Raw genomic sequence first — 55,336 nt, forward strand, 5'->3', positions numbered from 1 at the left:
TTTATGTACAGAAAAACAGGGGTTTTATAGCAATTAAAAGACCTTGAGATTCCATAGTAGCAGTATGTTAACAGCCAATCAGGACCTTGTTATTTTAGCAGCATTTTTAGTAGCATAGCTTCTAACTAATCGCTGATTGGTTGGGCTCTTTATGAGCCTCTCTAGAGTTTATTGTAAGCCGACCTAACAAATACATTCAATGGTTTAATATTAATCTCCTTTATGTTGTTATACTCTGTTTAAGTAAATATGATTTAACTGGTGAATATGTAATCAATTATTGTCGATTCTATTAATGATGAAGTGTCTTGCTCCTTAACCGTCTTTACGTTTACATTCTTAATATTTTTATAAATGAGATTTCTCGACAAATAATGTACTTTAATCTTGTTTTTAGTATACTGTAGCACAGTTTTAATGTAAAACCTATTTCAGTGATAAATTGTTTTTTCATAGTAGTAAATTTTTTATGATTTTGTTTTCAACATAAGTAGCTAAGTCATTAGTTAAAAGTTTTCGCCACATGTTAAGGGTTTGAGTTGGTACACTAGTCTTTAAGTAGTTATTTAATTGTTTTGTACAGCTTATTGAAGTGTATTAATGAAGCTGTACTTTGCACCTTTCGAATTAAACAATTCATTATTTAGGCTTAGTGTATTTTGTACACGATTCAGTGGAAACACTTCAGTTTTGGCTTTCTGTTTATTCTGATTAATGACCAAGTGGTACATACCAGCATTTGTGAAATCTTTAATATAAAACACACATAAAAAATGTTATGATTTAGAATTTAATTTTGTTAAACTCAATATTGAGATATTATCTTTGTCATTCTACTTGCGTTTTAATGGTAAAAATATTCAACAGTAAGTAATACACTTCACTGTCCTGTCAATCACACAAATAATAAAACAGTGGAATTTATGAACTGACCGTATTTAACCGCCTGTTGTTTGGAGACATAATGTATATCTCAAACAACATTGTAAATTTGATAGGGTTTCGTTATCTGAGGGAAGGTACTTCACGAACTAATTGTTTTAATGTCTTGTAAATGTATCCAAATCATAATCTTATCTCTTCACATTTAATTTTAGCCAGCGATAAAACTGACAAGCGTAGCATTATGAATAAAATTCAGCCTCTAAAAAAAGCAGTTTAAATCTAAGTTATATATATATATATATAACATTATAAGTGTTACCAACTATTTGAGGTGTATCTTGAAGAGAATAATGTGGTACTTGCTCTCGAACTGATTCCAATATTTCAGTCAACTACAGGGCGGTTCGATAGTAAGAAGAATTCGACAAAAAAGTAATCTAGGTTTGGATGTCTTCGGTAAACCATTAAGATGTAGGATGCCATGTAGGAGAACAAAGAAGATCAAGAATTTCAAAATTTCTGGGGAATGAAGGGATGTAGTGAACTAGGATTTCATTTATCTTATCACTCCAATATATCTAGATCGTTATAATAAAAAAAACTCAATCGGACTGAAAAAACCTTGTCAAATTGTTTTTTGCAAACATACGATTCTCTGTGGCTTTCTTCTTACTATTCGACAGTAAATATCCTGAAAAATTCGCAACTTTAATTTCTTTTTGGTTTTAAGAAGTTACCAAACCTCTTTTCGTCATGAATGGTTATCGTTATTGCTACTTTTTCTTCAAATTGTTTGAGTTTACTTTTCGAAGAATTATGCAACAACAAATGAACAATTGTAAATTTTTTTTCTAGCCAGAATTGAGTGTATTTCGTAGAAACAGTTCAAACCTTCCAAAATTGACAGATGATTATGTCGATTGGGAGGAAACAGTGTATCTCAACTTACTCATGCAATATGTAAGTATCATTTTTTTCATTAAAAAAAATGAATTTTAAACTAAAATTTTGATGTAGATCTTGTTGTTCCGTGAACTTATTGGGTTGATGAAAAAATGCACATCTATTTTTAGAATAGTAGTTTAATGACCTTGACATAAATTAAAATTTACCTAACACTCGTGTATAGTTAGATGTTAATTATATTGTTACAGGATCACTTATTAATTATTTAGTTGAAATGATTTTATTTCCTGTTCCGTGTGGGTTTTAAAATGAAATGATAATTATATAGTCATTTCCAGTGAAAAAGCGAATCATCCTTTTTTTTTATAACAAGATCTATTTTTTTCCTCATCTTCGCCGTAAATAACATGATCGTGATTTGAGCCTGTTTAATGAGTTTTCAAATACGAATAATAATCCATAGTTGTTCATTAAATTGCATGAGATTTTATGGTATCTTTCCTAAATTTATAATATCTACCATTTTCATTCGAATTCCTCATTAAAGGTTAGTACATGTTTATTCTAGGTTCTATGTTCAATCAGTCAGTCACAAGGTAGGACTTCGTACGTATGTACATCAGTTTAACTTGCCATACCACATTAGCACAGAGATGCAGTTGTCGATTCAAATCCCATAGTGGTAGAAGTAGTAAGAGTATAAGCAGTAAACCGAAAGATTAGGGTTTGATGATGTTATTGAAGGAGTATAATCCAGGGAAATAAATTTGAAAAGAGAAAAATGATAGAGACATGAAGAATTCAGAAGATTAGAATTTGGTAGAACACAAAGAGTGGATGCACCTTCGTCATTGCAAACGATTTTGAGCCATGTCATTCAAGGTCTCTAACCATCGATTGCTATCATCTCGCGAATCCCAACCAGGTAGTTTACACCTACCAACATGGCTCAGTCCACTTGTCAGTGACTTCATGGATTTGTGCCACGTTTTGGTCTGGCCGCCCCTAGCTTTCTTCCAACCTACTCCTACACCATGAAACATTGCACTTCGGGGCAGTCGGTGGTTGGGCACACGTAACACGTCTCCCAGCCATCTCAACTGATGAAGTTTCACCACTTCATCAATCGATTTGCCATCCTTACCTAGTACCCGTTTCCTAACAACTGCATTACTTACTCGGTGGTCCCAGGATATACGAGCAATGCTTCGAAGACATCTATGATCGAACACTAGTAGCCTACGAATATCCTCTACTCTTACCGGCCATGTTTCACTGCCATAAAGTAGGACGGAACGAACTACTGCATAGTAAACCCGTCCTTTTGTTGCTAGACGGATATCTCGCCTACGCCACAAATGACGCAAGTTGGCAAAAGCTAGACGAGCATTCTGTATCCGTGTTGAGATTTCGTCACATACCGGACCGCAAGGGCTGATGGGACTCCCAAGATAAGTGAAGCAGTCAACACACTCAACTTCACTCCCTATCATTAGTTCGAGGACCGATGCAACCCAATCCTGAAGTAACATTTTGCACTTCGAGGGAGAGAATCGCATCCCGAACATGCCTGCATTATTGCTTATGGTAATCAGAAGACTGCATTTTGTCAACGTCTTCATCAAATAGAACTATGTCATCGGCAGGTTCTGTGTTAACTATGCTCTAACCGTATACGTGGGTAACAGTTTCTTTTTATTTTAATTTTTATCCTGGAATATTTTGAGCTGATTAAATAATCTAAATAATAACTCAAACCTGGTACATAGTCTTTAAAATATCTTCAGTAACTGGTGTAGTGAGTTACTAAAAACAATAAGCTACAATCCACCTCAATATGCTGTACTGTGTGATGTGAGTGAGTATAAAAGGAGCATCAGAGCGGTTATAATTTGATACAAGAATACTCTATAAGGCCTTCGAGCCATGTGGGCTTCCCGAATTATATCGTAGGTTAATTGATAAACCTACTAATTTTTGTCTTATGCTAAGTCTTGTTCTACATCTGAACACATCATTTCCTACCATTTTGGTTGTTTTCTTAGTACTACCATTACCTTTCCTATCTATATTTCTAAAAAGTAATAATCTTTTCCTTTTTCTTCTGTTGTTTATGAGATATAGTCAGTGCGATTATAATGATCTCCAATGTTTTCATTCTTTGTATTCAGTCAGTCAGCCAAAATAATACGGAACCTAACACTAATATTCATCAACCTGAGATGAAAGTTAGAAGTTACGCAACAAAAAAGTTGAAGTAATGTTAGTGTCTATGATGGTAAAAAAGACTGGACATAGAAATTATGGTTTGAAAACAAGAATGAGTTCACTAAGTAAATAGCATGGGGATTACTCTAAATCCATGTTGTTGACATAAGAAGAAAAAAAAGAATACACCCATTCCACTGCAATCAGTTTTAGACCGAATCATTTAACGTCCCATGATATACTATAACATCAACTGACGCAGATAAATGCAAATAAGTAAATTTTTAATAAAATGGACTAGACGAGTCCTGACAGGTCACATTTTGTCTCAGGACCACACGGTGAATGACAGGTGCAAATTTAGGAGTACTGTTGTTAGTAAGAGAATTATTTACTAAACGAAAATCACCGCCTACATATCCCTATTTGTATCAGCCTGAAATTTATGTATACTCATGAATTATGTACATTGCTATTCAACCTTTAATAATCCAGTTTCTTATGCTCCCATAGTCTTCTAACTATGTAAGCATTGTAACTAAATTGGGTCTACGAATTAGTAGTCAAGATTATTATTATTTTGAAATTTGAATCCTAAGAATACTATCATAAATCATTTATATATAATTTTCCTGTTATTCATTCTTGTTCCCAGAAATGAAATGATCAATTTATGTTCGCCTATTTAACTCTACACGACTGCCTTTATATTTATTACCTATATTATTTTTATGTATGACTAGTTTCGACTAACTGTAAAGTTTATTATTCCTTTTTTACTGTTTTTTAATCACCAAACTCGTTAAAGCATCAAAATGAAACAAGGAATGATAAACTTACAATCTGTTAGTATTCATCGAAATTTGCTTATCATACAACGTCAATGATTATATGTTAGTTAAAAAGAAATGATAGGATCATAAATCAAATGCTCCTAACTATTCATTACAACATTATCAAGTGAATGATTAAAATCATTATAAGTTTTCTTTCAAGACCATTGTTGTTAACTCGTGAAGGGATATAGTAATATTGACATACTTTCAAGAATAACAGATTAGAAAAATATTTCAGTATCATAACGGTTTCATACTGAAGGTTTTTCGATTTAAGGTAGCTCATTCAAGAAATTAATAATAGTCGGTTAATGAAACCAATTTATTTGCTTCATTATTCTTTATCAGTTCAATTTCAATACTTATAATGTTTTTTCTTGGGTTACTTTCATGTAATTTTTCTCTACTGTTTAGTTTGTTTATGTTGTGACAGTTGCTGTATGTACTCGTACTGGACCTCAAGAGTGGCAAATTTTGAAGAAATTTTCTCAAGTAAGTTCTCCGTTTTTATCCTTGTTACCGTTATTGTCATTACTGACCTGATATGGATTTTTGTTGTTTATTCCTGGGTTTAATGGATAATAGTGGAATTTATAAATCTCTGTTTCTCATAAAAAAACACACAGAAATACACAACATTGTGAAACTGGGATTGGAACCTAGAATCCGACAGTTAAATGCTTTAACCAACAAGCCCTCACACTAGACACTGATCATCAGTGTTTGAAACAATCCACTTCTCTGATAAATTTGGATAGTGTAGTAAAAAGACGAAAATTGTCAGAACTATACGATATATTAGCGCAATACATTTCGAATAATCTGACCACATATATACTTGTTAAGAACACTGAGTATATGAAAATTAAAAGATCAACTAGACAAATGAGAGGTAAGAGGAAACAAAAATGATGGGGAAAAGTTTCGAAAACAATTGAAAACTCACCACGCTGGATGATAGAAAATTATCAGGGTAGGTTTAGAGTGAGAACACACTGATTTTAAACACATAAAATTAGTTTCCATTTTATCAACAAGTATATGTGATCAGATTGTTCGTAATGTGTTGAGCTAATATATAGTATAGTTCTGACAATCTTCTTCTAATCATTAAGTGGATTATAAGAAAATTATAAGATTGTATAAAAATGTTTGTTCTGCAGATCAGAAAAAAAATCTCAAATTCAATTCTTTCATAAACAGAAAAAAGACCGGTCAGTTAAAGTTTGTTAGTATTAATAAGAACGGATTCGTTTAAGTAAGTATCAACATATTTTAAAGCCTGTGTTGATCAGTGAAATAAAGATTCTTCTACTTTCTCAATTCTGTTCTATTCTTCTGTATGGTATGAATAATTCCATTGGATAGTTTATTCAGTTGTTGAACGAATCAGTATGAATCACTCAATTATTAGCCCATTGTAACCTTAAATTGTGTAAAAATGTAGAAAAAACGTGTTATTTGTCTATTCATTAATGATGTTTCATAATCATGGACTACATATTACCTTCATATAGTTTTTGGGTAACTGACCAGTATTCATAAATCTCATACTAAAAATGGTGTATTAAAGCTCTATTTACAGACTAGTACTTGATTTATTGAGTCACATAGAAAATAAGAAAAACCTACATTTTCATAGTTCTTGTAAACAACTTTTCTGTTAATTATACTTGACTTGTATTGAATCGAATTGAATCGGCATTTTCTTCTTTATCTTGAAATAAACTTTTTTTTCAATCTTTTTAGTCGATTGATTTTGTATACAGACATCAATAATAAATGAGAACAACTTGATTGTGTAATTTCATTTAACTATTGGTTAAACATTTTACTGATCTAAGAGCTCTGATTTTATACGTTTTACTTCTTAATAGATGGTAGATGAACGTGGTATTAAGAAATGATCAATGTATGATTAACGGAAACCAATGGATAATTGAACTTTGTTAATTAATTATATAACTTTTAAATTACGAGTTAAAACTTTATTGTCTCTACTTAGACTTAAGTGTTATTTAATAGTAAGCATAGTTTAAAACCTCTATTATGTTAATTTATTATTTAAGCTTTCAAGTTATCAACAATAGTCATCAACTTTTGATTTTATTGATATGTGTTACAGAGCAACATCAACAAATCACTTATTAGTTTCTGTTATTTACTTGGAAGGCCCCCAAATGCCCTGGTACGGCCGAGAGTGGGGAGAGTCCGCTCTCCCTCTCGAAATGCTCTCACATGGGAGTTGGGGAGTTGGAAAACCCTGATTCCAAACCAATGGTACACATGGGCTGGCTCCAGTATCCTGAAGGGACAAATGGCGTATGAATCAATCGTTGGTGGCCGGTTACCATGTGACTGCATCTCCTCACGATGCTCCACTGCCTTGTGGATCAGACCTTTAGGTCAAAAGCTCGGGGTGTGGCCCCCTAAGAAAACCACCTGCTTCAGTTTGGGCACCTGGGCAGTATCACAGCCCTCACACAAATCGAATGAGATTTGTAGGGCGCATATGTATCTAGTGCTTCCTTGTACCAATATTTATGTGTCTAAATAAATAAATAAATAAATTTACTTGGAAATATCTCTCTTTTAATGTTTATTTTAATAACTCATAAACATGATATTTTTCTTTGAGACTTAATCTGATCACTTACTTACGCCTGTTACCCCTCGTGGAGGAGCATAGACCGCCCACCAGCATTAATCTGATCAATTTATACTTTTAATATGCTATACAATTTTTTAAAAAATAAAATCACTCGTTAATTATTTATATAATAGTTTCCTTAACAATGTTTGCTTTATTTGTAGACAATTACAAGTTCTACTTTGAAGTTCCGTGCTCTTTTTGTTTATGAACTCAAATGGTCTTTAAAAAGTTATTATTCATTTATTCATTCTCCGATCGTTGCACTAATTGTCTATATATAGATGATTTCACTTATGACACTAATAACTCATTAGAACTTGACAGTTTCATAATGAAAACTATCTAAATTATTGGTATACTTCATTTATTTATTTACTTTTTTTAAGAGAAGAAAATATTGCAAGTTCATGTTTAGAAATAAATAATTCTATGTTCTGTACATTGTTTTTAGACTGTTTATGCATCTCCTAGTCATAGACAAATGAATATGAAAGGAAGTTATGAAGAAATAGTTTACCCAGATCTCTATTTTACGATTGATAATTATGAAGAGGTAAGATAGTTCAATTTGGTTTGTTAGTACTTAGTTTTTCTCCCACTTTTGCTTACTCCATATCATCAGTTTAAAAGAAAGTATAATCATCTGATTTAATTAGTTAAGAATGTTTTTTATGCAGTTTTATTGTATTCAAGGTAGACTGAAAACTGTACAATTCAGATAAACAATACAGGCCTATCACAGTAAGATATTTGTTAATAATTTAATCTAAAGCATTATTATGGTACAATCCAAGCACTTCATTATCATTTCATTAAGTTTTGAGTTTGAACTTTGTTATTTTTATCATGGCTAGTAAATATGTGAACCATCATCAAACTTTACTGTTCAGTCTGCCCTCATAATCCTTAGTCCACTCATTATCAGACATAATGTAAAAAGTTGTTATGCTTTCTTCCTGTTAATTTTTCAATCACCACTTTTTGCTCGGTTGACCTGTTATGTTTGAAGAGATTGCGATTCACTTAAAACGGCGAACGGAACGACGGTCTGCAACACAACTACGGGACAAGCTAAACTACTCCGATGCGACCCAGCCCTACTAACTAGACGAAAAAGAACAAATTCAGCCGAGGGAGAAGCATATTCCATCAGCAACCTGAAGCACGAACGAACCAAGCGCACAACTCAAGCGTGTATAAATATATATATATATATATATATATATATATATATATATATATATATATATATTTATAAAGAATTGTCTAAGCAAGATACTGAATGTCCGTTGGTTTGATGCAATCAGCAACAACCTTCTGTGGGAGAGAACAAGTCAGGTTCCAGCTGAGGAGGAAATTAGGGAAATTCGTCGGAAGTGGATAGGATATACATTACGGAGATCATCAAACTATATCACGAAGTAAGCATTAACTCGGTATCCTGAAGGGAAACGAAAAAGCGGAAGAGCAAAGAACAGATAGCTCAGGGAATTACAGGCAGACATCACAAGGATGAATAGCAACCGGAAAGGACTGCCCATGATAGAGTTGAATGGAGAATGGTGGTAGTTGGCCTATGCTCCTCCACGAGGGGTAACAGGCGTAAGAGTAAGTACGATATAAATCATAGGAATGATTGGATAATTTTCAATCTACTTATGATTAGTGAGTAGCATACCATGGTGCCAAAAATAAAAGAAGGGAAAAATTTGAGTTGTAGAAATAACGGCACTTGTATTAAGTTTCATATTTTGCTTTGGAGACCTGAGTGACGGTAGCCAAGTTCTTTGCTTGTCGTCCAGAGTCCTAAATATTAAGGCAGTCAACTAGTATTTATGCACTATAGTTTTCGTTCGTTTCATTAGCTATTTTTCCATTCAGTGGATAGAAAAATTTCCAATCCAGTAACAGCTAGCAATAAGTCCTCCTTTTAAATAAAGTTCTACATGTGTGTGACTAATACATGAAGTTCTAACTTCCGAAGAAGTAAAACTATTAAGTTGTGTTAGTGTTCATTCGTAAAGCTTGAATGGTAACAGATGGACGATTAAGCTAAGCAAGCAACTGTGTATTGTGTAAGATTATTAGTTTATGCAAGTGAATGTCGCTTTACAATCTGAAAATAAACTAAAATGATGACACTGGAGAATTTGGGAAATTAAAAATTCTAAACGTTGTAAAATTTTGGTTTTTACGAAAATTCTAATCAGAACCACTTGAAATAGGTTTTAAAAAATTTCATTTCTGAAACGCATCTCTGGCCGTAAAACATTAATCTGCAAGTAACTATGAGTTTTCTATTAAACCTTCTGTATTAGCAGGAATTAGACTCATTAGTGTTTGTTCATTTTCTTAATTACTGATGGCTTAAATAATAAATCGTAGTTATGAGTAAATTAGTGAATAGTAAAGAGAAGTATAGAGAACGTTTTAAACAATAAAATCAGTATACCCACTTTTCTTATTCGATTGACTTCGAAAATTACTCGTGTAGAGTGTGAAAATCGCAGAAAGTTACATTTGTAATGTTATTTTACGCGTTTGAAGTTTGGTACGGTAACTGCTAATTGTGAAACCATTGAATTTGCTCTAATACAAACGGGTCCCATAACGGATCTGATAGAACGGCAACTCGCACACAACAACACTTCAACGTTAATAGTTCACACGTTAATATAAAGTAAAGAAAACGGGAATTTTAGGATAGCTGTGTATTCTGAACAAAAGTGAGTAAATGAAATGGAGCAACTCTGTTTATAAAGTAATACCCAATGACCATGGGACATAACAAAACTAGCAAACTGAAAATAGCAACAGATAACAGCAAAGGTCATTGCAGAAATATGAATTAGAAAAATGTCATCGATATTACCCTTTAAAGGATCAACTAACATGTAATTACAAAAAACTAGATACCTCAAGCTGTCCTTAGCGTGTAATAATTCTTGGAAATATGTAATGCGATATCAACATTTCAATCACCTTAACTATACATGATAAATATATTTCAAGCGATTTCACTAATCTACAGTATTATACTTCTCTCAGAGTCTTCAATCGTTTCTCTTATATTTTTTACATGGCATACGTAGAACGACATATTTCTCATTGATACCGTGCTTTCATTTATTCATCTTTCAAATTAGTAAATGAAACACTAATAGTGATATTTTAATAAAACTTCAACTTAAAATATTTAGGCATTTGGTGAATGTGTTCTGCGAGATAGTGAATGCATTAATGTTGAATTAACTGCTTATGATCGTCATGGACGTGTACATGGTGTTTGCTTTCTTGGCACTGTTTCCTATGATACCATTAAACAATTTTATGACCGTTCATCCGTAAGTCAAATAGCCTTTCATTGCACCTGTACATATCAATAGAAAAAGGTTCTTGTTTTTTGAATTCTTATTAGTCAAGTTACTCACCAATGAACAAGATTATATCGTTGTACTATTTCGCTAAATAATCTAAGTTGTTGACCACTTGATAGCCTAAAGGTTTAGGGCTGGTCACGAGGCCTAAAGGCACTGGGTTTGTGAATGTATGTGTTGGGAAGTCCCATACGAGAACTAGACAGCTGTCCAGTATTTCCTGGTTTTCAATGGTTGTTTTATTAAGACTAGTTGATGATATTGATTATAGAATTCTTTTTTTCTTAACATGATTTATATCAATGTGCTTAGTGGATTTCACATACACATATTTAATTACTTCATAAATTAGGTTAAACTAAAGGAATCCATTTACAAATCGTCATAAGTAATCAGATATTGGCTGATAACCAACTAAAATAGAAACCAATCAATTAAGATACAATTGTGTCCAATCTTGTTAGTACAAACACTAATTGTTTAAGTAGACAAATACAAGGCTGACTTTAATTAACAAGTAACGGCTTGGATATCTAGATGAGAGTGGTTAGGATTTCCGAATTGCTTAACAACAACTTGACAGATCAGATATCAGCATTCGAGTGGAGAGACGATTAAAGGATTCTAACGTTCAACTTGTGAATCTCTGGTCTGGCCGCACTCCCCTCGCAGCTAACTTATACTTGATAAATAAGTTACATCTCTCTTCCTCATCTATTGGGATAGAAAACTGAGTACACAATAAAATACTGATTTTTCTTAAAATTCAACTTACTAGTTGACGAAAAGTTCTTGTGCTCAATAAAGAATTGAACTCATCACTTCTACACAGCTGTTGCTGGTATAGTTTAGCGTTCATCTAAATTCTGTCAGTAAATCTCACGTATCACGTTCTCTGTTAATGTTATTTTGAACTGTTAGCAAGCTTGTTCAACTGGTAATCTTGTTAATCACCGCTCTGGTTATCGAGATAATCGAATGTCAAACAGTTATTATTCATCTTCGTCTCCTCCGAATATTGATTACACATCAACTCGGTTTATGAGGGTAATTGGACCACAAGCCAAAGGATCAGCTGAAATAGCAATTAAATCTATGAAAAATGTTACACAACAACAATCATTGGATTTTTCTGAAACGGAAGAAATGAACCGTACAAATTTTCTTACAAAATGTTGTCAACCTGTTTGTCCATCAGAATCGGAAATGGAGTATAAATCTTCAGATAAGTGGATGTGGAACAACATAAGTTGGATAAATAAAACAGTGCGTTCTGAAGTAATTACTGAACAACCAATTATAGTGAGAAATATATGTGTATACTGAGTGTTGTACTATGAAAGATGTTGTTATGACTGTTGTGAAGTTGATTTGCAAGAGTTATCTTTATACAGATTTTTTTAAAACAATTTTTCCTTCCTTCAGTATATCTTTCCTGATGATAAATTGAATTGTTCCCAGTGAACGTCATGCATTTCTTTAAATCAATACCCAATCCCCTCACGTTTAATATGGTTATAAAATAATTAGCGTTCACATGGACACTAGTAGAAAATTATATGCATTCCAGCTAAGTATGTTTAAATCTATCTACCCATATATCGATATTAATGACGTCGGTAGCTGGTAATAAGCGCAGGAGTGCTTGTATGAATTTTTAAAAACAATTGATGCTACAACATTATGGTCTTTAACTGGAAGTATTACTTTGTGTTTATAACGATTGCACGATATTTGTACATGTAAAAGACTATACAAAGTAATACTTACGAAATATACTTTATTTTTTTAAGTTAGTAGACAATCTGTCTTCATACTGAAGAATTTATAAAAATTAAAGACTGAGGAATCGCGTAATCACAATTAATTCTCATAAACTGCACTACATTATCGAGATTTAAATAGAAATATTTTTGAGTGAAAATTTTGTAGCCAAACATTATTCTCATTCGTCATTCATACCATAATGGCATGTCTTTCTGTTAAATAAAACCACTTGGAAATTTCACCGTTTCTGAAAAAGAATGACCTGAATATTTGGGATTCTTGCATAGCCAATGATATCTTAGTTATCAGCACAGACCCTTGATACTGAACCTTTATTCTACTCTTCAAAAACAGTGACGGAAATGAATTGAAAACATGACATAGAGGTATATTTCGTTATCCTATTTATTGTTATATCTATTTAGCTGGTAAAATCTAAAGTTTTCAGAAAAGTTAAATAGTCACTTTAATTGAAAAGGACTGTTAATGGTGGGTAGGTTGGTTGGAATCGATTTCAAATAGTGAACAATAACTCTGTTAATTACATCTACTTAATTATAGCTCAGTAATTTTGTACGAAAAAGTCGAGGATTATCACGTTGAATACAATAACATAAAGTTAGGCGCCAATATATGATTCGGTCAGTTAATTCATGCCTTACATATCATTGATTCAAGCTAAATAACATTCTTTGTATCACTTCCTACTTAAAAGCCAAATATCTAGTCAGTGCAATAATGATTGAATAGAGGAAAGATTTGTGGTCGCATTTTCACATTGTATTGTCATAATCTATAGTGAATCATTTGAACTAGAGTACTGACGACATTGTCAACTACAATTATGATACCATTTCTACTCAAAAGTAATAGTTTACAACTTTTACTATCCAAAATGCAAATTTACAGTATTTCATCTCAAGTACCCTCCGTTTTATAGCATCATTATGTAAAGCAGGTTGAATTTACGTGGCCTGCACAAGATGACTAGCAGTTTAATTCGTCTATACTACTTCCAGAAAACCAGTGTTTAGTTTTTTTTTCTATCCATAATGCGAATTAGTGAATAGAAACACAGTCATCACACATTTTATTGGTAAATATATCACCTCGCTTAAAACCAGCAAGTTTAACGCTCTTAGGATTTAGTGCCCTTTATGCATCCGAATAATTTTAGCTTTCATTGTTTTAAAAATAACAGTGGCAAGATGTGAGCGTTTTTTTGTGACCTCAGTTATTGTTTGCTCAATTGATAGTTTTACTCGGCAATAGCATGTAGCTTCATAAAGGTAGTCTTCCAAACACAGGTTTCACTATTCAAAACGTTAGTCAATATTAATCCACTTGTTGTTTAAGACTGCAATTGATCGGTCTCTTATTTGCATATGTGCATACTGTGCGTATTGCCTTAATTTACAAGTATTACAAGCAAAGATGGACAGTGGCTAGCAGTGGAATCCAGGACGCGTGTTCCGTCCTATTTGGGACTCGTCAGCTGGATGTACCTGCACCTGAGTTGATATTCACCCCAGGACTCGAACCCGGTACCGTTCGTTGCAAACACCATCGCCTTATGCACTTAGCTACTGAGTCCTGATAGCCATTTGTTCGTGCAATAGGGTGAAGTTTAAATTCACTTGGTGTTGTTTACTTGCAGGTCCATCCAGCTGATGAGTCCCAGATAGCACGGAACACGCGTCCTGGATTCCACTGCTAGCCACTATCCACCTTTGCTTATTAGTCAATATTGTTACTCAACCAACTGCTCGCTTCGTACATGAATATACGCTGTCCAATTTTATCAAACAATGCAACTAACTGTCAACTGTTATGTGTTATAGTCTAAACAGTAAGTAGAAGTGATAAGATTTCATTCATAAACATTTTTAATACTCCGAAGATATAACACTACGTAGTACAAATAGTAAAATATTCCACACAGATGCTTTTGTATATTTATACACTAGATTGTTGAAAGAGTCAGTGTGTAAATAGTGTACTATAGGTTCCATGAATTCAACATATCTCATAGAAATCTATCTACTACTTAACCATCCAGTACTATTATGCATCAAAGTTAGGTTTAAAAAGTCTCAACTTCATTACAGTTATCTTGTCAGATTCTTTGTTATTACGAGGAAATTGCTCACGTTCTTTCCACGACTATCAGGTAAAAGAATAGCTTGACCTAAATGTTTATTAAACACATTTTTTCATGGGTGTTGGTACCATATCTATCCTATCCTAGATATGATTTAAACTCTTCACGTTGGTCCTGACTACATTGCTTTTGTTTGATATTTTCTGTTTATCTCTTTCTAATTCAGGAGGCATGTAAACCAACCAATCTTGACTATTACAATTTTTTAACATGGACTCATTTAAATAGAACCATCCCTAACAATCAAGAGTCTGAGCTTCTTCAAAACATCCACATGGATGCCATACCAACATTGCACCCATCACCTTGGTCTGTTAAGTCTGCTGGAGCAAGTTTACACACAAGTCCTGTTCGAAGATTCAAGGATAGTGTAGGGAGTAAATATGCGACTCCGCAGAACAGTCAACATGAATTCTTACCCATATTCAGCCGTAAATGCAAATTCAGATCTGTAAATACAATAAATTTGTACCAAGAATCGAAGCCATCAAAGGTCTCAGAAATTCTCAATGGATTTACAGGTGTCATGACGAAACAGTCCTTAAGTAATGTTCATCGAACAAAATATATCTCTATAAATCCTATAAATTCTACTAATAAACCAAGTCATAAAAACTCTACTAATATCATAATGTCACTTCCAACTATGCATGGTGATGATCACTGCAACAATGACCAATTTGGAAATTTCGATTTGTATAAAGGTGAATATAGGATATAATTTTATTTCTGAATAAGATTATCTGATAGAAAAAATATTTGAGATGATAATTCTGATTAGTTCGTTGAGATCTTAGTGTCTTTAATAATTTGGTTCTAAACTAAACATATCATTAGTGTAAATTGTTTGGTTTTACGAAAGATTAATTCATCATTTAAATAATCTAATTATATAAGATTAACTTTAAGTGAAAATTATCTATAGAAAGCCGTGGATACAGTTATTATCTGGGGTTCGAACGCACAACGTTTAGTGTTTTGATCTAAAACACAGTAACGGAAGTATTCCAGCCGTGATTATTTTTGCGCAGTATCAAATTATAAACATCCATCGGTCCCGATAATTTTAAAGAATCTGTTAGTCGCATATTTTTTTGTCCAAATTTATCAGAAGGGGGACTAAATTTACAGTTCGTGCCATATTTCTTTTTGATACCCACGATATTGAGATGCGTTCCTTGGTAAGAATCTGAAGCTGTTCCGTGTTCAGCATATCAGCCACACTTATTGAGTAAAAGCCAAATTGTAGTCTAAGCATTCGGTTTACAGTGACCTTCGAATTTGGTCAAGGCAACCTAATACCAATCTTCAAATAAAGAACAAATAGGAATATTGATTTCAATGAACATTTACTAGGTGGATTTATTAAACACCGTGGTTGTTAGAAATACAAAGTGATCTTAGAGAAGGAACAGTGTACTTATCGTGTGTCTATTTTTGTAGTAATGTTCAAAGCTTTAAAAACTCCGGTAATTATAAGTAGCTTCTAAAGATGATGGATTTCTCAACCAAAATGTGAAATTTCCATTCGTTTAAACCCCAAACTGATAATTCTTCTGAATGAACGCTCGATCCGATGTCCTAGCCGCTTTTAATAACTCCAGGCTAAATCTATACGCAACTTGAACGCAAGAAAAAAGGTGCCAAGTGCGAAAAAAGGTCTTACTCCAAGGTTAGTTCATGTACAGAAAAACGAGGGCTTTTCTAGGATTACAAAAGACCATAAACTTCTGGAACCATGCTAAATTTGGTAGAAGTATAGGTAAATATCCAATCAGAAACGTGACTTCACTTTCTAAATATTTCTGAGAAGCTTCAACGCTGATTGGATAAATTGTCTCTCAGCGTTCTCTGGGTCCCCTATGGACTTTCCCGATGAGTACTTTGGAACTCTTCAATACAAATTGTCATAACTACACAGATAAACCATAGCCCAGCAATAAATACGTCCAGGACTGTAAATGTATAAGTTACTAGTCGTACTTATTGTAATAATGAAGACATGTATGTGATATTTACTTATTAGATCTTACATATTCGTACGTTAAAAAGATACTGAGATTCACATTACATTTTTTTTACTTGTAGGTCTCAATGTAGGTCATTTATATGAAAATCCCCTCATAATATCTGATCGAAACGACAGTTCATTTGGACAAGCATGGTCTTGGTTCAAAGAAAGAAGACGAGTTACTTCAGTTAGCTTGATTGCTAGTCCAACATTCATCACACTCCCTTGTCAAAATATCCTTGTTGGTAATGCAGTTGATAACTGTAGTCCCGAAATTCCACTTTTTTAAAAGTCACTTTCATCTTATTCAAACCACCTAAGCGATCATAACAAACCAGAGGGCATGATATCAGCCAAGCTACAATGGCTGAAAAAATTGTTCGCTACAGTCTTATCATGTCAAGAAGTCTAGTTAGACATGGACACATAAGAAAATCAGTACACATTAATGTTAAAAAACATAAGATCATATTGTTATTCACACTGAAGTATAACGAGAGTATGGTATTTCTCACGAATAATCAACATTTGTAGCACCTATTTCTTGAGCTTTTCGGAATAAATTAGCAAGGATTAGCTCCTCGACCAACCTCCTTCTCCCTTCGTTTTTTGTAACAGCTGCTAGTTTCTTAATATACTTGACTGACTATGAAAGAAAAACAATACATCCTTGAAAAACTATGAGTGGTCGTAAAGTAAGATTTCGCACTTTGCAAATCAGAAGCTGATGGTAAACTAATATTTTTTCTACAAGTGTTTAGAAGTCCCCATACCTTATTAGCATATTCAGCAATAAGTCATTGTTGTGTTTGTTTTCAGGTAGGAGATGAAATACTAGAAGGTCGAAGGTAAGAGTTAATGACAATGTTAAGTTTGAGAGGGAGTTAAATAAAGTTGTGAAGTGAAGGACTTAAAGAAAACATACTGTCGACCCAGACGACAACTTTTTATAAGTTCTTACACAACTGGGTAAGTTAGATTGGAGTATTCAGTAACAAGTGAACTAATTTACTCACCAATTTACAACACTTAGTATTTTGCAACCGAGTTCTTAGCTTTTTGAAAGGGAATGAATAGTTTGTACTCACTCCGTCTGTTGTCAGTGGGGAAACATAAAAAGGGAATGTCCTGATTCTTGCTGGATTTTCACTACTGTTTAGCCGGACAACGGAAAAACGACCACCGAGTGGGATGTCATTCGAGGGTCCCCAACCTGCTTTCAAACTTAATGGTATACCCACACTTCCCAAACTACAGGTTTTTAACGAATCCAGATCCACAGAAGTTGTATCGTACTGGCTTTGTGACTACTCTGTATGGGGGTTTCTGATGCAGCATACATCGCCACAGGACTTGTAGTCTTAGCTAGTAAACCCTGCTATCCGATTTGAGTTGACGACATTAAAGGCTCTGGTATGTAGTTTGAAGCGTCGTTCAAATACATTAGTAATAACATTCTGTGGGCTCGAATTGCTAGTAATGGTGGCTTTTGACACCAAAGACAAAGAGATGGCTGTTAACGAAAAAGGAAATAATAGGATGCAAAAGGATTCGGTTATAAACAGGATTAGTTTGAATGTTGTTACAGATGTGCAGGACACTGACAGTTTCTGGTTGTTTACACTGTGAAAAGATATTTGATTTCGGGAGACCTGGGAACTGAAGTAGGTTAAAAGTGAAGACCTTGTCACTCCAGGATTGTCAACCCGAGAATAGTCATATGAAGTCTTCGAGAGCAGCTCCTTGTTTGTTTGTTATGTATTTTTCAAGCCTTGCAGTCATCACTGGAAGTCCGTTAGATAGGTGGGATGTGCTGCTTTCAGCGTCAGTCCTTTTTAACTGCTCCTATTGTGGGGGAGGCGGTGTCACTAACGATTGTGGTTGTCTTTGGGGAATACCCTAATTTTGCTACCCTGTAGTAAAATCGTCCTTGAGTCTTGCATTTACTGTCTTTTCATTCGGAAACTGGTCTGTTGAGGATAATAGGACTTCAGGAAACAAGTGTTATTAACAACATAACTTGAGTGGGTCGTCAATGTAAGTACAACCACCACACCAAGATGTCAGGTAATGTCGGTGTGACAAACAAAATGCTGCTTAAAAGCTAGTGAGATTTGTTGTAAAAGCGACCTGTTAGTTGCCTTAGGCACTTACTTTTTCGTTCTTCATATTTCAATAGTCGTTTTTCTAGAAAGAAATTTAATTTCCATGTTTATGAACTTCTATGAATATTTCTTGCCTATTTTAAATATAGAACTGCTTGAAGTCAGAAGAGAACCTATCCTAAACTTTACCAATCAGTAAGTTCCATAAAGCTATCAGTTTATGTGAGAAGTTACTTATTTGCTGAATGGTTCTGTTCTAATATTATCCATCGGTCAGAAAACTTCACACGTTCAAATCCAGTGCAAACGTCAGAGCCATTTAATTTCGCCGAATTCCAAACGCTACGCATATTATTTTATCCAAACTATTTACTCCTAATTTAGTCAGTTTTGCTGTTTTAAAACGTTACTCGTCTTTCTAATGTTGAATCACGTGTTTTTTATGCATATTTATTACAATTTAATATGATTTATGAAGCTGTTCTTGATACGTTAACTTCTAGTTGGTGTAGGCTGTAAGTAAAACCACCAGTTTATCCAGAATTATTCAACTTGAATGTTAAAAGTATAACTTTTAATGGTTAATGTCCAAAAGTAAAGTACCTAAAAATGAAAATTCTGCTAGAGCAGCTATCCGATTTGGACACAGTTGATTATGTCGACTTACCATATGAAAGATTGTATTTGTCAATCCTAACTCATGTTACCTATCAGGGGAGTAAATACAATATTTCAACCACTTGAGGTTCTGTCCACGTTTGTAAGCCACTCCAACATTAAGGATAGCTCTTCTTCAAGGCTGTTCCGATAAATAATAGTGAAAAGAAATGATTTCCAAACTGATAAAAATCGAGTATCAACATGCATCTATCTTTATGATGTTTACGTTTTGGATGTGGTAAAATAATCCAACAAATTTGTTCTCACTAAACAAATAATAAAGAATAACATATTGCTCTCAAAAAAGTTTTATTAGGCGTAGAAATGACTGTACACAAGTATTACTTCTTCTGAGTTTCTTCTCCTTCGACTGTTTTTATTAAAGTATCGACCTGACTTTGATTGATAAGGCGAACGTAGGTCTTTTCGTTACGTCTTTGTAGTACTCCGATTTCAACCTTAAGTAAAAAAAAGTGTCACGTTCCCAGATAGAGGAAATAAGAATCTTTACTGAAAAAGGGCTTACCTTTTCCGAAGTCAGTTTAGACATTGTCATTGTTTTATACAGGACTTTTATACATAATTTTGTGGCTTCTTCGACTGTTGCATCTGCATTGTAATCCTGTTCCAAAATGGAGCCGGCTGCAGTTGAGTTCGACCCAATACACGTAGCATTCCATCCCAGAAAATTCCCCGATGGATCCGTCTGGTATAGTTGGTAACCATAACGCTTATCCCATCCGATGAACAACATGGAAACACCAAAGGGTCTTCTACCACCATACATAGTATAACCGTGTTGAAGATCGCATATGTGGCACACAAGTTGTTCTACCGGCATAGGCTCTTGATAAGACAAGAGATATCTACAATGAAGATACGAGAAGTTAAGGATATTCTTTTGCCAAACAGTAGCTACCGCGAGTAACTTTAACCTAGGATTATATTATCTACAGTTGCTTTGAATGGATTGTAAAAGGAGTGCGAGTAGCATATTCAGTAATCACTGTCATTTCATTTTAATTGTGTAAGGGCTATGATACTGCCCGGGTGCCCAGACCGAAGCACATGGTTCTCTTAGGGGGCCACACCTGGAGCCTTTGACCTAAAGGTCTAGCCCACAAGGCAGTGGAGCATCCTAGGGAGATGCAGTCCCATGGTGGCCTGTGACCAACGATTGATCCATAAGCCATTTGTTCCCTCAGGGTACTGGAGCCGATGTGCACCATTGGTTTGGAATCAGGGTTTTCCAACTCCCCTAGGTGAACTTTCCATGTCCACCAACCCGGTTAAAGCGCCGGACATTCGCTTTTCGTCCTCTCAATTTCGTAAACAACAGTAATGCCACGAGAAGGCAGTGAGTAGGACTTCCCTGGCAGAGGCTTTATATTCGCGTGACCATGTGAGAGCATTTCGAGAGGGAGTGCGGACTCTCCCCACTCTCGGCTGTACCAGGGCGTTTGGGGGCTTATATATATCTGGCGCCCCCTTATACCAGTATTTATGTGTTCAAATAAATAAATTTGAATGGGAGAATTTTGTCTTCATCTAGTATTTGGGATAAACAAAATTCTTTAAGTATACTGTTCAGTGTGTATTAATAATATACGTAGTTAGCTCACTACTATTCAAGATAAACAATAATGGATTTAACTACTGAAACCAAGAAGGTAATACTGGAATAATAAGAGCCAGCTTTAGCTTCCAATGTTTTGCCTGCGTAGATAAAAATAATCAGTCTACTTCCATAGGACAGCTGCACCAACTTGTGCTATATGAAGAAAGTACTCGGTGACAAATCATGAAAGAGATTCCATTAATTAACAGTACAGCGGTAGACGACCCAACAGTAACAGACGTTCAGTAACTTCAGTGTTGACCCTGTGGATTATTACCCTAGGCTTTAGGGATTTGAAGTATGTTCAGTTGGTCTTTCGTGATATAGTGGAAGATGGGGCTAGTGCGGGGAGGTTTGCTCAGTCTTTGCTATTAATTTAGTTAGGACTCTAATGCAACCGAACCCATACTTATTTACCGTGTAGTTTTATGTGAATATACGTATGATTAAATGTTATGAAAACTGTAGCTTGAGGGTAGCTGGGATTACAAGTTGGAAACTTCAAATGTGGTAGTCTCCGTTATTTTCTTTCTACTCGTACACGTCAGTCCGGGTAAAAATCCGTTTTTACTAGATATACATTATTCTGAGATTTTGCATACTTATGCGCAACGGGAACGATTCGTATTGGTAATGAGAATAGTGCATTGACCGTGTACTCGATTTCAAAAATGAAGTTGTCGAACCCTAGTAGGTCACAACAAACAAACTGTAGTGTACAGGATGGTGGAAAGCGTATGTACGAGTCACGTAAATTGACTTGAAATGACAAAGTGAATGCTAAATTCCACCATATATACTTGAGCTAACCTTGAAAATTGGTTAAGACACACTTAAGTGGGCTCGAACCTACCTCATGAGTTTATCTGTTACGCCTTTTAATTACGACTAGATATCTTCCACATAAGGAAATACAAGATTTCATTTTAACTACTAGGGCAGGTGGTGTGTTAAATCGTTTATTTTATCCACATAAACAGCACTAGAACACGATAACTAAAATTTCTTACAAAAGGATATCAGGTATTCTCTCGAAAATACGATTGACAACGAAAAAAGTGAAGAACGATCAAAGTTAGGATTTATTGGGTCTATCGACCCTCAAAAGTCAATTAAGTAGGTGATGACATAAAAAGCATAGCTCACAGAACAACTACATTCAGTACTGTGAGTGATTCGCTAACAATATCAGCACCTCTTGTTTATTTAAACACATACATATTGGTACAAAAGGGCACCAGATACATATGCGCCACACGAAATAATGAGAATGGGAGGAGAAAGGGGGAAGATGCCTATACATAAGGAAGAAACAAGGATTAAAAAAGAGAAGAATAATGATGGGGGAACTGAAATGTACAACCAGAAGGACTCTCTCAGTTAAGAAAGTTATAATCACTCTTTATGAAGAAAGTGAAAGAAGGTTACAGCAGGATCGCCACTGGCTTCTATTCTGAGCCATATCTGACAACGTCTCTAGCCACAGTGTTGCACCATCTCTCGGACCCCAGCCAGGGAGTCGTGAAGGACCAACAGAAGCTAGCCCTTTGCATCTTTCATACCACGACACCATGTCATGCACTGACCACCTCTCCGCCTTTCCCAACCAGTCCCAGTGTCGGCAAATAATGCACGACGTGGAATTCTCTGGGACGACATTCGTAGGACATGTCCAAGCCACCGAAGTCGATGTTTCAAGATGGCGACACCAATTGGATTATCGTCTCTGCGCCCGAACACACGATGCCGAACCTCTGCATTACTAACATGATGTTGCCACTGGATGTCAGCAATCCTTCGGAGACAACGATCATCGAACACAGAGAGTCGTCTAACATCCTCAACTCGGAGAGGCCAGGTTTCACAAGCATAAAGCAAAACTGCTCTCAGCGACGCGTTGTAGATCCAACCTTTTACAGTCAGACTAACATCACGAAGGCGCCAAAGATGGCCCAGATTGGCATAAGCCGCTCTGGCTTCCATTATACGTGCATCTATCTCATCACTCACGCCACCACCAGCACTTATATAGCTACCTAGATACACGAACTTCTCAACTACTTCAATCTGCTCACCATCTAGGGTGAGTACAGGATGAGAATCCTGCCAGTCTTGTAGGAGTACTTTGCATTTGGAGGGTGCAAAGCACATGCCGTACCTGCGGACACTGATTGCCAACTGATTAAGTGCGGATTGCATGCCTTGGGCATTATCGCACAGTAAGACAATATCATCCGCATACTCAAGATCGAGAAGTCGTTCTTCAGGCAGCAGATCCACACCGCCATTACTTACATCCATCAGAGCTGTTTTCAGAATGTCATCGATGGCAAAGTTGAAGAGGAATGGTGAGATCGGGCAACCCTGCCTAACCCCACTGCTTGGATGGAACAAGGGAGAAAGGTGGTTGTATGCCCTCATAAATGAAATGATGACTTGTACTGACAATCCTATTCACGCACTTACTATATGCCAGACAATCCAGCACCTCTAGAACTTCTAAGTCATAGTACAGTTTGCAATTTTAGTGCGAACGTCTAATTTATTTACTACGCTGATCCTAGGCCTTTAGAATTGTGCTACACATACTTAGGAGCTGTTGCGGAGTTATTTTTCTATAGTTTTCTTGGTATCGGAAGCAACACCTTTCATGGTCACTAGGAGGCAGAACATGTGTGTATATAGTAACCAAATAATGTTGGACAGTAATTCATCATACATAATTTTTTCGGATAGGTAACACCTGTTTGTAAATAGTCAGCACACACAACTCATATACGAACAGCAATACAACCGCACTTCACTATACGGCACTCGTATTCTAAGTAATATATATAGATCATGGGGCGAGTTGTTATACGGTATAGAAAGGTGTATATAGCTTCAGGAGGCCTGTGATAATGACAGAAGAGCGCTAGAATACATTGACGGCAAATATCTTACTTCACTACTTAGCTACAGGATGATAAAAAAATGAAAGCAGAACCAAATTAAGCGCTATATAACCTACGTACTTTACCGAAACATGGCAATACAAAAAAGACGCTCAAACTTCGGGCTTGTAAAAGCCTTCATTGAAGAATTAATACACATAAATATACGTAAGACTTCATACCTTTGAGCGATAAGTCGCATTTCATTTATGAGGACTGTAGCATCAGCCGTTATACCAGCAACGGCGCAGGCTATGTCGTCATTGATTTTATAAATTTTCTCAGAAAAGACCGTTTCGTCCAGAAGGTTATTTATGAAGCGCTTTTCAGCGGCCAGGACAATTCCATCTTTTGCTACGACCCCTAAGCAAGTGCCAGCATGTCCAACAGCTTCCATTGCATACTCCACTTGGTACAAACGACCTTAAGCAGAACTTTTATTAACATTTAATGTGAAAACTCACCTTCAGGAGAGAAAATTGTTGTCCTTGTGTCATACCTACGAGCCTTGAAACATTAGGAATAAGATTAGAAAATACAACGAACCATCACTCAGGATATATTTTGTAATAAGCGGAGATTACTAAGTGTACTTAAACAAGATAATAATCATCGAAGACAAATGGATGATAAGCCAGGTAAAGTACCACGCTCTCGTTGTCAGGGATTAATAACCGTGCAGTATTGTATTTTAGGTTCGAAACGTATAAAAATTTATGGACGAATGGTAAGTCATTATTACGCCAACCATTTTTTGATCCCGGACGTATAAACTCGCCGTTCTTTTTTCTCAACCTTCTCTTTCCAAAAAAATTTAATGTCTCTCTATGAACGTCTTGGAGTTGAGGTTAACTTCTACGTAATCACCCCAGATGTTTCGACTGTATAACGATCGTCAGTGACCTTAGAACAGTTACCGACCTTTCCTGGTCATGTGAAAATGCCGTACACCTGGATTCAAATACCACAGTAACGGTTAATAACTGAATGAATCCTTGGCATCGATCCTACTATCCTTAGATTTAACGCAGACCTCTAGATGGATGTGCTAAGCCTAAAAACACCACCGGATAGCGAAATGATTCGCGACTGAAAGTCTCTTATTCCCTGGATAGTCAGATTCAAGGTTTCGTGTCACTCTATCTACACCTACAATCAAAAATACTTTATTCTTGTCCCCATCACTCCTTTGTTCTTCTCTGTGGAAAGTCATTGAAAAAAACTAGAAAATCAGTATGTGACCATTATGCAATGTCCGTGGTTTCCTCATGAGAATCTTGTAGTGACACATTTTTACGACGAGAACGCGTTCGTTATAATGGAAACGTTTATTATTATAACCAATTGTTCCAATGATTGTTTTACTGTACCCGTTTTGTCCAACTGTATCAAAATCACATTTTTGTTCCGTCGTTCATCTTGTTCGTGCGAACTCGCTTACGCTCCGCCGTTTTGCCTGTTCTCTTTGATACATCTCGGTATTCTTCCGATATCACGAGATCGCCAACAAATATATCTTATCTGGACCAATAACAGCCTTCTGGTTTTCGGCCTATCGAGGGATCCAAGTCGTTATCTGGTGCGTAGTCTTGTTGTAGTGTTGATCATAGTCAATCGCAACTCGACGCCATCTACAATCTTCCGGCTATCTGTTCAGACCAGCAAGGTTATCATGCATTAGTAGCTAGGCTAGCTCATAAGTGCTGAATGCCTATTGAGCGGTAAATAATTAGAGGTATGACAGTTTTTAACTATTGAAACGAACTCAGTCAAAATTGGTGTTACTTTCACGTGTGAGTAAGTAGCGGGATAAAACTGGTTCCCATCTAATTGATTCTCTAGGCTAAACGCATATAGATTTGGAATGATTACTCTAGACTTTGTATATTAGATGCAAAACACTAAGCGTCTGCAAACGCTAACGTTGGAATGCTATGGAGAATGTATGGCCCAGTCATGCGGGAATAATATTCTTGTGTATATCTTTCCTCCTTATGTCAAATATTTGATCTCGTCTGCGAAATTGTACATATTTTGCAAATGTTCTGACAATATAGTATTCCTGACTGCTAATAATAGGGTGACTTGTGGTGGACAGTTGTTTGACTTAGACTTCAGTTCATTCAGATTGCATTCACGTCGTGACCAGTGAACTGTACTGTACTAATTATGTAATTCTACTAGCGTCGATAAGCTCATTGATTCCGAACACCACACTTTTTCAAATGAGTAATATCCGATAGTTTCTTCGCTTCTTGAACATCCATTTACCTCCAGTAATTCGTCAGAAACTCCATCAGGACAGAATTAATCTTTGCTAGTACTTTTAATGTGATGTCCACCGTTAACAATCTTAGATGATGCATGTGAATGTGAAAGTGTTGGATTCGGACTGTGGATTTGTGAGATAGCAAACCTGTTAGGAACACACCAATTTTTGAAACACATGAGCGTCTATAGAGACTATTGCAACAAAAAAATTGGTGTCAATGATTGATATGTACTTGTTTTCGTTCCTGCAATGCAGTTTAAAAAGTCGTTCGATTCACCATACGATCTTACATATCGCGGTCTTGGTGGAAAAATTTCTCCTGAAATTTACTAGGATGTATTGCCATCGATAAATGGTAATAGTTTATTTTGATGGAAGGATTTTTGGTATGTCACCAAAAACATGCCGTTGTGATACCAATTTTGTAATACCCGGAACAGGTTAGTTTTTGGATAATACCCAGGACCTTCTCAAATAAGTCTATCAGTCATGTATAATGCTAATAATTCTTAAGCATTTTTGAAACAACACGTTCAATAAGATTTTAAGCGACAACGTGTCCACTTATTTTGACATCTATTGTATTATATTCAGCTCATTATTTGGCTGCGATTAAACTCAGCTCGATTTCGTGACTGTTGCAGTCTATTTGGAGACCGATCAGCGTGAAGCGGGGGCTATTATATCTGCCATCTTTGTAAGCAACGGTGACCGGCTTTCCTCGTCCTGTGTTTTTTACGCTGTCTCTTTTGTGTAGCTGCATAGTTTAATGTTTTACTACGGTTAAATTCCGTGGTTAGTCTAATACTCTAAGCATTGGCGCAAATTTACTTTGAATCAACTGTTTTATCAGCCTTTGCTACTGCTACTCAAGTCAGTATATTCCTTTATACAATCTCGCTTGGTTTATGTTATAAAATGTTAATCCATTTCGTCTTGAGTAATATTTTCCGGATAAGGAAAATCAAAGTTAGTTTTCGCTTTAGCTAAAATATGTGTTGCTGTTACGTGGAACTCTAACTGTCCGCGTTTCCGATCCTAGTTGTCATTTATGATGTTATTGGGAGGAATCAATGAAAACAACACTCGGTTTGTTATTTTCTTCCTTATTGTGAACGACTCTATCACACCAACAAGTCAAACTAATACTGAGTGTACAGTATTAGTGGATATCAGCAAAGTTCTCGAAATTATAAGATCCAGGCACCTCATAACCCTGAACCAAGTCAGAGATGCTACGGATCTATTGCAGAATTTTTGTTATTAAAAATAAACGATTGAAAAGCCGGAAATCCGCTATCAGTATGTAGTATGCTTTCTATTTCGGCCGTAAGAAGAGTCCGGAAGGTCATGGTCAGGAAGTAAAAGGGTAAATAACTGTTGCTATCAAGTTAGGTGGAAAGGTTAGAACAACGTACAGAGTTTGTGAACAGCACCTTAATTCAACAATGATTGGTGAACGCGAGTGATCAAAAAAGCTTGGATTCTGAAATGAAAAGCTTAGAATGTAAGTGCGGCAAATATTTCATGCTTTTCTGATGAAGGCTGAATGGGCTGTAGGAAGCCTCCTCGTTTGCTGCTGTTTTTTGTGACTGCAGGTAAATCTCATTCTTTAGATAGGAAAAACCAGACTAGTAGTGAGTAGGTATTTATTTCGTCCGTGGAACAAAACTATTGGAGCTAGAGGTATCTTTTTCAAACACACAATGTTTTCAACAGTCAATATAAAACAAGAGAAAATACAGTGCCTACACAAAATAAGAAAGTGAATGGATACTTGAGATATTATGTTTTGACATTGCTAAAATGTTTGCGGTCAACTCTTAAACAGTCATCCTTAATTTTCATATTAACTTTATGTATCTAAGTTCTCCAATCTACACGTAATTACAAGCTCAATTCATTTTGCGGTATAAAACCGTGTGTATCGTGCTTGTTACCAGCTTGTATATTCCATTATCTTCTACTACTTCAATTCATCATATTTTGCATAGAATAAGGATTGTGTTGAGAGATTTAGTTTGTACGGAAAACCAATATGTAAATGGCTACAATATTATATCGCTGGTGCTTCAAATCGTTATGCTTCTCATAACCAACATAACCACGTTTTATAGGAATAGTTATTTTATTCATAAATGTAGTTCACTTGGTTAATAATTCTAATTGTAAAGTGATGAATAGTGTGGATTCAATTTTGTGCAGTCTCCAGTTAAATTTAAGACGCTCATCCTTATCACAGACAAGTGTGAAATGAAAGGGTAGGATTTGACACTGTTCTTACAACAAAAATGTAACATTGAACCTTATATAACACCCGAACAAATAACCTTACTGAACTATACGGCCAAAATAGTCATTATAGGAAAATAATAACACTGTCAAGACCTGAAAACTACATTGGGTATGTGAAAATGCCAAATAACAGAAAAGAGCTCATTCTAATGAATGTATGCTTAAAAAGCAAGGGGTGTAACTATGTGGACTATGTGGACATAACCATAACATGGTTTGAAAAGTCTAATTTAGTGGAAAACTTAGAATCGGGAAGTACAGCATGAGATTCGGATGGCAAGTAAAATGAACAATGTTAATTTCACTTAAAGCTGAAGGACAATTATAATATGCTCATGAAGAAACCGTAAATAACAGCTTTGTATTTACATGTAAAACAAGGTGTTATTTTGAATAAACAGCATACACATGATGAACTTTTACAAACATATGCACACATACATGCATACTCACATGCAAAATGATCTTGCACAGATACACTAAGTTATCTGAGTGGTCAGATTCCGAGAATAGATTATATGCTATTTTCCCCACCAAGAAAATGCATATTGGGCCAATTGGTTACCTGAGGGATTTTCTCTATCATAGCCGATAACTTCATTTCATTTGTGGGTAGCTGTTATTGGAGGGGTCCCAAAATATTTCTCATCAAGTCCCTTATTGATCGGAGATGCCAGTAAACATGTAGAATTATTGTCTATTTCCGTATTAGTACATTTACCTTCGCTGTTTTATTAACAGACGTAATTCTAAAATTGTGGATTTTCAGCGGTGTGACTATCTAGTTTATAAGATCTTACATGGAAGTCACATCATTCTCCACACTAACTTGTCCTGTCGTGACGATCAGCAACATGGCGTTTAACACTCCTGAAGAACGCTGAATATATAGTAATTTATTCAATACAAAAAATGATAAGCTGTGTGGAGTGATCACGCCCACGCGGCCTATCCAGGCGAGTGGGGACAATCGAATCTATTTGGGCACAAAATCACAGAATATCTCAGTAAAATCTGACAACCATACAGTAAATAGTTAGTTTGTAAACTATCAGCCAATGGTCTCAATCATGACTATTCCTTCTGCAAGGATCAATCCATCGTCTCTGACTTCATTGTTCATGCATTCTCATGTCAATTGCTTTCCTTTCCTGTTATTTCCTTATTGATTTTCTACTGATATACATTCTATGCCTGACCATCACCATATACTACTTATGTGGATATAAGTAACCTGCACCACAAAAGGAGTGGCCAGAAAACCAAATCAAGCGTTCATTATTTGGAAAACATATTAGTCTCTGCAAATTGACCCTTTCTTCGTCTTCCATCTTCATGTACAAACAGACTAGAAATGACCTCACTGTTATTTGGAATTTGAATTTTCAAGAGGGAAATGGTTTTACTGGATTGACCTGATCGTAAATATTCTAGTGACATTTTAGAATTCTTGAAACTAATATGCAAGCCCCTTCGAATTGGTTGCATTATGGTAAAATGCTGAGTATCGAGAAGGTTGAAATCTTACTCGGGACTACAAAGGAAAGACTTTTCAGTATTGCATCACACAAAAGCCTTCACTTTGTAATATTGGGATGTCTAACCAAGAATTCTGTGCCATAAAATAAAGATATATCCTTATTTCCGTGTGACGCTTTTAGCTTCACTTAATTTACTGGGCATTTTACTAAGGAATGCCTAGTTTTTTGCGTTACCTATGACATTAGTCTTTATTTTCTGGAAACACGACTATAGGTGTTTAAAAGTTCGCCCCCTCGAATATGCAAGCACTCAGCTGATTATACATTTTGACATTTCCTCCAAGATTTCATATTTTCAGAAGTACGGCAACAAATAAATCGAGTGGTTTTAAATAATTATTACTAGTGTCTATGGGTTGTGCACAGTTTATGAGAACTCGCATTAAAGTGAATTCATATGATTTTGTTTTTTTTATTCCTAGTTAATTTCGATCTCGTAACATTCACAGGACTTGCGAAACTCAGGGATTCCGTATTTAAGTTGTGTGTCTACTGAGTCCTTCATTCATTCAACAAAAACGTTAAAACTTTGCTTGATGTGGATAGTAATGCGATCCTTTATTTGTCTTTACGATTACTGAGACCTATTTTCTTCGGTGTCTTGATGAGGCATATTTATTTCAGACTTTCGGCACTCATTCTTACTCTCAAATCTTTCTGAATAGAACATGAAGCATGTTTTGAGTTACTTCTACGTCTGACTCCAATGGTTCAGTTGTTATGTTTGGAGATACATTTGGAAGATAGTTGATATGTTGAGGGGTGAATGGCACAAGCTGACTAGTTGTTGTAACTAATGAGTTGCACGTCGTACTCTGGGGCGATTTGGTGCTGATGCGTGGTAGAGCACAATCATCCAAGGTGAGTCTAGTAAAACTGATAGGATCAGTATCAACGCTGAAGGCTTACGGAAACAATTTTTGGGATTTATTTAACGCTACACACCGATGTGTATTCCCCAGGGTGAAATTAACTGCTCACACATTATCCAGGCAGTTGTGACTTTTCCCCCTATCACTTACATACTTACAAAAAACTGAAATGGATTTTTTTATCGCGATGGATAATTCTTTTGAAAATTTCTGTTGATTTATCAATCTGACTTATTCCTTCATTTATTTTTTGAGCGAAATACATAGCTTGTCATATTTATGAACTGTACTGTTGGAACAATGAATAGATTTAGTTAATTCTTTGTCTTTATAACATATTCATATATCAAACTTAACAAGTGACTGCTAGCTTATAAACGGCTTACCCAATATTTGGGAACAGTAACTAATATTTTCTTAAGGCAGCTTCAAAGACCCGAGTAACCGCCTAGCCAGATGAAGTCGATAAGATTGAGAAATTCTACATATCCGATAAGAGAAAACCCTTTTGCATGAAGCACAAGTCTGATGGATGCTTCTTTTCAATATTTTAGCTGATGGACAGCTGGAAAAACCTCTTGAACATGATTGGTGTCCTTTTGTTAATTTGATGACCTGCGCAACAATTAGGATATTCTGGAGCGCTTTTTGGGGTGCTTTCGGTTGTACGGCTCTGTTTTGTCATAATGCTTTCTTTCTGAAATATGGTAAGTCATTCTGACCATCTTCATACGAAGAGATCTTAAATGTCAAATATCATAAATTTTGCTTCAATATGGGTAATGTTATGTCGAGATGAGTTATATAGCTTGATTTGTGGGGATCACAAACAGATCAGCTGTTCCCATATATTCGTTGTTATCTTACCTCTGATAGTAATTCTTTTCATACCAAATTAGGACTTATATACCAAATGCTTCAAAAAATGATACTTTGGTCTTTTAACTAGTTATTCTTCAACAGGCTCGTACACTTTCATAAAACTTTCGTTTGAGTGTTGCGAAAGCATATTAGCACGACGAGTCTTGATATTTATTTATGGCAGCGTCTCGGTTCGTGCCTTTATACTTGCCGTCTAGTTAGCTGTCCAATATCATATGGTCGGAATTTAAATACTTAGAAACTTAAATAGTATTATTGCCATTCCATTTTGTTTGTGAAAATGAACAAGGCAAACATACCCGGTCTCCAACAATAATTGCTGTTTTGCTTTTGTACTTTTTAGCTGTTCTAGGTTCGCTTTTGTGCTTGAGTATTAAGGCTTTTAGCTGTTGACAGAATGTGATTATTCTTGTATTAATCTTAAGTACTGGGATATAGCTTGGAGATATAGAACATAAGTAACTATACTAGTCGTACTGGTTAATTTTGATTATTCCTGGAGAAGCCACAAAATATTTAACGGAAAATTATCTGTGAACAGTGGTTTGAAACCCATGTGTTTTGGTCCAACCAAACGACCAACTATTCATCATACCTTAGAGTGCTTATTAATGGAAATGGTGGTCAGCAACAAACTTTTCGTTAAATGTTTACATTGGTATCAGGTTTGTGAAAACGAATATTCGATACTTGAGTTATTCTCTGCGAATAAATTGTAATATTTGTATATGCCAGACATTCGACCGTTAATGGCAGAGCACGTGATAATGGACGAAGGTAGACTTGATATGCTCGTATCATGTTCATTTAGAAAAGGTTAGCGTTTTAGTCGTCATGGAAATTTCAATATAAGGAACAGTATCTTGTCTTGGTCTCTGTGGGCTGACCTTTATTACTAGGAAGTTCACCGAATAGCTTAGAATACTCAGATGAAATAGTCCTATTTGGTGAAGGTGGTGGCATAGTGCTGAGTATTATAGCCCTGAGTAACAGTGTAAGCACTTATGGTGAGTGTCTTTCTCTCAATGTGAAATTTGGGTTTCAGACTGATCTGAATAATGCCTTAGATTAATTGAGAGTGAGGCAGTGTGGTGTACCTATCACTAATATTGGAAGTCTCTTTGACCCCAGTAGGTTGGTGTCTGAAGAAACATTCATACAGTAGGAAGATTAGTTGGCTCTTGCATATCTACATTACTCGTTACGTAAGTGAGATGTTCGTCTGTCAACCAAAGGGCAAGTACACTGTGTGTCAGTTAGCTCTGTCTTACTGTATGACCGTGAAACGTAGATCCTGATGATAAAAGATGGATAAGCTAAAGGTTTTTCACCATTAGTATCTTCGAAACTTCCACTTTATTGTGAAACAATCGGCTAAACAATGTTAAGTTAAACCACAGATTACTAGGCAAATATCGGAAATCAGTTGATGAGGTTATGGATCTTCACCAACATATGTGGTTAAGACATGTCACGCATGCTTACCCACTATCTACTTTTACAAGCAATGCTTACTGTTGTAGGAATGAGTCGAGAGAAATGTAGGGGAAGCCGAAAAAGTACATGAAATCGTTGACTGTTGTTGTTAGTCATGCTGGTAGATATTGACCACCTGGTCGGGCTCTGCGTGACAACTGTGTTCGTTTTTTAGACGGGTAAAATGTCTTGGAATTGGTAATAATGGTTCATTTGCATTCATTCATTTTACTGTAGATCTTGAGCTCTATTATTCCTTTCTACATACCTTTGTCTTCTCGAACCATGTTGCCAGTCGCTAGTCTCCCTCATTATCTGCTACTACGCTACTTCTATTTGCTTTTAATTCATCTTGTTAGTTTTATGCCGTCTTGCTGATGTGGTATTTTGATTTGGTCTAACGCACATAAGTTCCAAACGCTACGTTGATTATGACTGACTATTATGTTTCCTGGAATACTTTACTCATTTCATTCAACTGGTCCACGTATTCGCATCAGTATCACAGTCTATTCTGTGATTAGTTGGATATTTGTCGATAATTATCAACCAACTTTCCCATAGTGAATCCACAAGATTTGTAATCACTAAACGGTACTCTTCAGCATTACATAAATCTGTCATAATTGTTAATGTAGTCTGTCGGTCTTGTAGCTTCTGCAATCGACTGTTAATAACTCTAAACTGTTGATATAACTAGATAAACCGATGAAATGATGTACTTGGACTCATTGTCGTATAGTCTTTCAGTACCTAACATGAATAAAAACAGCTCATGCAAGGTAGCGACATTCGCTTCAGGATGGTTTCCTAATCCGTTTACTTAAAGTAATTCAGTCAGTCACTCAGCTACAACGTAGGACCAGGCACACATATGCATCGGTCTAAGTTGCCACACATCACTCATTAACACAAGGTGAACACCAAAGTCATAGAAGTAGTTAATTTAGTGGTGGTAGTATATAAAAGATAGGTTGTATATAAGGATACAGTATAGGAAGGAAGAACGTTATGAAGCAATTTTAATCTTAAGGTTTAAGGGAAGATAAAGAGTGTATACACCTACGCCATTGTGATCGATTCTGAGCCATGTGACCTAGAGTCTCCAACCATTGGTTACGATAGTTACGCGGACCCCAACTAGGTAGTCTGCATCTACCAACATGGCTCAGACTAGAAGTTAGTGACTTCATGCTCTGATGCCACGTTTTGGTTTGGCCGCCCCTAACTTTCTTCCAACCATCAATACTAGTCAGCATTGCGCGTCGTGGTAATCGTTGTTTAGACATACGTAACACGTGACCCAACCATCTCAGTCGATGAAGATTCATGACCTCATCAACTGATTTACCATCATTTCCTGATACCCTGTGTCTGACCCCACTATTACTTACCCGGTGATACCAGCAGATGTGAGCAATATTTCTAAGACATCTGTGGTCAAATACTAGTAACTTACTAGTATCTTCTACTCGTAATGGCCATGTTTCACAGCCGTAAAGTAGAACAGAACGAACTGCTGCGCAGTATACTCGTCCCTTAATTGATAGACGGATATCTCGTCTTCGCCATATGTGATGTAAGTTGACAAAAGTCAGACGAGCTTTTTGAGATTTCGTCAGACACCAACCCGTTAGGGCTGATCAGACTTCCAAGATAAGTGAAGTTGTCGACGCGTTCGACTACTTCACTCCCTATCCTTAGTTCAGGTGTTGACGCAGGCCAGTCCTGGAGTAACAATTTACATTTGAATGGGGAGAAACGCATCCGAAACATCCTGTCATTATTACTCAGTTCTAACAGAAGACTCTGCATTTTGTCAGCATCGTCACCAAACAGGACTAAGTCGATACTTGATAGTCATTGGGGAAACGAATAGTACACCAGGTTAATTTTACTTTTGCTTTTGAAACTACTACTGTTATTGAGCACATGGGGTAGTTCCATGAAATTCTCGTGGAACTCTTTTTGGTATTTGATCCTGTTCATTCGCTTGCCAATTCTGTATTGCGATGTTATTTTAAAAACTAACAGTTTCGTGCTGCTTTCACACAATAACTAAAATAAATAATTCTTATTTGGTAGCTACTCCAATAATTCTGCGTGTCCTGTTCAATGTCAGGAAGCCTCATTAGTCAACGTGAAGAGCAGCCAGTGTTGGTCCTTACCTGTCAGCGAGATTCACATCCTTTTCAGGACCGCATAATTATACTAAATGAGATTATCAAAGTTGGACGTTCAGTGGCCCGCGCCAAACCTACGAAAAACAATGCTATCTTTGACTGCAAAGTCTTGTCAAGAAGTCATGCATTGATATGGCACAAAGGGGATCGGGTATGTTTTCGAATACTTTTAATCTCATTTACAGTTTTGGTTGCGTGATACAAATAGTAGCAATGGAACTTTCGTCAATAACACAAGAATAGTAAAAAAAAATGACGAAGATTTTGCTGACCGTGAGATATTTTCCGGTGATATAATTCGTTTCGGAGTAGATGTCGTTGAACATGATAGTAATTTATATTTCATTGCTTATATTTATTTGACCTTAGCAACTCACGGCTGCATCATAGCTCAAGTTGCTTTGTATCATCCCAATGGAGCAGAAGCAAAACAAAGGTAAATAAATTATTAGTTTTATTTGCTTAGTAGCGTTGACTATGTCAGTAATAATGATGTTTTGACTGGTATCGAGACACTCCATACTGAACAAATGTTCCGCTTCACACATTACATTAGCGTATGTTTTCTTGTTTAGACATTGACTACTGGTTTTCAGGAGGCTTTATTCCGAGAGCAAGTTCTGGACACAAAACTTGAGTCTATCAAACGGCTCTTACAAGAGGCACAAGAAATTTCTGAGGCTGGTTGGCAAGTAGGTCTAAACGTTCCGTCATTCTATTACTTAGGCTATGGTGGATGAAGATCGACTTTTGGAGAAGCTAAGTCTCTATGAAACTCAACTCTCCTTATTGAAGCAAGTGAGTAGCCTGTTCACAACCATGCTTTTTAATGTTAGTTTTGGATTTTGCATACATACTTATATGCTTCGGGTTTGTGATATTTTTTATTGTTTCAAGGATCTGCCCGAGAATTCGTTACAGTCGCATCTAATGCAGGCTCTGGAAGAAAAATTTAATCTTGAGAAAGCCAGTAAAATAATGTTGGAACGTCTGTTAAACGAAAAAGCCGAAGTTTTTAGCAAAGCTACAGATCTTGAGGTACGTTCATGTTATTTTAGTCATGTGTACATTTCAGTCGAACGAGCATTAAGAACTAATGACTAAACTTGTTTTTCCTCGTTCCGAGACTAGAAGAACCCATCACTCGAGTTCTCTCCAAAGATCCATGAATTTTTCAATCACAGTAACCTTTGGAAGACTAAACGTAAATATGATGAGTTCTTCTTAAATGTCATACTCTTGATATCCCTATCAGTCAGGAGTATCATAAATACTATAGGATCTTCGAGCAACTATCTTTAGTTGCATTAGACTTTGGAACGGGATGTATCACGTAAGTTATTTAGTGACAACGGTGAACTGTGAATCAATTTTAAGTCGATTATTAGTGGGCGTGCATATAAGATTCAGTCGTTCATTTACTCATCTTTCACTGATTAAGTCACAAATTCGAACCCGGCTCTAGCAACCGGGGTATATATACCTTAGTGGCTCCATTTAAAGTATAGCTTATGTAGATTAATAAACGCTTTGACTTTTTTTACCTGAAGTAGTGCCGTTTGAGGAATCAGTTCCAAGATAATTTTGTACTGCAAATAATTTTCATCGAACCAATCAAAGATATTCAACTGATGAAGACTAATTCATTTATGTACTTTATATTTAAATGTAATTTCTTAAAGGAATATGAACAACTTTTAACGTTCTTGTATATGAGTCTGATACAATTTCTAAAGATTCTATTGGTGTGGCACTCGACCAAACTTCGTGTATATTTCATTTGTTAAATCGGTAATAAAGCCTGTCCAAGTTTTGTTTTGTTGTCAGTTACGACCAGAAGTCTTTCATGCCCACCAAAATCCAGTCGCAGTAAAATTACTGGGGATACAAAAATTTAGATTTTATTTTAATTACTTGTTCAGTCAATGTGTTCTTATCGATTGCATAATTCTGTTTCTACCTGACAGTACATAATTTGTCACCTATTTCCACGTGTTGATACTAAAAAGACAATGCCATTTATTCTTAACGTATAAATTTATGCATGAAGTCACTAACCAAGCTTGTTTTGTTAGGGTTTAAATGTGGTAATAGATTGGCTTTTATAAATTCTCCACATCTACAAAAATGTATTCATGTTGTAGCATTCTTTGGCCGTGTCTCAAAAAGAGTGCATTCGCCTTCGTCAAGACTACGAAAATATCCAAGAGGCGTACCAGAATTTGGCGAATGATAGGGAGTCGAAGCAAGTGGCATCAGAGGGATCAAAGGTAAGCTCTAGAAAAGTCAGGGCTCTATTTCCTCATTGGTTGGTTGCATTTATAAATCAATTTATCAAGTTTTATGATCTGTGCTTACTAGCTTTGTTTTTTCGAATAACTCCATGTTATTGTTTATAAAAGTCAATAAGTTAACTAACACTGGAATTTCTTTCAAAAATGATCCTCATGAATCCTGATTTACTTTCATGATAGCTAGACTTAATTAGTGTCTATTGATAATATAAATTGAGAAATATTTTACAACAAACTACTTTTCGTGGTTGTACGGTTGTAAAGTTTTCAGGTATTAAGTCAACACTTCTGGAGTAAGAGTCAAACTTTGAAGTAATCGAGTCTGATAATATAAATCTGTAATCCAAAAAGTAAGCAGTACTATTGTGTTTAGGTAGTACCTGTGTGTAATCAAGGTCCTACTTTGTTCTGTTGATATTTCTCAGGATAAAAATAAATAAGTTAAAAATGAGTCTGGACTCGGATCGATGTAACTTTATTTGGTTCAGCAACGATAATAACAGTCAAATGTTTGCCTTGTTGTTTTTGAATAAATCCATGTAAAATACATCTTGATTTGATAAACATAATTTATACACCGCCAATCAGTCAATCCTGAGCATCATGGGCCTTGGCACATTCATCAATTAAAGTTTCCACACCACATCTCAATGAGGTGAGTATCAGAGTAGTATCGGTGACAGTAAAAAAAGAATAGCCATGGAGAATAAATTTACGGAATATAAGATATAAAATTATTTTGAAGCTCAGATCTTCACGAAAGAAGTGAGTAAATAGATCTACGCCACTATAACCAATTCTCAGCCATGCAGCCCGACGTCTCCGACAACAACCGTCTTTACTCCGAACTAGTAGTCTGCTCATAAAAATACTCAGAGCCAACTGTCACTGATTTCATAGACTGATGGTACGTTTTGATTTGATCACCCTAGCTTCCTACCAACGTAATACTACCCCAACCAGCATTGGACATTTGGACACCTTATTGAACTAGTATTTTAGTCGTAAGTCCCCTCGGCGCTGTACATGTCGACGAGACATCTTTCCATTGTCCTAGTCAAACGTAATTTGTTTAATGTAAACAAGAGACATTAACTTTGTTTTAATAAATCAGATTAATGAATATAGTATCACTTTTTACTAAAGGCAGTTTCAGCGCAAACACCCTAAATAGCATTCTTAATACTTAGATATAATGTTAAGAATATACAAATCATGAACTGTTTTGATTTATGTATCTATCGTCTAGCTCTTTTAGTGTGGATAGTTTCACCTTTCTTTTTGCTAGTATTTATATTTCAGTCATTAACACCATTTGGAAAAAAGTGTTTGACTTGAAGCCACTATCAGACATTCATTTTTGCTTTGACTGGAAACAGTTGTTAGTTCTATGAGTTCCTATTGTTATCATTGTAAAGGTATGTCGAGTTGTATCTTAATCGGTCTCTGGTTCATGCATCTAAATGTAATCACACAATAAACTATTTCTGGAATGTATAATGTTTTCACCTTACCAACAATTGTTTATCTAAAAACTACTTTGCTTATTTCTGATCGATTACATGATTATCATTTTTTTTAATTCATCAAATTTCGTTTATCTCACAATCCTTCACGTGTTTTTACTTGTGTTGTAAAATCTGACATTTTCTTTTCAGTAAATTCTAGAGATTTAAGTACAATTCATGTACTGACAAATCACTTCGTAGCTAACTTTGTTTAAATATTTCTATCACTAATCATATGGACCCTTAATGTTGCTTTTTACTTAATTTGACCTAGACAGCTAAATGATAATGTAAGCTCGAATAAATGTCTATTATACAGTCTAGAATGGGAACATATAGGTATTTTATGCTCTGCATTTATTCAGTGTTTTATAATTATCCATTATGTATTCGAGTTATTTGATAAATCACGAACGGTTTTTAACGTCAAATAAGCAATTAGTTTGTTTGCTAACCGATTGTCAAAATCATATTTTCATGTTATTTTGATTTTATTCGAATTCAGGAAAGCAACATCGAAAAATCTGATGTGAAGGTCGAAACTGACCAACTTAAAGATGAAAAAGTGCCTGGAAAAGTTTTCGACCAGTTTTTATATTCTGACCATAGAACAAATAATAGACAAGCCCATGATAATCATAACGGTGATGGTAAGGATCCTCAGTAATGATGTTCTTTTTTCTTATTAAATGGAACTAGCTGTTCGATTTTATTTAAAATCTAAGATAAATAAGAATGACTCATATCTTTAATGACTTTTCCTAAAAAACATTTTTCGGGTAACTAAAAATTTCCAGATTTGAATCCTATGGTTTATGATTAATTTAACCGGACTTACGTATATCCTAAATCGTTCATATAACTTCAGTCAAACTATTATAGTAACAGATAAAGTGGAGTTTGAATGTTCAATAAGTGTTTTTAAGGACAAAATAATATTATCCTGTTTAGTTTGATATAAAATAACTTAATACCAAAACTAAAAATTCAGCCATATCACTGATAAGTTCATAGTTAAAAATCTCTAAGTATTTCCCGACTTTTCACAGTAAGGAAGTTTACAATATTTTAATGCATACAAAGCGTTAACCGAATTAATAGTGTAGGTAGGTCGGTTCATTATTTATGATTTGCGATCGTTAATACTCCATCGTTTATGCAAATTACTTACCTGATTAGTGATGTATATATAATCATCATTTCGAGATTATTCATCCCTATCTCGTGTTTTACTTTTTTCGAAAATAGTTATTGTACAAATTACTAACAGCACAGAATTCTGTTATGTCTGTTTACACAGTCTGTCCAACAGATACGCAAACTGAAGTTGGATGAATTTGGTTTTTACAAATTATAGGATTCATCATAACTGTTCCCTTCAAAATATTCTTCATTTATGGCAGTACACTTGTTTTATCTGCGTTTTTACTATTCAGAAATTCCTGAGAGCTCTAAGAAGTCTGTGTTTTACACTACTTAGTTTTTTCACATTTTGCTAGAATCGTATGCACTAACGAGTTTTTCAAATTCAGTTCATCAGGAAGCATCCTGATAGTGAATCAATAGTCAGAAACCGAAAGTTCTCATACATTCAATGTTTTCACCAACAGAATCGTGTCATCCCCATAAAGAGTCCTCAACACTTTAATTTCCGTGCATAATTAAAACTCATCATCATTGGAAATGTTGACTCGTCAATCAGATATCCTGACTTGATGAATCGTTGGTAGACATTTCTCGACTAAGCCCACTTCCCTGACTCAGTATCTGAATATTAAGATTGAAATAAATATATAAATTGTATGTGAATTTGTGGTTGACTGCAACAATACAAATTTGAGGTCATTAGATTTTTTAATTTCAAACTTTATTTTCAGATGCAAACATTCTTATGAATGGTTTAGACAATGGTATTTCGAAAATCGCTGAGAATCATGATGGTAAGTTTATTTTTTTCTTGCTGGATTTATGCTCATAAACGGCTCACATTACCTATCTGTTCATTTATCTATTTTTGCTACAGAAGATTCGGTACAAATAGACGTTGAAAAATACAGCAGTATGATCAAGTTAAATTTAGTGGCTTTAGTAGAGCTCCGTTGTTTGTTAAGTTAACGTTGTTGACAGTCGGACAGTAACTGACTGAGTGTATTAGATAAGGATTGTGAATTATCACAAATTAAATGAAATGTAGGATGTATTTTTTGGATTACAAGTTAGTGATAGAATAGTGTGCTGTCGGTCGCCCCTGAAGGCTTTTGGTTCAATGCAATCTCTTTATTAGTTAGTACTTCACTAGGGCGAAATAGCTTTATACGCTCCATAGTTTTATTTTAAATGGTTCTTCGGTTGATGTTGGTGCGTCATGAAAAATTTGTTCAAAATAATTTAAGCAATCCGAACTTGGATTTTGAGTTTATATAATTATGGTTTGTTATTGATTGTGTAATAACTAGAGATATTCCTACTCATGAGAAATCTGAAAACATACATACATTCTGAGCATTTCCAGTCCTGAATTTTGCACAGTGATGTATTTCTGGATGTTTTATTCTTTGCTTGCTTTTATTGTAATGTGAATACATTGTCTTATTTTTTAGATAAGTTAAATAATATCAACGGACGATTCGGTATGCAAAATAATTTCGATCTATTAAAGTCATCGGAACCTGATAATTTCTGCGGTATTCAAGGTTAGTGATATTTCATGCTGTTTATGTTTCAGTGTTCCCTCCGCTTTTTTAGTTTATTTAATAAATATGATAGTGTATAGTCTCTCTACGTGTTTTATTGTACGTGATTAGGATAGCGCACACTTTTATATGGTCAAAGAACTCAGCATCATCAAAAACAAGTTCTTCATGAATAATCAGATTTCCAGATTATTTATTTTGAGTAATAAGAGAACTAAATAGACCTTTGTTAATACGGGCTTAATTTCAAATTCCAACTTAATTTACTAATAATAGAGCGGACTTCTATAAACATGGCACTCATATCTTGTAGTTTCTTCGGATGGTTGAATTCGATTATTTTGACTAATATCATCTATCTTAGATTGGATAACTTTTGATAATTAGTCATATAAATGCGAATAAGTTTATTATTCTTGTTAATGTCTGAGATTTTTGAACTTTTACGAAGAGAACAATTGTTTCGTTCTTCTCAAGAACATAAAAACTGTCTTTTTAGGCAACGTATACTTCCGTTTGGATACTTAATTTTGCTGCTTGTTTTTTTAGGGCAACATGCCACTACAAATAATAAATCTCATAGTGGACATACATCTGTTCGGATAATTGAAGGTATTCGGCTTTTCAATCAATCAAATCAATTGATCAAATTACTCCAAGGTATGAATAAATACTGTGTAGTGCTTACCTTTATTATACCTCTTTTTTCACTAATTTAGGGGAAACTGGACTTCGTGTTTATTGTCCCTTTCACATTTGTGGTTGATGATTAAGAGCTTCATAGAACTCTTTAAGTTGAACGAGGATGAAGTCGATAGGTTTTTCCTCATACTAATTACATATAGTAAATGAAATATAATTCGTTTTGGCACATAGTTGGAATAATCTAAACTCATCTAATATTTAAGGAATTCGTGATCATGTATTGAAACATATCGCTATTTCAATGTTTGTTAACATAAAGTTAGATGAGTCTACTACATTCTCTGTCTTCAACTAACCAACACATTTCGGTTTGGTTCTCTGTAATCAACAACAAATGTAAACTTAGGGACAATATGTATCTCAAGACAGCTATAGAAATTGTGTGCAGAAGCGAAACATAACCATTTATCTACTTATATACGAGATTAACTATTTACAAAATTTTACTTTTTTGTATCCCCACGGTTATTGATAGACCAAAGAGTGGTAATCCACCTTGTTAAAATCATTTTTATAGAGAAAATTCCCATTTTGACATTTGATAAATAAAAGGGAACGAATCGAGTGAAGAAATTTCTTTTCCATTAGTTTTTCATCATGGCTCTACACTAGTATATATGATTTACAATAATTAAATAACACTTTTCGCGTGGATACGTTAAGTAATAATTATATAATGACACATCGATTATAAACTAACATTAATTATTTGGAAGAGAAGGATTAATACTAATCAAAGTTATTATTCGAAAATCAAGTTGTTGCTAAGTTGCATAATATATAAAAGAGAAGAAAGAACTAACAAAATATTTCAATGAATGGTCAGTAATATAGTAGTTATGTAAGAATCAAGAGACGAATGTAGAGAATAAGTAAAATACAAAAATACAAAAATGGAAGGAAAAAATATTTGTTTACCAAAGTTCTGCTACAAACTCCTCTATACCGATGGCCAAGGTAGCGAGAGTGGTTGTACAAACTTCTTTTGGATCAAAAGGTTCGGTTTGTGAATATGGATTGCGATGGCTTCAGCTATGTGCAACAGACGAGCTCGTAAACCATGCGGGAAGATCATTTTTGTATTATAAATATCAAGCTAATTCAGCAAGAGTCCATCCTTCTAGTACAAGGATACTTTGATAAATAATTTTGTGACCACTTCTAAGTTCTTACTGTAATAACTTGATATATTTACACGTTCTGGTGAATTCCATTCACTCTTGTTTTAATAAACGGATTATATTTAGAAACCTTTCAATGTCAAACAGTGTGGATAAACATAAATATTATTTCGGTAATGATGAAGTAGATATTTATGTAGATCTACTTTGTTAGATATGTCACGTGTAGATTATCTTGAGCTGTATTATAATTAAACATTATAAATCGAAGTCATTTTTAACTATGAATTCAACAGTAAAATAAATGCTTGACATTATTGTTGGGGATGTTAGATCCCCAGAATTCACTTGGTAAATGCCTTATTTTTGTAATTCTATTCTAGAAATTTGAACTTCTTGTTTCCTCGCCAAAAGAACTCATTTTCACCTTCATGTCGTATTTCCCACTTGAGAGGACCTTAAATGCTATTAGTTCGTTGTCTCTTTTAGTATGCTATTTTGTAACGTTTCCCAAGGACATTTTAATGCTGTATATATACGCTTTGTTTGTGTTTATTGTGGTTGTTCGTGCTTCTGGCTGCTTGTGGGATATATTTCCTTATTTGAACCTGGATTTCTCTCTCTAGTTAGCGGGGCTGGGACGTATCGGAATAGCTAGCTTATTGGTCATTGTGAATCATCGTTCCGTTCTCAGACTAGGTAAACTCGTTATCTCTCCAAGCATAGCAACTATTTGTTATAACGCTCGGTTTTCCTCGTCTACATAAATGTGACACTAATTTGCCTTAGACGAGTATCTATCTTAGATACCCTCCCAGTGTCTGTTCTACAGGACTTCAACACAACTCAGGTCAAGAACATGTGATTAGCCTGACTAGAACGTAGATATATTTCCACACCAAGAACCGACAACAATCACAGTATTAATAAGGATAAGAATATTTAACTCGTCTAGTACCTGTCAGACTATCTACTAGTCTGACTAAGCAAACAACTAATCATTATCATTCTCGCCCACACATCACTATATGATCATTTCTTGTTGCCACCTTTTGGTTTTTTTATAAACCTACTAATAGGTAAATTTTGTGGTTTGTCCTTTAGTTTTTATCATTTCACTTAAAAAAAACGCTTTACAATTTATTCATTTAGATGAATTAAGTATTTTGGCCAAGATTAAAAGGTCAAATGAATCAACTCTTTCCTTACCGGTGAATTCTGACTCAGCTACAAACAAAATTGATTCTTTTGAGTCTATTGATACTGTTGATCCTGATAAAAATTCATTGAAACGACTGGATGCTGTTAATTGTAAAGAAAATAATTTCGAAACTGCCCTACAGCGTGCAACAGAGTATGCTACTTTAGTTGCCAATCTTCAACGTCGTGTAGGTGCTGATTTAAATTCACTGTGTTTACTACCGAATGCTCATGATAATGCTGATATTTTCAATATTCACCGTAAGTTTTTAATGTGTTTTATATCAGTAAATCACTGTATTCTGATTCATCACTATTTATTTGAACAAACTGATGTGCATATTCTACTCATGAAATTAAATTCTTTCTTATGGTCTTATGGTTACAAAAAGGTTTCCGAATTTAAGTTAAACAGCAAACAATTTTTGTTATAGTAGTAGGATAATTAATTGTTATCCTGTGTACTATTTGTTCACCACACTAACTGACACTAAGGAATAACTATCTACACACTAGTGACTAACATCGTGACTAGTCTCCAGGAGTTCTAGTGACCTTAACCATGTCAAACTTGAGATATATAACCGATAACTATGAATAATCTTTGCGCTTATGACATGGATTGAGTAGAAGTTGAAATGTAGACAGTTGGATTCCGATTTAGTATTCTTGAGGTAATAGGCTCACCTGATACCTAGTGGTCATGGGTTCAGTTCTTAGTAATACAGGTTGTAAGCGTTTACTGCTGAGTCCCAGATTAATAACTATAATCCTATAATTGTTCTTCACTACTATCTTTTCAGATGATTTGTGTATACCTCCGGCTGAATTCAGGACCACTCATGTAACGAAAATGGATGTTAGTCTAGGAACAGAAACACTTACCGATCATATTCAATCTACTGAAGTGGATGAGACAGCCAACCAGAAAGTTGAAATTAATCATTTGCAAGCAAGCGGTATGGATAAAGATTCGCATACAGATGAGGAACTTTCAAAACTACACAGTGAGTATTGTTTGTGATCATTAAGTATTATTGTGATCTCTAATGATAAGATGCTCTAAAACTGGACTTCATTATATCCGCTCAGTAAGTTAACCCTACTGACATAGGTTTCCCTACTGTAGTATAAACAGTTATCTATCAGTAAGTCTTAATCCAGTGTATTTCAGAGCTTAGTATACATGTACATAATTTCCCAGTTTTATTTATGTCACACGATGTGAATTACAGCTTTATTTCTATCTATAGTCTCTAATACTTCATTGGTTATGTCCACTAGGAAATTAGCTATAAAAATGTTAAATAATTCATACGATATCGTTTTATTGTATGTCACTTTATTTCGAAAAATTTCATTGTATATTAAAAAGAGATATAAATATATAGTTATTTTTTGTGTAATTAAATATCATTCTAATTTTCTTTTAAACCTACTATCTATGTGTTTTTTTTAAGATGAGCTAATGGAATCCGCGAATGAGATTGAAACATATAAACAATTAACTGAAGATTTAAGAAAACAAGGTGAGTTTTTAAGTTTGTTGTCTCTGTCCAAGTGATTATTCAATTAGTCATGATAATAACTAATTTGTTAATGTAATATTGTCAATATTGAAAATTCGTGTTGAATATTTGTAAAATACAAAGTAGTTGTTTATTTTTTGTAATTTGGCTTTACGTTTAAGCAAGTTTATCAATCATGTTTATTTAATGTATATACAATTGGGTGTTTGCTTTCAATTAGTTTCTATTCATATGTTCACAGTATTTTGTAAGATACTGTTATTATGTTGTTATTCTATGCGAAATTACTTTTCCTATGGTTACTTGTTAAAGTAAGTTTCAAAACATTTTAATCTAATAGTTTATATGATATAAGTGTACTTTTACTTGTTTATTTGAAATGTAGATGCCGCTAAAGCAGAGTTACTGTTATTGGTTCGAGGAGAATGCGATGCACTAAAAAGTCGAATCGCTGTAATTGAAACCGATGTAGCGACAAGTCGTGCTGATCATCATCGTCTAATATCTGAAACCAGAAGAGCACAAGCAGAAGCTAATGAATTGTTACTTGAACGTGATAATTTATCGAAACAAGTGAGTACCGTCCACTTTTTCCTCTTCACCAGATATACAAATTTGTGCTTACTATTTACGGTAAAACAATAGTAACCTGTACTGTTTTAAACACTTCTTTTCAGTAATCCCTAAATACCCTGGTACGGACGAGGGTGGGGAAATTCCTCTCTCCCTCTCGGAAAGCTCTCACATGACCACGCGTAAGCAGCCACTGTGAGGAAAGTCCTACTCATTGCTTTCTCGTGTTGGGGTTGTTGTTGAATGAAATTGAGAGGACGAGAAGCAAGTATCCTGTTCTCTAACCGAGTTTGTGGGTATAAATGATGCACGTAGAGGAGTCAAGAAACCCTGACTATAAACCAATAGTGTACGTGAGCTCCAAGATGCTGAGGGAATGAATTGCGCATGAACCTATTGTTGATCACCGACTACTATTAGACTGCATCTCCCAACGTTTCTCTACCGACTTGTTGATTAGACTTCTAGGTGAAAAGCTTGATTAGTGGTCTCCTAAGAAAACTACCTACTTCGATTTGGTCGGCCTAGTAGTATTCCAGGCCTCACACAAATCGATTGATGAAGTGTTGTGGATGTATATTTGGTGCCTCCTTGTATCAATATTTGTGTGTTCAAATAATAAAAAGGAGATGGATTAACTTATTTAATGGTAAGGTCTTTGACCATGACATGTGGTGTTATGAATTTCGACCCCCAGCGTAAATGTTATCTATTTAAAAGATTTATGGACTCATTACTGTGTGTTCAGTGATGATTAAGTTTCAGGCTAATGTAGATTATTTATGTGATGAATTTCTGAAAATAAGATCGTCCGTATTCCTTATTCTCGATACCGTTGAATATCGAAACCAATAATCATTGAAGAAATCTCCATTCAACGAATTCACGATACAGCTTGTTCAGAAATTAATTATAAGGAAATACTTTCTCTGAGCATTTTGTTTTTGTTGATGAATAATTCATTTCCACTTGACTGCATTTTTTTATGTTTTGGTGGGGAAAACTGAGGTTTTATGTCGTTGGCAATAGTGATAATATCGAGAGTTTGAGATTGTGTACGCAGTTATTTGGTTGTGATTTTGGGATTTGTGTTACCTATTTTGACAAAAGCGTCTCTAAGAAGTTGCTTATTTTCGATGGAATTATTTTATTGAGATGAGTTTGCCAAACTATATGTGCAATTGGAAGGCATTTGCACAAAACTATACAAAGCTCAAAATGATCGAAATACTACTATGTCTCAATTAATGATTTGTGTGGTGGAGTTGGATTTTGAGATTTTAGTGGGACTTCTTATAGTTAACGTAATCGGTAGCAGGACAGTAGTTCACCAAATACTTTCGACGAAGATAGTAAAATATTACAAATTGAATGTAGTAGAAATCCTCTGGACTTGAAGTACTTCGATGTTGTTATTCTTTTTTTTAGGATACTGAAGTAATGCAGTGTTTTGGACACTTCAAACAACGAGGAAATAATGTCTCGGATGCGTTTCTCACAATTTAGATGCAAAATGTTGATTCGATACTGGTGATTTGGTATGGGAAATCAATTGATGAAGTATTAAATCCCTATCGATATAGATGGTTGGAACATTTATTACGTATACCCAACCACTGACTGCCTCGAAGGGCCATGTTGGAGTAGGTTGGAAGAAAACTAAGGACGCCTAAACCAAAACATGGCTTCAGTCCAGGAAAACTTTGACTGTTGGACTGAACCATTTAGGTTGGTGTAAACCACTTAATTGAAGTCCACCAAATTATCGTAACCAATGGTTAGAGATATTGAATGATATGACCTGAGATCGCAGGTATATTATCTTTGGATCTTAAATTCCTGAAAAAAGATTTTAATTATTTATATTTCTTCGAATCGTTTCCTGGGTGTCTAATTACAACGAATTATGTTGCTACCTCTACTACGCTGGCATTTGTTTCGAAATTTTCATCTGGCTTTAGTAATGGAGTATGGCAATTTGAACTGATGTGCTCATTTACCAAGTTCCACGTTGCATTTGACTGACTGGGAATAAACAGTGTGTATTATTAGATTCCGAGTTAGTAGCTGAGTGGTGTCGTTTTATCGGTGAGCCTTGAAAGTCCGGCGTACATTTGGAGTAGTTTCGAAGTATGCATTTATTATCAATAAACATGCATACTTTTATGGTTTCACTTCTCAATGGATTTATACACAAGTAGTTCATATTGTCTTCCATAATTTCATATAAAAAGTTGCAAAATTCCAAACTGAACCCCGTTTTAATTTAAGTTTAATAATAAATATAATAATAATAACTTGTTGTGTTGTTTAATATGAAGACAACTTATTAGTAGATAGTAAATGGTCGTCCGCATTCTGTAGTTTAATTTATAATATGTCTTAAGGAATTATATTCAATTTTGTATCTTATAACTTAGATGATTTAATTAAAGAGTTTTTGTTGTCATCCTGGACTATATCTTTAACATCCATTTGACATTGAATTATTATCTTATTGTTAATATTTTAGATTGAATTTTGACCAGTTTTTTTTGGTTTATGTTGCTTGCTAAATGAATGCTCTGATACTAACCTTTTGCTATATTTTTGAATGTTTGAATTATTGCTAACAGTGGGTTACGTGTTGAAGTTTGAAGTGATAGATTTAGGTATCTTGTTCGAATCTCAGTTTAAACATCTACATTGTGATGTAGATATATCTAGTTAGATTTATGTTTATTCAACAGGAATTAAATACATTTATTTAAACCATTCAATCTAATGTTGTTTTAATAACTTACTATCAAGTGTATGGTACCGTTTTCAATATATATATATATATATCAGAAGGGGTTTTGTGGAGATTTTAGTAATTTTATAGAGTTGGGATCATGAGTCAATTAACACCGTTGGATACCGGCTCAGTGGTCTATCGGTTAAGTGCTCTGGCGCGAGACTGGTAGGTCCTGGGTTCGAATCTCGCGAGTGCGGGATCGTGGATGCGCGCTGCTGAGGAGTCCCATAATAGGACGAGTTGGCCGTCCAGTGCTTCCAGGTTTTTCATAGTGGTCTAGCTTCAATTGACTCATGATCTCAGCTCTATAATATATATATTGAAATTTGCCCGAAACCTGTAATCAGTACTTTTTTACAATCATTACACAAGTCAACTTTTAATTATTTCTTTTCAGAGAGTTGGAAAGCAGCAAATAATTAGGCAGCCTAGACAGGTACTTTTATCATTGGTAGCATTATTAACTAATCATATTGTAATCTAATTTATTTCATCTATCTTCTATTTGGTAGGTCTAGTTATTTATTGTTTAGTGAAAACTATGATTTGTTTTTAAAAAATAGAAATTAAGGACAAATAAATAGTACTTATTTATCAGTCCGTTTTCTTTCATTTATCAATCAGCTGATTTATGTCAATTAAGTTTTTGTTGTTATGTATGACAAAATTATGGATCAAACAAATATAACTCACGTAAATTGACTAATTTTATATATTTTCAAATTTAATGTGAGTCCATATCTGTCACATAAATTGTTCATGTTGCACAGTGAACAATATTGATTTTCTATGAAATTTACGTTCGAAAAGAAAACAAAAACAATTGTATATTAATCTTGAATTAAGAGAAAATTTTTATGGCTACAATCATGAAAACCAGATTTTATTGATTATCGAAAACTGTTTCCACAGCGTCTTCTAATTATTTATTATTTTCTTAGGTCAGTCTAATGAAATTACAATCCTCATAGATCAATTATGTAATAAACTTTCACATTGACTGGGTAATGGTTGACAAAAATTGGTAATCTTGTTTTCATAGTTGCAGAATTTAGGATCTAGAGATAAAAATTCCAATTGAACTCGATTCAATTTGCCATTGAAAAAATTATGAGCATATTGATTAATGTCATTGGAATACCTTTTGAATAGTTTTTAGGATTCCAGAGAGTTAACTAGTTCTATTTTTATTTTCTTAGATCTGCATTATGTGACCGTATTCACACAGTCCATAGAATGGGGTTAATTTCCCTAGAATTTCATGATTCAAGTAAGTCTATTAGGAACCTATGTTCAATGAGCCTTGTGACGTTAAAACGAACGAAAACAAGCCAAAAATGTCATTTTAAAAATAGGACTGCAGAGATTGAGATCAACACACTTTTGTCATTTTGAACATTAATTAACTACGGAACATCATGTCACATTTCTACTTCGATCGAAGCATTGACATAAAATGGCGGACATGAATTTAACTTAGAATATGTTAAAATTATCAAAATGGGGCTTTGCGGATATTGTAGTAATTTTTAATAGTTGAATTTATGATTCAATTAAAGCTAGACCACCATTGAGAACCTAGAAGCATTCGGCTGCCGTTTCATCCTAGTATGGGACTCCTCATCAGTGCGCACCCACTCTCACGCATGCGGGACTCTAACCGAAGACCTTCGGTCTCACACGCGAACTCTCAACCTCTAGACCACTGAGCCGGCATCCAACGGTTTTAATGCCTAACTTAGACATAAATCAAACTTCCGGGGATATGTATCCATAATGGCTGGTTTTCAATGATATCCCAAAAATTTACTTTGGATACCCACAGATTTTATACTACAGCATCGTTTGTTAAAGCACAACTAAACTAATCAGTTATTAAGGTTTACATTAGAAAGTTACTATGGGAATCATGAGTATTTCCTTTTATGGTATTTTCCATCATTATATACGGTTTTTTATTGCATAGTTGAGTTTAGAACATAACACTTGTTAACAGTATTTGTTGTCTGAAATTTGTTTTTAACATTGTTTACATTGTGACGCTTAACCATTTAAACAGGGGTGGTACCATCTACCTTAAAATCGTGGGTGAGCACAGAAATTTGTACTTAATCATAGTTTCATGATAAAACTTAAAAAATACAATAAAATCAACCAGCTTTCTTATATCTTTTGAAAATATATTCGATAAGACAATTGTTTGTCTCTATCCAGTAACTAGTCTAGGTGACTCAACTAATGTCTAACCGAAAATGTGGAGAAAGATAAAGATAATCCCTATACCAAAGAAAGTTTCTGGTGATAAAAATGTGAAACTTAGACCCATAGCAATAACTTCACCTTTCCTCAAAATAATGGAAAACTTACTGATACAACCACTTCAACCTGCAATAAAAGAGCACTGTGATCCATATCAGTTTGCTTACAAATGCAAAAGAAGCACATTAGATGCCGTTGCTGTTCTGCATCACAATATAGTGTTCGGGTTGAAAAAGGGTAAGAAGTATGTTAGATGCGCTTTCCTGGACTTTACTTCTGCTTTTGATTCTATTCCAAGACACCTCTTACTTAACAAGCTGATCAGCATCGACACTGACAGCTGGATAACCAATTGGCTACGTTCCTACCTTTCTGGAAGAGAACAGTACACTGTATTTGAAGGAAAGTGTTCAACATCTCTACTGTCTACTGTAGGTGTGCCACAAAGAGCTGTTCTTTCACCTATGCTCTTCTCTTTCTTTCTGCATGATCTGCCATCTTCCACGGAAAACACTTTTGTAAAATATGCGGACGACCTCACTGTATGTATGCCAATTTCTACCTCCTTACATGCCATAGAAATGAATGAGTTTTTATCTCGTATTGAAAGGTGGTCTGTTGGTAATGGTCTCTTACTCAATCCATCTAAATGTCAAGCTGTTAACTTCAGCTTGAGACATGGACAGAACCTATACTCTATGTTGGGATCCCATAATGCTTGTGCCATTGGAGACTCCTTAATAAGCACAGTGTCGAAGGTCAAATATCTTGGTGTCATTTTCTCCTCTGATCTTTCTTGGTCTTCTCATGTTTTACTGTTATCGAAAAAAGTTTACCGTTTGACATACTACATAAAGAGGCTGCATGCTTTTGGGATTACTCGCCATTTACTCTTACAATTTGTAAATTCCTGCATATTACCTATTATTCTATATTGTTCTCCATTATTCTTTCCCGGGCTTTTGAGAAAAGACTTTGCTATTTTGCGTAGAGTGCTGAAGGCAGTTTGCAAGGTACGTGGTGAATCTTTTGAAGTCATTGTTAATATGCTTGTGGATAGACATCTTAAGTCTTGCAAACTCTTGGCAGGTGTTATCTTATCAGATACTAACCATTCGCTTCATTCATATCTTTCTCCTTGTATATCTTCTGGTAGAACGAGACGTAAATATATTAAACTCCATGCACGCAAGCAAATCTATAAAAGTTCTGTAATACCTTACCTAGCAAATTTACTTTGTGACGAACAGGCTGTTAGAGTTGACCTAGTAAATAACCTGTATTCTTAAGCATGTTTCAAATTCGATAATTTGTATAAACTCAGGTTTTCTTAAACCTTTTTTTTATTTCTATTCTGTTTTTTTTATTTTGGTTTTTTTGTTTGTTTTTGTTTTTTTTTTGGTAAAAAAACTTGTTGAAATAACTCGTGCTGAGAATTCTATATTGTACCAGATTTTAATATTGAATAAAGCCATTAATAATAATAATAACACTGCGTGTACTATGTTGAGATGTTATTTGGTTAGAGATAGTCGACAGTGAACCCTAGATTGAGTCTTCGTGCTTGTTGGGACTCGACAGAAAGGTATACCTCTTGTATCTTGAAGAGACTAATTCAGTGTTTAAGGAAACCTGTCGCATCTACCAAAAACAAACCTAAATAGTATCTGTAAGCAGTTTGCCTGCGGTTTTTTGGAGACACACATGATTCTCAATGCAATAAATAAATGATGACTTGGGAAACAATTCAATAAACTGATAATAATTGCCATAATCTACGAGTATGTACAGTTATCATTGTCGTCACATAAAACAGATTATTTTAAGCACAAGTATGTTACTCACCTTAAGAGTCTGAACACTAAAAAGATGACGACGTTATACTCTGTCGAGTTTAAAAGATACACCATTTCGAATTTTAGTTGTGAAAAGTCAAGTCAAAAATTGACATTATCTTATTAATTTACCAATTTTACAACGAATCTGATCATTTGACGAATTTGTAAATTTCGGTAGACGTGAAAAGTTTAAGATTTTTAATCTGTTTGTCTATCTATCACGTCTTCACTTCACAAAAATAAAGGAAGTAACATATGTGACTTAAATAATCCAGAATAGTGTAAGAACGTATCGTTTGTTTCGAAAGAAATTCGAGAAACTTTCAAATACACTAATTAGCTATGCACTATCATATATAAAATAATACGTTGATGTATAAATTAGTTAACTGAAGTAGATCTTGTTGAACTATTATATAGAACAAAATATGAATGCATAAATCCTTATTCTATTTAATAATCTCATAATTTTTTACAAAGTCTTGTTTTTGAATGGTGTACACGTACAAATGTTGGTACATCAGTATTTTTCAATTCTAGATTACGCTACGGGTTAAATCAATACTCTTAACTTGTCATTGATGTCTTAAGATTGTGTGAATTGTTCTTTTTAAAAGTGATCTCTCATTATGGTTATAGGAATTGTACAAAGAACTAAATAAGATTTTTATTTTCATTGGTCATCTGAAGAGAAAATTTACGGAACTCTTAGATCATTGCTAAAAATATTTATGGATTAGAAGACTTTATTTGGTTATCATTGTTAGTATCTATGCTTCAAGTAGATAAATCTCAGATGGACTTAACAAATTATCAAACAGTTTTACCTTATTTTTTTACTGTAAATCATTTATTACTTTACATATATTCGTAAAATCAGGGTAACTACTTATTTACACAGGATGAAAAAACAAATGAGAATTCAAGTAATTGAAGGTATTAAAAAAACACGCCAATATAATACGAAACACCATACAGTATTCGGACAGACCGTGATTATGGATTGAAGATTTGATGCTAATAAAAGCACAATATAAAATTCATCATATTTTTGAAAACGTTTGTTCAAAGAACTGACATATTGGTTATAATGAGAAATAAATATAATAATAATAGAGTTGAGATCATGAGTCAATTGAAGCTAGACCACCATGAAAAACCTGGGAGCACTGGACGGCCGTTTCGTCCTATTGTGGGAC

At 34.8% G+C, this 55,336-nt stretch overlaps 3 protein-coding genes across 3 annotated transcripts; 2 read left to right on the top strand and 1 right to left on the bottom strand.

Annotated features, from left to right (window-relative positions):
• Nucleotides 1-1,740: 1,740 nt before the first annotated feature.
• On the top strand, nt 1,741-19,381 carry Smp_199160 (hypothetical protein; the record flags this gene model as incomplete). The annotated part of the gene is made up of 8 exons (XM_018792253.1): nt 1,741-1,845; nt 5,250-5,327; nt 7,940-8,041; nt 10,689-10,832; nt 11,787-12,167; nt 14,960-15,497; nt 16,882-17,049; nt 19,059-19,381. Coding segments are annotated over 8 exons (1,566 nt in total), but the record flags the coding sequence as incomplete, so codon positions are not given.
• Nucleotides 19,382-19,863: 482 nt separating this feature from the next.
• Nucleotides 19,864-24,695, bottom strand: Smp_070930 (proteasome subunit alpha 4 (T01 family)). The gene is made up of 5 exons (XM_018792265.1): nt 24,667-24,695; nt 24,585-24,627; nt 24,303-24,543; nt 20,096-20,435; nt 19,864-20,027 (listed from the first exon to the last, which is right to left on the bottom strand). The coding sequence occupies exons 1-5, from the start codon at nt 24,667-24,669 to the stop codon at nt 19,911-19,913; spliced, it is 744 nt and encodes a 247-aa protein (XP_018647247.1). The 5' UTR covers nt 24,670-24,695; the 3' UTR covers nt 19,864-19,910.
• Nucleotides 24,696-35,573: 10,878 nt separating this feature from the next.
• Smp_070920.1 (SLAP, putative) lies at nt 35,574-47,261 on the top strand (the record flags this gene model as incomplete). Its single annotated transcript, XM_018792276.1, has 14 exons — nt 35,574-35,792; nt 35,827-35,971; nt 36,011-36,077; nt 36,108-36,210; nt 36,368-36,679; nt 37,786-37,911; nt 39,949-40,093; nt 41,321-41,383; nt 42,044-42,136; nt 42,686-42,796; nt 45,115-45,423; nt 45,966-46,169; nt 46,623-46,691; nt 47,077-47,261. Coding segments are annotated over 14 exons (2,151 nt in total), but the record flags the coding sequence as incomplete, so codon positions are not given.
• Between the last annotated feature and the right edge of the window lie 8,075 nt (nt 47,262-55,336).

The sequence above is a fragment of the Schistosoma mansoni genome, assembly GCF_000237925.1.
Source record: "Schistosoma mansoni, WGS project CABG00000000 data, supercontig 0218, strain Puerto Rico, whole genome shotgun sequence".
Lineage (NCBI taxonomy): Eukaryota > Metazoa > Platyhelminthes > Trematoda > Strigeidida > Schistosomatidae > Schistosoma > Schistosoma mansoni.

What these genes read in the sequence shown, in the direction of transcription:
- Smp_070930 (XM_018792265.1), bottom strand. An exon ending in AACAATTTTCTCTCCTGAAG is followed by an intron (nt 24,544 to 24,584) that starts GTGAGTTTTCAC and finishes GTTCTGCTTAAG; the next exon opens with GTCGTTTGTACCAAGTGGAG. An exon ending in ATGCGACTTATCGCTCAAAG is followed by an intron (nt 20,436 to 24,302) that starts GTATGAAGTCTT and finishes TCTTCATTGTAG; the next exon opens with ATATCTCTTGTCTTATCAAG.